This window comes from Mercurialis annua, linkage group LG8 (assembly GCF_937616625.2).
Source record: "Mercurialis annua linkage group LG8, ddMerAnnu1.2, whole genome shotgun sequence".
NCBI lineage: Eukaryota > Viridiplantae > Streptophyta > Magnoliopsida > Malpighiales > Euphorbiaceae > Mercurialis > Mercurialis annua.
In genome coordinates, this window is record NC_065577.1 from 19046839 (window position 1) to 19118927 (window position 72089).

Genomic DNA, 72089 nt, shown 5'->3' on the forward strand with positions numbered 1-72089 from the left:
ACAAATCCAAACGTATCACCTTTTTTGCAATTTAAGCCAAACGTTCAAAAACGGTACGAAACAAATCCAAACGTTTCCCCTTTGTAGCGATTTAAGCCAAACGTTTACAAACATTACGAAACAAATCCAAACGTTTCCCCTTTTTGGCGATTTAAGCCAAACGTTTACAAAATGTTACGAAAGAAGTCCAAACGTTTTGCCTTTTTATCAATTTAAATCAAACGTTTACAAACGTTACGAACATCTAACAATCTATGATTCATTTACTTTGCAATTTCCACAACTTAACCCAAGTGATACATTATTTCATTTAAACGATTCCTCCAATATCCTAATGTATTGTTAAACATCTAACAACCTATGATTCATTTACTTTTAAATTTCCATATTTTTAATAAAGGCTTAAAACAGAATTATAAATCAAGAACGACAAAAACTCCATATAACCCTTCAATCAAACAAGTATTCCAATCATCCAATGTATAGCCAACATCCATAAATAACAACCAATACACAAAGATTATTTCTAGAATTTGAAATCAAAGTAAAACAGAAAATATAAGGCCAAAACACCCAAGTATAGATTCATACAACAATCTAGCAATCTCTACACCACATAAGAAGGGATTAGAACCACAAAACTCTGGATTAGACTAAGAACAATAAAACCCAGAAATCAATCAACCCAAATCAGCCTACAACCACACACATATAGGGATATAGGATTTAGAATTGCTAGAATTGAAGAACTAGAGATAAAACCACAAAGGAAAGATTACAAACACTTACCAAGGATTAAAATTGAGAGGAATGTTGATAGGAATGAGTTAGAATATGACTCCAGCCGTTTTAGGGTTTTTAAAGTCGAAGAAAAAGAGTTTAGGTCGAATAAGCGGTCTTTATATAGAAAAACAGCGAACTGAACAGTTCAAGTTCGCGCGCGCTAAGTATAGTTCACACCCGCGAACTTGAACAGCATCAGTTAGCGACCGCTAACTATAGTTCGCGCCCGCGAACTCAATAAAAACACGATCCGACCGACCAGATTTTAGTAAATCTTCTCAGGAACAACATATCCGAACGGCAGCCCGGTCCAACGGTGCAATTGGGAGATATGGACATTTTACTAAAGCATGTCATATCAGGAAAACACATAAACACTTATTCGATAACGCTCATAACTTAATCAAAACAACACACCGAAGGTTATGAAAACCAAACTATTGTTTCAAGGAACCAAAACACCAAGTACCAATCCGAAACACATCAAAAAAATCATCGGAACAGACAGGAAAAATACGGGGTATTACAATTACGAAACAAATCCAAACGTTTCACATTTTTAACGATTGAAGCCAAACATTTACAAACGTTACAAAACAAATCCAAACGTTTACCCTTTTTAGCAATTTAAGCCAAACATTTACAAACGGTACGAAACAAATTCAGACGTTTCACTTTGTTAGCGATTTAAGCCAAACGTTTACAAACGTTGCGAAACAAAAACAAATGTTTCACCTTTTTAGCGATTTAAGCCAAAAGTTTACAAATATTCCATAACAAATCCAAACGTTTCCCCTTTTTAGCAATTTTAGCCAAACGTTTACAAATGTTACGAAACAAATCAAAGAGTTTCACCTTTTTAGCAATTTGAGCAAAATGTTTACAAACGTTTCAAAACGAATCCCAACGTTTCAAATTTTTAGCGATTTAAGCCAAACGTTTACAAATACTACGAAACAAATACAAACTTTTCACCTTTTAGCGAATTAAGCCAAACGTTTACAAACGTTTCGAAACAAATCCAAACTTTTCACCTTTGAAGCGATATAAGCCAAAGGTTTACAAACGGTACGAAACAAATCCAAACGTTTCACCTTTTTAGCGGTTTAAAATAAACGTCTACAAAGGCTACGAAACAAATCCAAACGTTTCACCTTTTTAGCGATTTAAGCCTAAACGTTTACAAACGTTACGAAAAAAATCCAAACGTTTCACCTTTTTAGCGATTTAAGCCAAACGTTCACAAACGTTATGAAACAAATCCAAACGTTTCCCCTTTTTAGAAATTTAAGCGAAACATTTACAAATATTATGAAACAAATCCAAACGTTTCACCTTTCTAGCGATATAAGCCGAACGGTTACAAACGTTACGAAACAAAACCAAACGTTTCACCTTTTTAGCGATTTAGGCCAAATGTTTACAAATGTTTTGAAACAAATCCAAATGTTTACAAACGTTACGAAACAAAACCAAACGTTTCACCTTTTTAGCGATTGAAGCCAAACATTTACAAACGTAACGAAACAAATCTAAGCGTTTCACCTTTTTAGCTATATAAGCCAAACGTTTAAAAACATTACGAAACAAATCCAAACGTTTCACCTTTTTAGTGATTTAGCCAAACATTTACAAAGGTTATGAAACAACTCCAATTGTTTCACCTTTTTAGCAATTTAAGCCAAACATTTACAAACGTTACGAAACAAATCAAAGCGTTTCAACTTTTTCGCAATTTAAGCCAAATGTTTACAAACTTTACGAAAAAAAATCCAAGCGTTTCACCTTTTTAGCAATTTAAGCCAAACGTTTACAAATTTTACGAAACAAATCCAAATGTCTCACCTTTTTAGCGTATTAAGCCAAAAGTTTACAAACATTATGAAACAAATCCAAACTTTCGCCTTTTTAGCGATTTAATCAAAACGTTTAGAAACGTTACAAAACAAATCCAAATGTATCACCTTTTCAGCGATTTAAGCCAAACGTTTACAACATTTCGAAACAAATCCAAACATTTAACCTTTTTAGCTATTTAAGCCAAACGTTTACAAACATTTCGAAACAAATCCAAACGTTTCGCCTTTTTAGCATTTTAAACCAAACGTTTACAAACGTTACGAAAGAAATCCAAGCGTCTCGCATTTTTAGTAATTTAATCGAAACGCTTACAAACGTTCGAAACAAATCCAAACGTTACGAAAAAAAAACCAAACATTTTACCTTTTTAGCGATTTAGGCAAAACGTTTACAAACGTTACGAAACAAATCCAAACGTTACGAAACAAAATCCAACGTTTACAAACATTACGAAACAAATCCAAGCATTTTACCTTTTTAGAAATTTAAGCCAAATGTATACAAACGCTACGAAACAAATCTAAGCGTTTAACCTTTTTAGCGATTTAAGCCAAATGTTTACAAACGTTTCGAAACAAATCCAAATGTTTCACCTTTTTAGCGATTTAAGCCAAACCTCTACAAACCCCACGAAATAAATTCAAATGTTTAAACTTTTTAGCAATTTAAGCCAAATGTTTACAAACGCTACGAAACAAATCCAAAAGATTCACCTTTTTAGCGATTTAAGCCAAACGTTTACAAATGTTACAAAACAAATCCAAACTTTTCACGTTTGTAGCGATTTAAGCCAAACGTTTACAAACGGTACGAAACAAATCCAAACGTTTCACCTTTTTAGCAGTTTAAATTAAACGTTTATAAAGGCTACGAAACAAATCCAAACGTTTCACCTTTTTAGCGATTTAAGCCAAACGTTAACAAACGTTATGAAACCAGTCCAAACGTTTCACATTTTATAAAATTAGAGCGAAACGTTTACAAATATTACGAAAGAAATCAAAACGTTTCACCTTTTTAGTGATTTAAGACGAATGTTTAGAAATGTTACGAAACAAACCAAACGTTTTACCTTTTTAGAAATTTAAGCCAAATGTATAAAAACGTTACAAAACAAATCCAAATGTTTTCCCATTTTAGCAATTTAAGCCAAACGCTTAATCCTTTACAAAACAAATCCAAACGTTTTGCCTTTTTAGCCATTTAAGCCAAACGTTTACAAACGTTAAGAAACAAATCCAAACGTTTCACATTTTTAGCGATTGAAGCCAAACATTTACAAACGTAACGAAACAAATCCAAGCGTTTCACCATTTTAGCAATTTAAGCTAAATGTTTACAAATGCTAAGAAACAAATCCGAAATTTTCCCCTTTTTAGCGATTTAGGCCAAACGTTTACAAACGTTACAAAACAAATCCACACGTTTCACCTTTGTAGCGATTTAAGCCAAATGTTTACAAACGGTACGAAACAAATCCAAACGTTTCCCCATTTTAGCGAATAAAGCAAAACGTTTACAAACGTTACGAAACTAATCCAAACGTTTAAAACGCTATGAAATAAATCCAAACGTTTCACCTTTTTAGCGATTTAAAACAAACGTTTACAAATGTTACGAAACAAATCCAAACGTTTCCCCTTTATAGCGATTTAAGCCAAACGTTTACAATCGTTACGAAACAAATTCAAACGTTACGATACAAAACCAAACGTTTCAACTTTTTAGCGATTAAAGACAAACGTTTACAAATGTTAGGAAACAAATCCAAACGTTACGAAACAAAATCCAACGTTTACAAACGTTACGAAACAAATCCAAGCATTTCACCTTTTTAGCAATTTAAGCCAAACGTATACAAACGCTACGAAACAAATCCAAACGTTTACCCTCTTTAGCGATTTAAGCCAAATGTTTACAAATGTTGCAAAACAAATTGAAACGTTTCCCCTTTTTAGTTATTTAAGCCAAACGTTTACAAATGTTTCGAAACAAATCCAAACGTTTCACCTTTTTAGCGATTTAAGCCAAACGTCTACAAACGCTACGAAATAAATCCAAACGTTTCACCTTTTTAGCGATTTAAACCAAACGTTTACAAACGTTACAAAACAAATCCAAACATTTCTCATTTGTAGCGATTTAAGCCAAACTTTTACAAACGCTACAAAACAAATCCACACGTTTCACCTTTCTAGCGATTTAAGCCGAACGTTTACAAACGTTAAGAAACAAATCCAAACTTTTCACATTTTTAGCGGTCGAAGCCAAACATGTACAAACGTAACGAAACAAATCCAAGCGTTTCACCTTTTTAGAAATTTAAGCCAAACATTTACAAATTGTACGAAACAAATACGAACATTTCACCTTTTTAGCTATATAAACCAAACGTTTACAAATGTTGCAAAACAAAACCAAGTGTTTCACCTTTTTAGCAATTTAAGCCAAACGTTTACAAACATTCCAAAACAAATCCAGGCGTTTCCCCTTTTTAGCAATTTTAGCCAAACGTTTACAAATGTTATCAAAACAAATCAAAGCGTTTCACCTTTTTAGCAATTTAAGCCAAATGTCTACAAACGTTATGAAACAAATCCAAACGTTTCACCTTTTTAGCGATTTAAGCCAAACGTTTACAAACGCTACGAAAAAAATCTAAATGTTTCCCTTTTTAGCGATTTAAGCCAAACATTTACATACGTTATGAAACAAATCCAAATGTTTCACCTTTTTAGCGATTTAAGCCAATCGTTTACAAAGACTACGAAACAAATTCAAACGTTTCACCTTTTTAGCGAAACAAATCCAAACGTTTACAAACGTTACGGAACAAATCCAAACGCTTTACCTTTTTAGAAACGTTTACAAACATTACGAAACAAATCCAAACGTTTTACCTTTTTAGCGATTTAAGCCAGAGGTTTACAAACGTTACGAAACAAATCCAAACGTTTCACCTTTTTAGCCATTTAAGCGAAATGTTTACAAATGTTACGAAACAAATTCAAACGTTTCACCTTTTTATAAATTTCACCGAAACGTTTTTAAATATTACGAAACAAATCCAAATGTTTCACCTTTTTTACAAAAAAATCCAAACATTTCACCTTTTTAGCGATTTAAGCCTAACGTTTACAAACGTTACGAAACAAATCCAAACGTTACGAAGCAAAACCAAACATTTACAAACGCTACGAAACAAATCCAAACAATTCACCTTTTTAGCAATTTAATCCAAACGTATACAAAGGCTACAAAACAAATCCAAGCGATTAACATTTTTAGCGATTTAAGCCAAACGTTTAAAAATGTTGCAAAACAAATTCAAATGTTTCACCTTTTTAGCGATTTAAGCCAAATATTTACAAACATTACGAAACAAATGCAAATGTTTCACCTATTAAGCGATTTAAGCCAAACGTTTACAAACGCTAAGAAACAAATCCAAACGTTTCCCCTTTTTAGCGATTTAAGCCAAACATTTACAAACGTTGTGAAACAAATCCAAACGTTTCACCTTTGTAGCGATTTAAGCCAAACGTTTACAAACGGTACGAAACAAATCCAAAGGTTTCACCTTTATAGCGATTTAAGCCCAACGTTTACAAATGCTATGATACAAATCCAAATGTTTCACCTTTTTAACGATTTAAGTCGAACGTTTACAAACGTTACCGAACAAAACAAAACGTTTCACCTCTTTATCGATTTAAGCCGAACGTTTACAAACGGCACGAAACAAATCCAAATGTTTCACCTTTGTAGCGATTTAAGCCCAACGTTTACAAACGCTACGAAACAAATCCAAACGTTTCATCTTTTTAGCGATATAAGCCGAACGTTTACAAACGATACAAAACAAAACCAAACGTTTCACCTTTTTTACGATTTATCCAAACGTTTACAAACGTTACGAAAAAAATCAAAATGTATCCCCATTTTAGCAATTTAAACCAAACGTTTAAAACGTTACGAAACAAATCCAAACGTTTTGCCTTATTAGCGATTTAAGCCAAACATTTACAAACGTTAAGAAACAAATCTAAACGTTTCACATTTTTAGAGATTGAAGCCAAACATTTACAAACCTCACGAAACAAATCCAAACGTTTCACCTTTTTAGCGATTTAAGACAAAGGTTTACAAACGTTTCACCTTTTTAGCGATTTAAGCCAAAGGTTTACAAATGTTACGAAACAAATCCAAATGTTTCACCTTTTTAGCCATTTAAGCGACACGTTTACAAATGTTGCGAAACAAATCCAAACATTTCACCTTTTTAGCAATTTCACTGAAACGTTTATAAATATTACGAAACCAATCCAAATATTTCACCTTTTTAACAAACAAATCCAAACGTTTCACCTTTTTAGCGATTTAAGCATAACATTTACAAACAAATCCAAACGTTACGAAGCAAAACCAAACGTTTACAAAGGTTACGAAACAAATCCAAACAATTCACCTTTTTAGCAATTTAATCCAAACGTATACAAAAGCTACGAAACAAATCCAAGCGATTAACATTTTTAGCGATTTAAGCCAAAATGTTGCAAAACAAATTCAAATGTTTCACCTTTTTAGCGATTTAAGCCAAATGTTTACAAACATTACGAAACAAATCCAAATGTTTCACCTATTAAGCGATTTAAGCCAAACGTTTACAAACGCTAAGAAACAAATCCAAACGTTTCCCCTTTTTAGCGATTTAAGCCAAACATTTACAAACGTTGTGAAACAAATCCAAACGTTTCACCTTTGTAGCGATTTAAGCCAAACGTTTACAAACGGTAAGAAACAATTCCAAAGGTTTCACCTTTGTAGCGATTTAAGCCCAACGTTTACAAACGCTACGAAACAAATCCAAACGTTTCACCTTTTTAACGATTTAAGTCGAACGTTTACAAACGTTACCAAACAAAACCAAATGTTTCACCTCTTTTGCGATTTAAGCCGAACGTTTACAAACGGCACGAAACAAATCCAAACATTTCACCTTTGTAGCGATTTAAGGCCAACGTTTACAAACGCTACGAAACATTCCAAACGTTTCACCTTTTTAGCGATTTAAGCCGAACGTTTACAAACGATACGAAACAAAACAAAACGTTTCAGCTTTTTTACGATTTAATCCAAACGTTTACAAACGTTACGAAAAAAATCAAAAGGTATCCCCGTTTTAGCAATTTAAGCCAAACGTTTAAAATGTTACGAAACAAATCCAAATGTTTCGCCTTTTTAGCGATTTAAGCCAAACGTTTACAAACGTTAAGAAACAAAACTAAACATTTAACATTTTTAGAGATTGAAGCCAAACAATTACAAACCTAACGAAACAAATCCAAACGTTTCACCTTTTTAGCGATTTAAGCCAAAGGTTTACAAACGCTACGAAACAAATCCAAACGTTTCACCTTTTTAGCAATTTAAGTGAAACGTTTACAAACATTACGAAACAAATCCAAACGTTTACATACGTTACAAAACAAATCCTAGTGTTTTACCTTTTTAGCGATTTATGCCAAACGTTTACAAACGTTGCAAAACAAATTCAAACATTTTACCTTTTTAGCGATTTAAGCCAAATGTTTCACCTTTTGAGTGATTTAAGCCAAACGTTTACAAAGGCTACGAATCAAATCCAAAATGTTTCACTTTTTTAGCGATTTAAGCCAAACGTTTGCAAACGTTAAGAATCAAATCCACGAGTTTCACCTTTTTAGATATTTAAGCGAAACGTTTACAAATGTTACGAAGCAAAACCAAACGTTTCAACTTTGAAGCAATTTCAGCCGAACGTTTACAAACATTACGAAACAAATCCAAATATTTCCCCATTTTAACAATTTAAGCCAAACGTTTACAAACGTTATGAAACAAATCCAAACGTTTCCCATTTTTAGCGATTGAAGCCAAACATTTTCAAACGTAATGAAACAAATCCAAGTGTTTTACATTTTTAGCAATTCAAGCCAAACGTTTACAAACAGTACGAAACAAATCAAAAGATTTAACCTTTTAGTGATTTAACGCAAACGTTTACAAACGTTACGAAACAAATCCAAACGTTTCGCCATTTTAGCGTTTTAAGCCAAACGTTTACAAATGGTACGAAACAAATCCAAACGTTTCGCCTTTTTAGCGATTTAAGCCAAACGTTTACAAATGGTATGAAACAAATCCAAACGTTTCGCCTTTTTAGAAATTTAAGCCAAACGTTTACAATAGTTACGAAACAAATCCAAATATTTCCCCTTTTAAGCGATTTATGCCAAACATTGACAAACATTACGAAACAAATCCAAACGTTTCCCCTTTTAGCGATTTAAGCCAATCGTTTACAAACGTTACGAAAAAAATCCAAATGTTTCCCCTTTTAACAATTTATGCCAAACGTTTACAAACATTACGAAAAAATCCAAACGTTACACCTTTTTAGCGATTTAAGCTAAACATTTACAAACCTTACGAAAGAAATCCGAACATTTCACCTTTTTAGCAATTTAAACCAAACGTTTAAAACGTTACGAAACAAATCCAAACGTTTTGCCTTATTAGCGATTTAAGCCAAACATTTACAAACGTTAAGAAACAAATCTAAACGTTTCACATTTTTAGAGATTGAAGCCAAACATTTACAAACCTCACGAAACAAATCCAAACGTTTCACCTTTTTAGCGATTTAAGACAAAGGTTTACAAACGTTTCACCTTTTTAGCGATTTAAGCCAAAGGTTTACAAATGTTACGAAACAAATCCAAATGTTTCACCTTTTTAGCCATTTAAGCGACACGTTTACAAATGTTGCGAAACAAATCCAAACATTTCACCTTTTTAGCAATTTCACTGAAACGTTTATAAATATTACGAAACCAATCCAAATATTTCACCTTTTTAACAAACAAATCCAAACGTTTCACCTTTTTAGCGATTTAAGCATAACATTTACAAACAAATCCAAACGTTACGAAGCAAAACCAAACGTTTACAAAGGTTACGAAACAAATCCAAACAATTCACCTTTTTAGCAATTTAATCCAAACGTATACAAAAGCTACGAAACAAATCCAAGCGATTAACATTTTTAGCGATTTAAGCCAAAATGTTGCAAAACAAATTCAAATGTTTCACCTTTTTAGCGATTTAAGCCAAATGTTTACAAACATTACGAAACAAATCCAAATGTTTCACCTATTAAGCGATTTAAGCCAAACGTTTACAAACGCTAAGAAACAAATCCAAACGTTTCCCCTTTTTAGCGATTTAAGCCAAACATTTACAAACGTTGTGAAACAAATCCAAACGTTTCACCTTTGTAGCGATTTAAGCCAAACGTTTACAAACGGTAAGAAACAATTCCAAAGGTTTCACCTTTGTAGCGATTTAAGCCCAACGTTTACAAACGCTACGAAACAAATCCAAACGTTTCACCTTTTTAACGATTTAAGTCGAATGTTTACAAACGTTACCAAACAAAACCAAATGTTTCACCTCTTTTGCGATTTAAGCCGAACGTTTACAAACGGCACGAAACAAATCCAAACATTTCACCTTTGTAGCGATTTAAGGCCAACGTTTACAAACGCTACGAAACATTCCAAACGTTTCACCTTTTTAGCGATTTAAGCCGAACGTTTACAAACGATACGAAACAAAACAAAACGTTTCAGCTTTTTTACGATTTAATCCAAACGTTTACAAACGTTACGAAAAAAATCAAAAGGTATCCCCGTTTTAGCAATTTAAGCCAAACGTTTAAAATGTTACGAAACAAATCCAAATGTTTCGCCTTTTTAGCGATTTAAGCCAAACGTTTACAAACGTTAAGAAACAAAACTAAACATTTAACATTTTTAGAGATTGAAGCCAAACAATTACAAACCTAACGAAACAAATCCAAACGTTTCACCTTTTTAGCGATTTAAGCCAAAGGTTTACAAACGCTACGAAACAAATCCAAACGTTTCACCTTTTTAGCAATTTAAGTGAAACGTTTACAAACATTACGAAACAAATCCAAACGTTTACATACGTTACAAAACAAATCCTAGTGTTTTACCTTTTTAGCGATTTATGCCAAACGTTTACAAACGTTGCAAAACAAATTCAAACATTTTACCTTTTTAGCGATTTAAGCCAAATGTTTCACCTTTTGAGTGATTTAAGCCAAACGTTTACAAAGGCTACGAATCAAATCCAAAATGTTTCACTTTTTTAGCGATTTAAGCCAAACGTTTGCAAACGTTAAGAATCAAATCCACGAGTTTCACCTTTTTAGATATTTAAGCGAAACGTTTACAAATGTTACGAAGCAAAACCAAACGTTTCAACTTTGAAGCAATTTCAGCCGAAACAAATCCAAATATTTCCCCATTTTAACAATTTAAGCCAAACGTTTACAAACGTTATGAAACAAATCCAAACGTTTCCCATTTTTAGCGATTGAAGCCAAACATTTTCAAACGTAATGAAACAAATCCAAGTGTTTTACATTTTTAGCAATTCAAGCCAAACGTTTACAAACAGTACGAAACAAATCAAAAGATTTAACCTTTTAGTGATTTAACGCAAACGTTTACAAACGTTACGAAACAAATCCAAACGTTTCGCCATTTTAGCGTTTTAAGCCAAACGTTTACAAATGGTACGAAACAAATCCAAACGTTTCGCCTTTTTAGCGATTTAAGCCAAACGTTTACAAATGGTATGAAACAAATCCAAACGTTTCGCCTTTTTAGAAATTTAAGCCAAACGTTTACAATAGTTACGAAACAAATCCAAATATTTCCCCTTTTAAGCGATTAATGCCAAACATTGACAAACATTACGAAACAAATCCAAACGTTTCCCCTTTTAGCGATTTAAGCCAATCGTTTACAAACGTTACGAAAAAAATCCAAATGTTTCCCCTTTTAACAATTTATGCCAAACGTTTACAAACATTACGAAAAAATCCAAACGTTACACCTTTTTAGCGATTTAAGCTAAACATTTACAAACCTTACGAAAGAAATCCGAACATTTCACCTTTTTAGCAATTTAATCCAAACGTTTACTAACGTTACGAAATAAAACCAAAAGCTTATAATGTTACGAAACAAATCCAAATGTTTCACATTTATAACGATTTAAGCCAAACGTTTACAAACGTTGCGAATTAAAACCAAGCATTTTACCTGTTTAGCAATTTAAGCCAAACGTTTACAAACATTCGAAAATAAATCCAAGCGTTTCCCCTTTTTAGCTATTTTAGACAAACGTTAACAAATGTTACGAAACAAATCAAAGCGTTTCACCTTTTTTGAAATTTAAGCCAAATGTTTACAAACATTACGAAACAAATCCAAACGTTTCACATTTTTAATGATTGAAGCCAAACATTTATAAACGGTACGAAACAAATCCAAACGTTTCACCTTTTTAGAAATTGAAGCCAAACGTTTACAAACGGTACGAAACAAATCTAGACATTTCACTTTGTTAGCGATTTAAGCCAAACGTTTACAAACCAAATGTTTCACCTTTTTAGCAATTTAAACCAAATGTTTACAAATATTCCAAAACAAATCCAAGCGTTTCCCCTTTTTAGCAATTTTAGCCAAACGTTTACAAATGTTACGAAACAAATCAAAGCGTTACACCTTTTTAGCAATTTGAGCAAAATGTTTACAAACGTTACAAAACAAATCCCAACGTTTCAACTTTTTAGCGATTTAAGCCAAACATTTACAAACACTACGAAACAAAATACAAATGTTTCACCTTTTAGCGAATTAAGCCAAACGTTTACAAACGTTGCGAAACAAATCCAAACTTTTCACTTTTGAAGCGATTTAAGCCAAAGGTTTACAAACGGTACGAAACAAATCCAAACCTCTTTAGCGGTTTAAAATAAACGTTTACAAAGGTTATGAAACAAATCAAAATGTTTCACCTTTTTAGCGATATAAGCCAAATGTTTGCAAACGTTACGAAACAAATCCAAATGTCTCACCTTTTTAGCTATTTAAGCCAAACTTTCGCAAACGTTATGAAACAAATCCAAACGTTTCACCTTTTTAGAAATTTAAGCGAAACGTTTACAAATGTTATGAAACAAATCCAAAAGTTTCACCTTTTTAGCGATATAAGCCGAACGGTTACAAACATTACGAAACAAAACCAAACGTTTCACCTTTTTAGCGATTTAAGCCAAATGTTTACAAACGTTACGAAACAAATCCAAATGTTTTCCCATTTTAGCAATTTAAGCCAAACGTTTAAAACGTTACGAAACAAATCCAAACGTTTCAAATTTTTTGCGATTGAAGCCAAACATTTACAAACGTAACGAAACAAATCCAAGCGTTTCACCTTATAGCAATTTAAGCCAAACGTTTACAAACATTACGAAACAAATCCAAACGTTTCGCCTTTTAAGTGATTTAGCCAAACGTTTACAAAGGTTATGAAGCAAATCCAATTGTTTCACATTTTTAGCAATTTAAGCCAAACGTTTACAAACGTTACGAAACAAATCCAAGCGTTTCAACTTTTTAGCAATTTAAGCCAAACGTTTATAAATTTTACGAAACAAATCTAAATATCTGACCTTTTTAGTGTATTAAGCCAAACATTTACAAATGTTACGAAACAAATCGAAACTTTCGCCTTTTTAGCAATTTAATCAAAACGTTTACAAACGTTACAAAACAAATCCAAACGTTTCACCTTTTTAGCGATTTAAGCCAAACGTTTACAAACGTTACGAAACAAATCCAAACGTTTAACCTTTTTAGCTATTTAAGCTAAACGTTTACAAACATTTCGAAATAAATCCAAACGTTTCGCCTTTTTAGCAATTTAAGCCAAACGTTACGAAACAATTCCAAACGTTTCACCTTTTTAGCGATATAAGCCAAACATTTACAAACGTTACGAAAAAAAAGGAAACTTTTAAAACGTTATGAAACAAATGCAAAAGTTTCACATTTTTAGCGATTTAAGACAAAACTTTACAAATGCTACGAGACAAAACAAAGTGTTTCACCTTTTTATCAATATAAGCCAAACGTTTTACAAACATTATGAAACAAATCCAAGCATTTCACGTTTTTAGCATTTTAAGCCAAACGTTTACAAACGTTTCGAACGAAATCCAAGCGTCTCGCCTGTTTAGTAATTTAAGCAAAACATTTACAAACGTTACGAAACAAATCCAAGGATTTCACGTTTTTAGCAATTTAAACCAAACGTTTACAAACGGTACGAAACAAATCCAAATGTTTCACCTTTTTAGCGATTTAAGTCAAACGTCTACAAACCCCACGAAATAAATCCAAATGTTTCAAACATTACCAAACAAATCCAAACGTTTCATATTTTTATCGATTGAAGCCAAACATTTACAAACTGTACGAAACAAAGCCAAACGTTTCCCCTTTTTAGCAATTTAAGCCAAACGTTTACAAACGGTACGAAACAAATCCAGACGTATCCCTTAGCTAGCGATTTAAGCCAAACGTTTACAAACGTTGCGAAAAAAAACCAAATGTTTCACCTTTTTAGCGATTTAAGCCAAATGCTTACAAATATTCCAAAACAAATCCAAGAGTTTCCCATTTTTAGCAATTTTAGCCAAACGTTTACAAATGTTATGAAACAAATCAAAGCGTTTCACCTTTTTAGCAATTTGAGCCAAATGTTTACAAACGTTACAAACCAAATCTCAACGTTTCTACTTTTTAGCGATTTAAGCCGAACCTTTACAAACACTACGAAACAAATACAAACGTTTCACCTTTTTAGAGAATTAAGCCAAATGTTTACAAACGTTTCGAAACAAATCCAAAATTTTCACCTTTGAAGCGATTTAAGCCAAAGGTTTACAAACGGTACGAAACAAATCCAAACGATTCACCTTTTTAGCTGTTTAAAATAAACCTTTACAAAGGCTACGAAATAAATCCAAACATTTCACCTTTTTAGCGATTTAAGCATAATCGTTTACAAAAGTTACGAAACAAATTCAAACGTTTCACCTTTTTAGAAATTTAAGCGAAACATTTACAAATGTTATGAAACAAATCCAAATGTTTCACCTTTTTAGCGATATAAGCCGAACGGTTACAAACGTTACGAAACAAAACCAAACGTTTGACCTTTTTAGCGATTTAAGCCAAATGTTTACCAACGTTTCGAAACAAATCCAAATGTTTACAAACGTTACGAAACAAAACCAAACGTTTCCCCTTTTTAGAGATTGAAGCCAAACATTACAAACGTAACGAAACAAATCCAAGAGTTTCACCTTTTTAGCAATATAAGCCAAACGTTTACAAACATTACGAAACAAATCCAAGCATTTCACGTTTTTAGCAATTTAAACCAAACGTTTACAAATGTTATGAAACAAATCCAAACGTTTCACCTTTTTAATTATTCAAGCCGAACATTTACAAACGTTACAAAAAAAAATTCAATCATTTCACCTTTTTTGCAATTTAAGATAAAGGTTACGAAACTAATCCAAACATTTAACCTTTTTAATTATTTAAGCCAAACGTTTCACATTTTTAGCGATATAAGCTAAACGTCTACAAACGTTACAAAACAAATCCAAACGTTTCACCTTTTTAGCGATTTAAGACAAACGTTTAAAAAATTTACCAAAAATATACAAACGTTTCGCCTTTTTAGCGAATTAAGCTAAACGTTTAAAAACGTTACGAAACTAATCCAAACGTTTAAAACGTTACGAAACCCTTTTATCAATTTAAAACAAACGTTTAAAAACGTTAGAATACAAATCCAAACATTTCAAATTCAAACGTTTCACCTTTTTAGCGATTTAAGCCAAACCTCTGCAAACGCTACGGAATAAATTCAAACATTTCACCTTTTTAGCTATTTAAGTCAAATGTTTACAAACGTTATAAAACAAATCCAATCGTTCCCCCTTTGTAGCGATTTAGGCCAAACATTTACAAACGTTAAGAAACAAATCTAAACGTTTCACATTTTTAGAGATTGAAGCCAAACATTTACAAACCTCAAAAAACAAATCCAAACGTTTCACCTTTTTAGCGATTTAAGACAAAGGTTTACAAATGTTTCGAAACAAATCCAAACGTTTCACCTTTTTAGCCATTTAAGCGAAACGTTTACAAACATTACGAAACAAATCCAAGCGTTTCACCTTTTTAGCAATTTAAGCCAAACGTTTACATACGCTATGAAACCAATCCAAACGTTTCGCCATTTTAGAAATTTAAGCGAAACGTTTACAAATATTACGAAACAAATCCAACTGTTTCACCTTTTTAGCGATTTAAGCCAAATGTTTACAAAAGTTACGAAACAAATCCAAATGTTTTCCCATTTTAGCAATATAAACCAAACTTTTAAAACGTTACGAAATAAATCCAAACGTTTCGCCTTTTTAACGATTTAAGCTAAACGTTTACAAACGTTACGAAACTAATTCAAATGTTTAAAACGTTACGAAACCCTTTTTAGCAATTTAATCGAAACGCTTACAAACTTTACGAAACAAATCCAAACGTTTCACCTTTCTAGCAATTTAAAACAAACGTTTACAAACGTTACCAAACAAATCAAAACGATTCACCTTTTTAGCGATTTAAGCCAAACATTTACAAACGTTACGAAACAAATCCAAACGTTACGAAAAAAACCACACGTTTTACCTTTTTAGCTATTTAAGCCAAACGTTTACAAACGTTTTGAAACAAATCCAAACGTTACGAAACAAAATCCAACGTTTACAAACGTTACGAAACAAATCCAGGCATTTTACCTTTTTAGCAATTTAAGCCAAATGTATACAAACGCTACGAAACAAATCCAAGCGTTTAACCTTTTTAGCGATTTAAGCCAAATATTTACAAATGTTGCAAAACAAATTGAAATGTTTCAACTTTTTAGCGATTTAAGCCAAATGTTTACAAACGTTTCGAAACAAATCCAAACGTTTCACCTTTTTAGCGATTTAATCCAAACGTCTACAAACCCTACAAAATAAATCCAAATGTTTCAAGTTTTTAGCGATTTAAGCCAAACGTTTACAAACGCTACGAAACAAATCCAAAAATTTTGCCTTTTTAGCAATTTAAGCTAAACGTTTACAAACGTTACGAAAAAAATCCAAACTTTTCACCTTTGTAGCGATTTAAGCCAAACGTTTACAAACGGTACGAATCAAATCTAAACGTTTCACCTTTTTAGCAGTTCAAAATAAACGTTTACAAAGGCTACGAAACAAATCCAAACGTTTCACCTTTTTAGCGATATAAGCCAAATGTTTTCAAACGTTAAGAAACAAATCCAAACGTTTCACCTTTTTAGCGATTTAAGCCAAACGTTTACAAACTTTATGAACCCAATCCAAACGTTTCACATTTTTATAAATTTAAGCAAAATGTTTACAAATGTTACGAAACAAATCTAAATGTTTCACCTTTTAGTGATTTAAGCCGAATGTTTGGAAATGTTACGAAACAAACCAAACGTTTCATCTTTTTAGCGATTTAAGCCAAAAGTTTACAAACGTTACGAAACAAATCCAAATGTTTTCCCATTTTAGCAGTTTAAGCCAAACGTTTAAACCTTTATGAAACAAATCCAAACGTTTCGCCTTTTTAGCGATTTAAGCCAAACGTTTACAAACGTTAAGAAACAAATCCAAACATTTCAAATTTTTAGCGATTGAAGCCAAACATTTACAAACGTAATGAAACAAATCCAAGCGTTTCACCTTTATAGCAATTTAAGCTAAATGTTACAAACGCTAAGAAACAAATCCAAGTGTTTCCCCTTTTTAGCGATTTAAGCCAAACGTTTACAAACGTTACAAAACAAATCCAAACGTTTCACCTTTTTAGCGATTAAAGCCAAACGTTTACAAACGGTATGAAATAAATCCAAACGTTTCCCTTTTTTAGCGAATTAAGCCAAACGTTTACAAACGTTAACAAAACTAATCCAAATGTTTAAAACGTTACGAAACCCTTTTTAGCAATTTAAGCGAAACGTTTACAAACGTTACGAAACAAATCCAAACGTTTTAACTTTTTAGCAATTTAAAACAAACGTTTACAAACGTTAAGAAACAAATCCAAACGTTTCACCTTTTTAGCGATTTAAGCCAAAGGTTTACAATCGTTACGAAACAAAACCAAACGTTTCACCTTTTTAGCGATTTAAGCCAAACGTTTACAAATGTTACGAAACAAATCCAGTTTTTACGAAACAAAATCCAACGTTTACAAACGTTACGAAACAAATCCAAGCATTTCACCTTTTTAGCAATTTAAGCCAAACGTATACAAACGCTACGAAACAAATCCAAGCGTTTAACCTTTTTAGCGATTTAAGCCAAACATTTACTAATATTGCAAAACAAATTGAAATGTTTCCCCTTTTTAGCGATTTAAGAAAAATGTTTACAAACATTTCACCTTTTTAGCAATTTAAGCCAAACGTCTACAAACGCTACGAAATAAATCCAAACGCTTCACCTTTTTAGCGATTTAAGCCAAACGTTTACAAACCTTACGAAACAAATCCAAAAGTTTCCCCTTTGTAGTGATTTAGGCCAAACTTTTACAAACGCTACAAAACAAATCCAAACGTTTCACCTTTTTAGCGATTTTAGCCGAACGTTTACAAACGTTAAGAAACAAATGCAAACGTTTCACATTTTTAGCTATTGAAGCCAAACATTTACAAACGTATCGAAACAAATCCAAGCGTCTCACCTTTTTAGCAATTTAAGATAAATGTTTACAAACGCTAAGAAACAAATCCAAACGTTTCCCCTTTTTAGCGATTTAGTCCAAACGTTTACAAACGTTACAAAACAAATCCAAACGTTTCACCTTTGTAGCGATTTAAGCCAAAAGTTTACAAACGGTATGAAACAAATCCAAACGTTTCCCCTTATTAGCGAATTAAGCCAAACGTTTAAAACCGTTACGAAACTAATCCAAATGTTTAAAACGTTACGAAACCCTTTTAAGGAATTTAAGCGAAACGTTTACAAACGTTACGAAACAAATCCAAACGTTTCACCTTTTCAGCGATTTAAAACAAACGTTTACAAACGTTAAGAAACAAATCCAAACGTTTCACCTTTTTAGCAATTTAAGCCAAACATTTACAATCATTACGAAAAAAATTTAAACGTTACAAAACAAAACCAAACGTTTCACCTTTTTAGCGATTTAAGCCAAACATTTACAAACATTACGAAACAAATCCAAATGTTACAAAACAAAATCCAACGTTTACAAACGTTACGAAACAAATCCAAGCATTTCACCTTTTTAGCAATTTAAGCCAAACGTATACAAACGCTACGAAACAAATCCAAGCGTTTAACATTTTTAGCAATTTAAGCCAAACGCTTACAAATGTTAAGAAACAAATCCAAACGTTTACCCTTTTTTGCAATTTAAGCAAAATGTTTACAAACGTTTCACCTTTTTAGCGATTTAAGCCGAACGTCTACAAACGCTACGAAATAAATCCAAACGCTTCACCTTTTTAGCGATTTAAGCCAAACGTTTACAACCGTTACGAAACAAATCCAAACGTTTCCTTTTGTAGCAATTTAAGCTAAACTTTTACAAACGCTACAAAACAAATCCAAAAGTTTCACCTTTTTAGCGATTTAAGCCAAACGTTTACAAACGTTAAGAAACAAATGCAAACTTTTCACAATTTTAGCGGTAGAAGCAAAACATTTACAAACGTAACGAATTAAATCCAAGCGTTTCACCTTTTTAGAAATTTAAGCCAAACGTTTACAAACTGTACGAAACAAAACCAAGCGTTTCACCTTTTTAGCAATTTAAGCCAAATGTTTACAGACATTCCAAAACAAATCCAGGCGTTTCCCCTTTTTAGCAATTTTAGCCAAACATTTACAAATGTTATGAAACAAATCAAAGCGTTTCACCTTTTTAGCAATTTAAGCCAAACGTTTACAACCGTTACGAAACAAATCCAAACGTTTCTTTTTGTAGCAATTTAAGCTAAACTTTTACAAACGCTACAAAACAAATCCAAAAGTTTCACCTTTTTAGCGATTTAAGCCAAACGTTTACAAACGTTAAGAAACAAATGTAAACTTTTCACAATTTTAGCGGTAGAAGCCAAACATTTACAAACGTAACGAATTAAATCCAAGCGTTTCACCTTTTTAGAAATTTAAGCCAAACGCTTATAAACTGTACGAAACAAAACCAAGCGTTTCACCTTTTTAGCAATTTAAGCCAAATGTTTACAGACATTCCAAAACAAATCCAGGCGTTTCCCCTTTTTAGCAATTTTAGCCAAACATTTACAAATGTTATGAAACAAATCAAAGTGTTTCACCTTTTTAGCAATTTAAGCCAAATGTTTACAAACGTTATGAAACAAATCCAATTGTTTCACCTTTTTAGCAATTTAAGCCAAACATTTACAAGCGTTACGAAACAAATCCAATCGTTTCACCTTTTAGCAATTTAATCCAAATGTTTATAAAAGTTACGAAACAAATCCAAGCGTTTCACCTTTTTAGCAATTTAAGACAAATGTTTACAGATTTTACGAAACTAATCCAAATGTTTAAAACGTTACGAAAGTAATCCAAATGTTTAAAACGTTAGAAACCCTTTTTAGCAACTTAATCGAAACGCTTACAAACTTTACGAAACAAATCCAAACGTTTCACCTTTTTAGCGATTTAAAACAAACGTTTACAAATGTTACGAAACAAATCCAAACGTTTCACCTTTTTAGTGATTTAAGCCAAACGTTTACAAACGTTACGAAACAAATCCAAACGTTACGGCAAAAAACAAAACGTTTTACCTTTTTAGCTATTTAAGCCAAACTTTTCCAACGTTACGAAACAAATCCAAACGTTACGAATCAAAATCCAATGTTTTCAAACGGTACGAAACAAATCCAAGCATTTTACCTTTTTAGCAATTTAAGCCAAATGTATACAAACGCTACGAAACAAATCCAAACGTTTCACCTTTTTAGCGATTTAAGACAAACATCTACAAACCCCACAAAATAAATCCAAATGTTTCAAGTTTTTAGCGATTTAAGCCAAACGTTTACAAACTCTACCAAACAAATCCAAAAGTTTCACCTTTTTAGCGATTTAAGCCAAACGTTTACAAACATTACGAAACAAATCCAAACGTTTCACCTTTTTAGCAGTTTAAAATAAACGTTTACAAAGGCTACGAAATAAATCCAAACATTTCACCTTTGGAGCGATTTAAGCCAAACGTTTACAAACGGAACGAAATAAATCCAAATGTTTCAGCTTTTTAGCAATTTAAAATACACGTTTACAAAGGCTACGAAACAAATCCAAACGTTTCACCTTTTTAGCGATTTAAGCCAAATGTTTTCAAACGTTACGAAACAAATCCAAACGTGTCACCTTTTTAGCGATTTAAGCCAAACATTTACAAACGTTATGAAACCAATCCAAACGTTTCACATTTTTATAAATTTAAACGAAACGTTTACAAACGTTACGAAACCAATCCAAACGTTTCACATTTTTATAAATTTAAACGATACGTTTAGAGATGTTACGAAACAAACCAAACATTTCAACTTTTTAGCGATTTAAGCCAAATGTTTAAAAACGTTACGAAACAAATCCAAATGTTTTCCCATTTTAGCAATATTAGCCAAACGTTTAAACCTTTACGAAACAAATCCAAACGTTTCGCCTTTTTAGCAATTTAAGCCAAACATTTACAAACGTTATGAAACAAATCCAAGCGTTTCACCTTTTTAGCAATTTAAGCCAAATGTTTACAAAAGTTACGAAACAAATCCAAGCGTTTCACCTTTTTAGCAATTTAAGACAAACGTTTACAGATTTTACGAAACAAATCCAATTGTCTCACCTTTTTAGCGTATTAAGCCAAACGTTTACAAACGTTATGAAACAAATCCAAACTTTCGCGTTTTTAGCAATTTAATAAAAACGTTTAGAAACGTTGCAAAACATATCCAAACGTTTCACCTTTTTAGCGATTTAACACAAACGTGTACAAACATGATGAAACAAATCCAAACGTTTAACATTTTTAGCTATTTAAGCCAAACGTTTACAAACGTTTCGAAACAAATCCAAACGTTTCGCCTTTTTAGCAATTTAAGCCAAACGTTACGAAACAAATCCAAACTTTACACCTTTTTAGCCGATATAAGCCAAACATTTACAAACGTTACGAAACAAAACCAAATGTTTAAAACGTTTTAAAAGAAAGTGTTTCACCTTTTTATCAATTTTAAGCCAAACGTTTAAAAACATTATGAAACAAATCCAAGCATTTCACCTTTTTAGCATTTTAAACCAAACGTTTACAAACGTTACGAAATAAATCCAAGCGTCTCGCCTTTTTAGTAATTTAAGCAAAATATTTACAAACGTTACAAAACAAATCCAAGCATTTCACGTTTTAGCAATTTAAACCAAACGTTTACAAATGTTACGAAACAAATCCAAACGTTTCACCTTTTTAGCTATTCAAGCCGAACATTTACAAACGTTACAAAAAAAAATCAAACATTTCACCTTTTTTGCAATTTAAGATAAAGGTTATGAAACAAATTCAGTTGTTTCACCTTTTTAGCAATTTAAGCCAAACATTTACAAACGTTACGAAACAAATCCAAGCGTTTCACCTTTTTAGCAATTTAAGCCAAATGTTTACAAAAGTTACGAAACAAATCCAAGCGTTTCACCTTTTTTGCAATTTAAGCTAAACGTTTAAAAATTTTACGAAACAAATCCAAATGTCTCACCTTTTTAGCGTATTAAGCCAAACGTTTACAAACATTATGAAACAAATCCAAACTTTCGCCTTTTTAGCGATTTAATCAAAACGTTTAGAAACGCTACAAAATAAATCCAAACGTTTCGCCTTTTTAGCGATTTAAGCCAAACGTTTACAAACATTACGAAACAAATCCAAACGTTTAACCTTTTTAGCTATTTAAGCCAAACGTTTACAAACGTTTCGAAACAAATCCAAACGTTTCGCCTTTTTAGCAATTTAAGCCAAACGTTACGAAACAAATCCAAACGTTTCACCTTTTTAGCGATATAAGCCAAACATTTACAAACGCTACGAAACAAAACCAAATTTTTAAAACATTTTGAAAGAAAGTGTTTCACCTTTTTATCAATTTAAGCCAAACGTTTACAAACGTTATGAAACAAATATAAGCATTTCACCTTTTTAGCATTTTAAACCAAACATTTACAAACGTTACGAAAGAAATCGAAGCGTCTCGCCTTTTTAGTAATTTAAGCAAAAAATTTACAAATGTTACGAAACAAATCCAAGCATTTCACGTTTTTAGCAATTTAAACCAAACGTTTACAAAAGTTACGAAACAAATCCAAACGTTTTACCTTTTTAGCTATTCAAGCCGAACATTTACAAACGTTACAAAAAAAAATTCAATCATTTCACCTTTTTAGCAATTTAAGATAAAGGTTACGAAACTAATCCAAACATTTAACCTTTTTAATTATTTAAGCCAAACGTTTCATATTTTTAGCGATATAAGCTAAACGTCTACAAACATTACAAAACAAATCCAAATGTTTCACATTTTTAGCGATTTAAGACAAACGTTTATAAAAGTAACAAAAAAATCCAAACGTTTCACCTTTTTAGCGAATTAAGCCAAACGTTTAAAAACGTTACAAAACTAATCCAAACGTTTAAAACGTTACGAAACCCTTTTAGAAATTTAAAACAAACGTTTAAAAACGTTACAAAACTAATACAGACGTTTACAAACGTTACGAAACAAATCCAAGCATTTCACCTTTTAAGCGATTTAAGCCAAATGTTTACAAACGTTTCGAAACAAATTCAAATGTTTCACCTTTTTAGCGATTTAAGCCAAACGTCTACAAACGCTATGGAATAAATCCAAACATTTCAACTTTTTAGCTATTTAAGCCAAATGTTTACAAACGTTATGAAACAAATCCAATCGTTTCCCCTTTGTAGCGATTTAGGCCAAACGTTTACAAACGGTTCGAAAAAAAATCCAATCGATTCCCCATTGCAGCGATTTAAGCGAAACATTTACAAACGTTACGAAAAAAATCCAAACGTTTCACCTTTTTAGCAATTTAAGCCAAACGTTTGAAACGTTACGAAACAAATCCAAACGTTTCACCTTTTTAGCGATTTAAGCCAAACGTTTACAAACATTACGAAACAAATCCAAACGTTTCACCTTTTTAGCTATTTAAGCCAAACGTTTTCAAACGTTATGAAACCATTCCAAACGTTTCACCATTTTAGAAATTTAGGCGAAATGTTTACAAATATTACGAAACAAATCCAAACGTTTCACCTTTTTAGAGATTTAAACCAAATGTTTACAAAAGTTACGAAACAAATCCAAATGTTTTCCCATTTTAGCAATATAAGCCAAACATTTAAAACGTTACGAAACAAATCCAAACGTTTCACCTTTTAAACGATTTAAGCTAAACGTTTACAAACGTTTCGAAACTAATCCAAATGGTTAAAACGTTACGAAACCGTTTTTAGCAATTTAATCGAAACGCTTACAAACTTTACGAAAAAAATCCAAACGTTTCACCTTTTTAGCGATTTAAAACAAACGTTTACAAATGTTTTGAAACAAATCCAAACGTTTCACCTTTTTAGCGATTTAAGCCAAACGTTTACAAACGTTACGAAACCAATCCAAACGTTACGAAGAAAAACCAAACGTTTTACCTTTTTAGCTATTTAAGACAAACGTTTACAAACGTTACGAAACAAATCCAAACGTTACGAAACAAAATCCAACTTTTACAAATGTTACGAAACAAATCCAAGCATTTTACCTTTTTAGCAATTTAAGCCAAATGTATACAAACGCTACGAAACAAATCCAAGCGTTTAACCTTTTTAGCGATTTAAGCCAAATGTTTACAAATGTTGCAAAAAAAATTGAAACGTTTCACCTTTTTAGCAATTTAAGCCAAATGTTTACAAACGTTTCGAAACAAATCCAAACGTTTCAACTTTTTAGCAATTTAAGCCAAACGTCTACAAACCCCACAAAATAAATCCAAAAGTTTCAAGTTTTTAGAGATTTAAGCCAAACGTTTACAAACGCTACGAAACAAATCCAAAAGTTTCACCTTTTTAGCGATTTAAGCAAAACGTTTACAAACGTTACGAAACAAATCCAAACTTTTCACCTTTGTAGCGATTTAAGCCAAATGTCTACAAACCCCACAAAATAAATCCTAATGTTTCAAGTTGTTAGCGATTTAAGCCAAACGTTTACAAACGCTACGAAACAAATCCAAAAGTTTCACCTTTTTAGCGATTTAAGCCAAACGTTTACAAATGTTACGAAACAAATCCAAACGATTTACCTTTTTAGCAGTTTAAACTAAACGTTTACAAAGGCTACGAAACAAATCCAAACATTTCACCTTTGTAGCGATTTAAGCCAAACGTTTACAAACGGAACGAAACAAATCCAAACGTTTCACCTTTTTAGCATTTTAAGCCAAACGTTTACAAACATTATGAAACAAATCCAAGCATTTCACCTTTTTAGCATTTTAAACCAAACATTTACAAACGTTACGAAAGAAATCCAAGCGTCTCGCCTTTTTAGTAATTTAAGCAAAACATTTACAAACGTTATAAAACAAATCCAAGCATTTCACGTTTTTAGCAATTTAAACCAAACTTTTACAAATTTTACGAAACAAATCCAAACGTTTCACCCTTTTAGCTATTCAAGCCGAACATTTACAAACGTTACAAAAAAAATCAAACATTTCACCTTTTTTGCAATTTAAGATAAAGGTTACGAAACTAATCCAAACATTTAACTTTTTTAATTCTTTAAGCCAAACGTTTCACATTTTTTGCGATATAAGCTAAATGTCTACAAACATTACAAAACAAATCCAAACGTTTCATCTTTTTAGCGATTTAAGAAAAACGTTTACAAAACTTACGAAAAAAGTCCAAACGTTTCACCTTTTTATCGAATTAAGCCAAACGTTTAAAAACTTTACGAAACTAATCCAAACGTTTAAAATGTTACAAAACCCTTTTAGCAATTTAAAACAAACGTTTAAAAACGTTACAAAACTAATCCAAACGTTTACAAACGTTACGAAACAAATCCAAGCATTTCACCTTTTAAGCGATTTAAGCCAAATGTTTACAAACGTTTCGAAACAAATTCAAATGTTTGACCTTTTTAGCGATTTAAGCCGAACGTCTACAAACGCTACGGAATAAATCCAAACATTTCAACTTTTTAGCTATTTATGCCAAATGTTTACAAACGTTATGCAAACAAATCCAATCGTTTCCCCTTTGTAGTGATTTAAGCCAAACGTTTACAAACGGTACGAGAAAAATCCAATCGTTTCCCCTTTCTAGCGATTTAAGCGAAACGTTTACAAACGTTAAGAAAAAATCCAAACGTTTCACCTTTTTAGCAATTTAAGCCAAACGTATAAAACGTTACGAAACAAATCCAAACGTTTCACCTTTTTAGCGATTAAAGCCAAATGTTTACGAACGTTACAAAACAAATCCAAACATTTCACCTTTTTAGCTATTTAAGCCAAACGTATTCAAACGTTATGAAACCATTCCAAACGTTTCACCATTTTAGAAATTTAAGGGAAACGTTTACAAATATTACGAAACAAATCCAAACGTTTCCCCTTTTTAGCTATTTAAGCAAAACGTTTTCAAACGTAATGAAACCATTCCAAACGTTTCACCATTTTAGAAATTAAAGCGAAACGTTTACAAATATTACGAAACAAATCCAAACGTTCCACCTTTTTACCGATTTAAGCCAAATATTTACAAAAGTTACGAAACAAATCCAAATGTTTTCCCATTTTGGCAATATAAGCCAAACGTTTAAAACGTTACGAAACAAATCCAAACGTTTTGCCTTTTTAAGGATTTAAGCTAAACGTTTACAAACGTTACGAAACTAATCCAAATGTTTAAAACGTTACGAAATCCTTTTTAGCAATTTAATCGAAACGCTTACAAAATTTATGAAACAAATCCAAACGTTTCACCTTTTTAGCGATTTAAAAGAAACGTTTACAAATGTTATGAAACAAATCCAAACGTTTCACCTTTTTAGCGATTTAAGCCAAACGTTTACAAACGTTACGAAACAAATCCAAACGTTACGGAAAAAAACCAAACGTTTTACCTTTTTAGCTATCTAAGCCAAACGTTTACAAACGTTACGAAACAAATCCAAACGTTATGAATCAAAATCAAACGTTTACAAACGTTACGAAACAAATCCAAGCATCTTATCTTTTTAGCAATTTAAGCCAAATGTATACAAACGCTACGAAACAAATCCAAGCGTTTAATGTTTTTAGCGATTTAAGCCAAATGTTTACAAATGTTGCAAAACAAATTGAAACGTTTCACGTTTTTAGCAATTTAAGCCAAATGTTTACAAAAGTTTCGAAACAAATCCAAACGTTTCACCTTTTTAGCGATTTAAGCCAAACATCTACAAACCCCACAAAATAAATCCAAATGTTTCAAGTTTTTAGCGATTTAAGCCAAACGTTTACAAACGCTACGAAACAAATCCAAAAGTTTCACCTTTTCAGCGATTTAAGCCAAACATTTACAAACGTTACGAAACAAATCCACACGTTTCACCTTTTTAGCAGTTTAAAATAAACGTTTACAAAGGCTACGAAACAAATCCAAACATTTCACCTTTGGAGCGATTTAAGCCAAACGTTTACAAACGGAACGAAATAAATCCAAACGTTTCACCTTTTTAGCAATTTAAAATAAATGTTTACAAAGGCTACGAAACAAATCCAAACGTTTCACCTTTTTAGCGATTTAAGCCAAATGTTTTCAAACGTTACGAAACAAATGCAAACGTGTCACCTTTTTAGCGATTTAAGCCAAACATTTACAAACGTTATGAAACCAATCCAAACGTTTCACATTTTTATAAAATTAAACGAAACGTTTACAAATGTTACGAAACCAATCCAAACGTTTCACATTTTTATAAATTTAAACGAAACGTTTAGAGATGCTACGAAACAAACCAAACATTTCAACTTTTTAGCGATTTAAGCCAAATGTTTAAAAACGTTACGAAACAAATCCAAATGTTTTCCCATTTTAGCAATATAAGCCAAACGTTTAAACCTTTATGAAAGAAATCCAAACGTTTCGCCTTTTTAGCGATTTAAGCAAAACGTTTACAAACGTTAGGAAACAAATCCAAACGTTTCACATTTTTAGCGATTCAAGCCAAACATTTACAATAGTAACGAAACAAATCCAAGCGTTTCACCTTTTTGGCAATTTAAGCTAAATGTTTACAAACGCTAAGAAACAAAATCCAAACGTTTCCCCTTTTTAGCGATTTAGGCCAAACGTTTACAAACGTTACAAAACAAATCCAAACGTTTCCCCTTTGTAGCGATTTAGGCCAAACATTTACAAACGGTATGAAACAAATCCAAACGTTTCCCCTTTTTAGTGAATTAAGCCAAACGTTTACAAACGTTAACAAAACTAATCCAAATGTTTAAAATGTTACGAAACCCTTTTTAGCAATTTAAGCGAAACGTTTACAAACGTTACAAAAGAAATCCAAACGTTTCCCCTTTTTTACGATTTAAAACAAACGTTTACAAACGTTAAGAAACTAATCCAAACGTTTCATCATTTTAGCGATTTAAGCCAAACGTTTACAATCGTTTCAAAACAAAACCAAACGTTTCACCTTTTAGCGATTTAAGCCAAGCGTTTACAAACGTTACGAAACAAATCCAATTGTTGCGAAACAAAATCCAACGTTTACAAACGTTACGAAACAAATCCAAGCATTTCACCTTTTTAGCAATTTTAGCCAAACGTATACAAACGCTACGAAACAATTCCAAGTGTTTAACCTTTTTAGCGATTTAAGCCAAACGTTTATTAATATTGCAAAACAAATTGAAACGTTTCCCGTTTTTAGTGATTTAAGCAAAATATTTACAAACGTTTCACCTTTTTAGCGATTTAAGCCAAACGTCTACAAACGCTACGAAATAAGTCCAAACGCTTCACCTTTTTAGCGATTTAAGCCAAACGTTTACTAACCTTACGAAACAAATCCAAACGTTTCCCCTTTGTAGCGATTTAGGCCAAACTTTTACAAACGCTACAAAACAAATCCAAACGTTTCACCTTTTTAGCGATTTAAGCCGAACGTTTACAAACGTTAAGAAACAAATGCAAACGTTTCACATTTTTAGCGATTGAAGCCAAACATTTACAAACATAACGAAACAAATCCAAGCGTTTCACCTTTTTAGAAATTTAAGCTAAATGTTTACAAAAGCTAAGAAACAAATCCAAATGTTTCCCCTTTTTAGCGATTTAGGCCAAATGTTTACAAACGTTACAAAACAAATCCAAACGTTTCCCCTTTGTAGAGATTTAAGCCAAACGTTTACAAACGGTATGAAACAAATCAAAACGTTTCCCCTTTTTAGCGAATTAAGCCAAACGTTTACAAACATTACGAAACTAATCCAAATGTTTAAAACGTTACGAAACCCTTTTTAGCAATTTAAGCGAAATGTTTACAAACGTTACGAAACAAATCCAAACGTTTCACCTTTTTAGCGATTTAAAACAAATGTTTACAAATGTTAAGAAACAAATCCAAACGTTTCCCTATTTTAGCAATTTAAGCCAAACGTTTACAATCGTTACGAAACAAATTTAAACGTTACGAAACAAAACCAAACGTTTCACCTTTTTAGCGATTTAAGCCAAACGTTTACAAACGTTACAAACAAATCCAAATGTTACGAAACAAAATCCAACGTTTACAAACGTTACAAAAAAAATCCAACCATTTCACCTTTTCAGCAATTTAAGCCAAACGTATACAAACGCTACAAAACAAATCCAAGTGTTTAACCTTTTTAGCGATTTAAGCCAAACGTTTACAAATGTTGCAAAACAAATTGAAACGTTTCCCTTTTTTAGCGATTTAAGCAAAATGTTTACAAACGTTTCACCTTTTTAGCGATTTAAGCCAAACATCTACAAACGCTAAGAAATAAATCCAAACGTTTCCCCTTTTTAGCGATTTAAGCCAAACGTTTACAAACGCTACAAAACAAATCCAAACGTTTCGCCTTTTTAGCGATTTAAGCCGAACGTTTAGAAACGTTAAGAAACAAATGCAAACTTTTCACATTTTTTAGCGGTTGAAGCTAAACATTTACAAACGTAACGAAACAAATCCAAGCGTTTCACCTTTTAAGAAATTTAAGCCAAACGTTTACAAATTGTACGAAACAAATGCGAACGTTTCACCTTTTTAGCTATATAAACCAAAACGTTTACAAACTGTACGAAACAAAACCAAGTGTTTCACCTTTTTTGCAATTTAAGCCAAAACAAATGCAGGCGTTTCCCCTTTTTAGCAGTTTTAGGCAAACATTTACAAATGTTATGCAACAAATAAAAGCGTTTCACCTTTTTAGCAATTCAAGACAAATGTTTACAAACGTTAGGAAACAAATTCAAACGTTTCACCTTTTTAGCGATTTAAGCCAAACGTTTACAAACGCTACGAAAAAAATCCAAATGTTTCACTTTTTTAGCGATTTAAGCCAAATGTCTACATACGTTACAAAACAAATTCAAACGTTTCACCTTTGCAGCGATTTAAGCCAAACATTTACAAACGGTACGAAAGAAATCCAAACATTTAACCTTTTTAGCGATTTAAGCCAAACGTTTACAAAGGCTACGAAACAAATCCAAACGTTTCACATTTTTAGCATTTTAAGCCAAACGTTTACAAACGTTACGAAACAAATCCAAACATTTCGCCTTTTTAGCGATTTAAGACAAAGGTTTACAAATGTTACGAAACAAATACAAACGTTTCACCTTTTTAGCCATTTAAGCGAAAGATTTACAAATGTTATGAAACAAATCCAAACGTTTCACCTTTTTAACAAACAAATCCAAACGTTTCACCTTTTTAACGATTTAAGCCTAACGTTTACAAACTACGAAGAAAAACCATACCTTTACAAACATTACGAAACAAATCCAAACGATTCACCTTTTTAGAAATTTAATCCAAACGTATACAAACGCTACGAAACAAATCCAAGCAATTAACCTTTTTAGCGATTTAAGTCGAACGTTTAAAAATGTTGCAAAACAAAATAAAACGTTTCACCTTCTTAGCGATTTAGGCCAAACGTTTACAAACGTTACGAAAAAAATCCATACGTTTCACCTTTGTAACGTTTTAAGCCAAACGTTTACAAATGGTACGAAACAAATCAAAACATTTAACCTTTGTAGCTATTTATGCCAACCATTTAAAAACGATACAAAACAAAGCCAAACGTTTCACCGTTTTAGCGATTTAAGCCGAACGTTTACAAACATTACGAAACAAAACCAAACGATTCACCTTTTTTGAGATTTAAGCCAAACGTTTACAAACGTTATGAAACAAATCAAAATGTTTCCCCATTTAAGCAATTTAAGCCAAACATTTATAATGTTACGAAACAAATCCAAATGTTTCCCTATTTTAGCAAATTAAGCCAAACGTTTAAAACGTTACAAAACAAATCCAAACGTTTCGCCATTTTAGCGATTTAAACAAAACATTTACAAGCGTTAAGAAACAAATCCAAACGTGTCACATTTTTAGCTATTGAAGCCAAACTTTTACAAACATAACGAAACAAATCCAAACGTTTCACCTTTTTAGCAATTTAAGCCAAACATTTACAAATGCTACGAAACAAATCCAAACGTTTCACCTTTTTAGCGATTTAGGCCAACGTTTACAAACGTTACGAAACAAATACAAACATTTCAATTTTGCAGCGATTTAAGTAAAACATTTACAAACGGTACGAAACAAATCCAAACTTTTCACCTTTTTAGCTAATTAAGCCAAAAGTTTACAAACGTCACGAAACTAATCGAAACGTTTAAAACGTTACAAAACCCTTTTTAGCAATTTATGCCAAACGTTTACAATAGTTACGAAACAAATCCAAACGATTCCCCTTTTAAGCGATATAAGCCAAACGTTTACAAACGTTACGAAACAAATCCAAACGTTACGAAACAAAACCAAACGTTTCACCTTTTTAGCGATTTAAGCCAAACATTTACAAACGCTACGAAACAAATCCAAGAGTTAAGAAACAAAATCAAAAGTTTACAAAAATTACGAAACAAATCCAAGCGTTTAACATTTTTAACAATTTAAGCCAAACGTATACAAACGCTTCGAAACAAATCCAAGCGTTTAACTTTTATAGGGATTTAAGCCACACATTTACAAATGTTGCAAAACAAATTCAAACGTTTCACCTTTTTAGTGATTTAAGCCAAATGTGTACAAACGCTACGAAACAAATCCAAACGTTTCACCTTGTTAGAGATTTAAGCCAAACGTCTACAAACGGTACGAAACAAATCAAAACGTTTCACCTTTTTAGCGATTTGAGCCAACATTTAGAAACGCTACGAAACAAATCCAAACGTTTCACCTTTTTAGCGATTTAAGCCGAACGTTTACAAACGTTACGAAACAAAACCAAACGTTTCACTTTTTAGCGATTTAAACCAAACGTTTACACACGTTACGAAACAAATCCAAGCATTTCCCCATTTTAGTAATTTAAGCTAAACGTTTAAAACGTTACTAAACAAATCCAAACGTTTCCCTTTATTAGCGATTTAAACCAAACGTTTACAAACGTAACGAAACAAATTCAAGCGTTTCACCTTTTTAGCAATTTAAGCCAAACGTTTATAAACGGTACAAAACAAATTCAAACGTTTCACCTTTTTAACGATTTAAATCAAACATTTACAAACGCTACGAAACAAATCCAAACATTTAACCTTTTTAGAAATTTAGGCCAAACCTTTATAGAGGTTACGAAACAAATCCAATTGTTTCACCTTTGTAGCGATTTATGCCAAACATTTACAAACGGTACAAAACAAATCCAAACATTTCACCTTTTTATCTAATTAAGCCAAACGTTTACAAAAGTTACGAAACTAATCCAAACGTTTAAAACGTTACGAAACCCTTGTTAGCAATTTAAGTCAAACGTTTACAAACGTTATGAAAGAAATCCAAACGTTTAACCTTTTTAGCGATTTAAGACAAACGTATACAAACATTATGAAAAAAATCCAAATGCTACGAAACAAAACCAAATGTTTAAAAACTTTGCGAAAGAAATCCAAGCGTTTCACTTTTTTAGCAATTTAAGCCAAACGTATTTAAACGCTACGAAACAAATCCAAGTGTTTAACCTTTTTAGAGATTTAAGCCAAACATTTACAAATGTTGCAAAACAAATTCAAACATTTCACCTTTTTAGCGATTTAAGCCAAATGATTACAAACGTTACGAAAAAAATCCAAACGTTTCACCTTTTTAGCAATTTAAGGCAAACGTTTACAAACATTACAAACCAAATCCAAACCTTTCCCTTTTTTAGCGATTTAAGCCAAACGTTTACAAACGTTATGAAACAAATCCAAATGTTTCACCTTTTTAGCTTTTTAAGCAAAATGTTTACAAACGTTACGAAAAAAATCCAAATGTTTCACCTTTTTAGCAATTTAAGCCAAACGTTTGCTAACGTTACGAAACAAATCCAAATTTTTACAAACGTTACTGTCACGACCCGAAATCTCGAGTCGAGACCGGCGCTAGGGAATGGGAATGGTAGTTCCGAAACCCGTAGCAAGCCTAAAATTCACAAAAAAAACTTTTTCGCAAAAACATCAATCATACATTGGTATTATAGCGGAAGCATATACGTATACACATCTTTATACACTAGTAACTTATTGACACAAAATATTTGGGCTTACTGTTTCCGTCTCATATACGTACTAGCCCGATACATACTAGTGTTCAAAATCATATCATCATGGTTATTCACCTTCCGTGTACAAAATATATATAACTACAAAGACAGCAAATGAAATAGTGGTAAAAAATTTGGCTCAATCAGAGACCTTTTAAAATTTGGACGCGGATGTGTTTTGGGCTAAATTGCAACTTTTGAGAAGTTTAAGGATTAAAGTGCAAATTAGCCAATTAAATATCGAGAATAGTAATCAAAAGATTATTGACGGAAAACAATTTTGAGTTAGTATTATTAATATGAATATACATAATACGTAAATAATCGAGTTAAAAGAATAATTTAACTGCTTGGTTAAATTATAAAGTTTAAAAGAAAAATGGTTTAAGTTAAAGAAGTGAGGGATCAAAATGACCTTTTTGCCAAAATATATATAAGGATCAGGAAGTGAAAAGAAGGATCGAGAGAAAGAAAATGGAACAGATGAATGAAAACGACGATCATCGTCGATCCGCCACGGTTTTGCCGTTTCTCGTCCAAATAGATTGTTCTTATATGGATTTGTTTATAATTCGATTCTCTATCATTTTTAAGCTTCAAATAAAGGTAAGCTTGACGTTTTTGTTGCGAGAATTAGTAAATAAGGGTTAATTCGTTTTAACGAATTAAACGAATCGTAATCGCGTTTCTATAATCGTTTTTGGTGAGGTTTAGATTGGATTATATCTTAAAATGGAGTGGGAGCATGGCGGGAGTATCGGTGAGCGGCGAAGCGCCCGGAAAATGGATTTTTCAAGGGCTAAGTGCGGTGTGCGATCGCACACATGGTGTGCGAACGCACACTGGGCCGTGCGTATGCACGGGACCCTTCGGGCGCTCGCACAACCAGCAATCGTGCCTGTTTCGACATTTTACCCCGTTTCGACCTAGATTTCCGACTTTAAGTACGTCGGACATTAAAAGTAAATCACGGACCCCGAAAACGAGAAATTTGGATATCTAACATAACGAGTTCGATTAGGGTTTCGGGATATAAGGAACCTAAGTTTATAACTTAGGATCTTAATACTAAGTCTACATTTATGAATTAAACATACATATGATTTGAATAGGAATTGGATGTATCGTCAAGCTACCAGGCCGTCGAGCTGGAGTAGCTACAAGATCAAATAATGCACGGAGCCTACGTGTGCGAGTGAGGATAATGCAGCTTTGGATAGCGGTCACTGTGACTGGAAAATTTACTTTTGCGTATTATTTTGAAAGTTATTCTCATACCTTATTAGTATTATTACTCATATATCGCACTTATATGAGCTGTTTATATGAGATGATAGGTTTGATGAATTTCATTATATGAATGCGGTTGTATTCGTTGTTTTGAAGATGAGTGTCTAATGTGTGGTCTGAAGAGACCAACTACCTATTGGGTGTCAATAGGCTGCGTGATCATTAGTGAATCAGTCTAAAGTGCCTGACTTTGTGATTAAGATTTAATATATTTATGCATAATATGATACGAATACGATACGAGGGTGAACTCGGTTACTGTGTAACCTAAGCTCCGTATCTAGTGGGTTGGACCCACTAGTGAGTTGGACTCACACTTTAAGATTTGATACGAGAGAGCACTCGGCTACGGTTTAGTCTGGAGTCCCCGTATCTAGTGAGTTGGACTCACACTTTGAAGTTTATAATGTTTGCTTATATCATAAATTTACATATGTATTAAGCGTATGACGCTATATTTTGATAATACTGTAAGTAACTTGCAAACTCACTCAATATTTTCCCAAATACTGACCCCTCATTCTGATGTTTGCAGGTAGACGGAGTCAAATCAAAAAAACCATCTCCATTGTGCCAGAAGTCGTTGGACTTGCACAGGTATAAATTCCTAGAGCTGTAGTAGTCAGTAGGCATCAATAGAAGACATTGTGTATCGGCTATAAATAACTAATTTTCACTATAAACTCTGATATGATATTTTAATATCTATAAATGTATTATATAAAAGAGTTTTTCTGAAAATGTTTTATATATAATATTATATTGTTAATTGCGAAAAAATTATTAGTAGTTTTAGGCTTGCTACGAGTTTCGGAGCTACCACTCCCATTCCCTAGCGCCGATCTCGGCTCAATAATTTGGGTCTTGACAATTGTGGTATCAGAGCAATTGGTCCAGTTACCTCTGCTAAAATGCGGTTGTCGGTCAAGTAGCCTAGGACTTACTGCAGCTATAGTGTTGAGGTTTGTCTGATCCAAGTCGTTAGTGTGATTTGCTTTGAGATAAGTATGATAAGATGATTTGTGAAATACTTATTTGTTTCTTGTGACACGTATATACGAGATATATACGTATATGTTGTTTCGATGAGACAGGCATACATGATATGCTTTTTGAGATGAATCTTCTAGGAGAGGTATTGCCTCCTACGAATATAATATAATTGATATGATTGTGATTTGATATCATATATATGTGTGCTTAGCATCAGATAACGTGAGAGATGCTATTAAATTCGATCGATCGAAATTTTAGAAAGAGTGTGAAGAAGGAATATAAAGTTGTCGAAGTTGAAGAACTTTCCAGATGCAGAATTTAAAGGTCTAGAGAACTTACAAAACTCGAAGTTTATAACTTTTAAAAGTTATTTGTTTAACGATTCTGAAAGCATAATTGTGTCTAGACGCGATACAGAAATACATGATTGCCACGACATTGATAGAAATGCATGACTACATACATAAATACATGCATTAATAGGACATGCATCATATGCATTATGCTCACACGAGGAGGTGAGATGTGGAAACTCTTTGAGGATGAGAGATGTCATCACCCTAGTGCACAATTTTGCTAAGATTTAAATGGAATTTTCAAATGAGTCATTTTATTTGAAAGAGTTTTCAAGAAGTTTTGTTTTGATGTATGTATACCTATCTGTGACGGAAGGGAAGTGCTCGCGAGCAAATTGCGATCAAGGCTTCGAGGCAAATGAATACGTATGATTATGAGAACATAGGATTTATGCCTCTAGCTAATGAACTTAGCATTGATTAAACAGACTAGTATACGACTAGAATAGTCGATATGTTCGGATAGTAATTTATATCCGATTAATAACGTTAAGAACATGTATGTTATGTTTTGATACTCTTGATGTTTGATTAAGTCCATGTGAGCGGAATGCTCACAAGACTTAAGTTACAATATGTAATCAAGGAAATCTAGGGGACACTGATTTTCTTGAATCCGGTCAACATAGATGCTTATAGTTACGATAGTAATATGCGTGTAACATATAGAACACGAGTATATGTTTTGATAATTTGCTAGTCTATAATGAGTCAGAATACTCATAAGACTTGCAATAAGAGACGTAATCCTGGAAGGTATAAAGGAAGGAGACGTTCTTAAAGTCCAACATACGTGGACAGAGATTAGTCGTGATGATTAGTATGCATTATATTTTAAGGAATTCATTAGTGTTCCTTTATATAATCACTATACTATGAATAAGGAACTACGCGAATACGCGTTGTTGCACGACAAGTATATGAGGCGCGAGAAGAAGATCGAGGTAACAAAAGTGAATGCAACCCATTCTAGTTGACCAGTAAAGGCCGGAAATGAGATGAAGGTCAATGGGAACCTAGCAAGATAAGGTGGGAATATACAAGCATCGAGAGTGCCGCAGTGATCCAACGTTATTATGAATCAGTTAGCCGTAAAGGCAACTGATATAAGGAATTGTGTACCAATGATAGGTCGATGGATACAAAGATAGTATTAACCTGAAGAAAGGAACACCTATAGAGGTTTGATAGTGGTATATATAAGTTAAGACTAAAATAGTTTAACGGATCAAGAGGTATGCTAGATCCTCTAGGAAAAGTAAAGTAAGATTCTCGTACACATCAAGCGGAGGAAGAACAAACAGTATTGTCGATCAACATGTCGATGAAAGGTTCAACCCATGATTAGTTTGACAAGCAATTAGAGCAGTGATAAATCAGATAGTATGAATTAAGTTTGTGACCCGACTTGTGGTACTCTTTTTACCATTAGTTCCGCTTAAGGATAATCGGGAAAAATCAAGGTATTTAGATCATAAGATATAATGAAAATGAATAATTGGAGTATACGATAAGAAAGATCAAGAGATAAACCACAAGAACTACAATCAGTGGATTAAGAGTTGAAACTTCCACCTCAAGATATCGATTGTGAAGCAAAATAATAGGCTGTGAAAGGTACAAAGGTAAAGAATGCTTATGAAGTGCTAAAATTTAGACTTCAAGTTAGATCAAATAAAGAATAAAGTGTATAATGTGATCGATATAAAAGATTGATTATGATCCTTCAAGGATTAAGATGTGTTAGACACGTTCAAACTTGTTTGATATATTCCCAGAAGAAGATCCTCAGAAAGAGAACTTCGGGGAAGAAGAATTATCAGACGAGTCCGATGTAGAGGAGTACCAGAGTGAGCATTTCTGGTATAGTGTATGGAAATGTCGCAATCTGAGGAAGGATGCAGAGATAGCCATAGGTTGGGAATAAGTGGCTCTAAATCAGGTAAGAAGTCGAATGCGATCCTTATCACAAGGAATGCTACCAGTGGGACAGTATTCAACTGATTTTCTGCATATGGTCGAAGGAGTGCCAAAGGTACATGACGTATATGATAAAGTATAAGGATGCAAAAGTAGATTATGGATAATAAGAAATAAGTTAAAATAAGTAGAGTTAAGAGAAGTACGGATAACCTGCGTATGACGCAAGGAACTCGATAAGAATGATCGAGGAAAAAGGAAAAGAGAAAAGTCATGAGGAGATTAGAAAAAAATGGAACTCTATATAGTCGCGGACACATACAAATAAAGAAGGATGAAGAGGACATAGACATAGGATGTGATTTACTGACAATTAAGATGTCAGTAAAGGTACAATAGTACAATATGTAAGTAACTGAGAGTGCACTGCGCCGATAAGTCAGACAAAAGAAACTGCGACCCAGTATTTAATTGGTGATCGACGTTAAGAGTGTTGAAGCAAGAAATATCGGATATGTGAGACGCGATAGAGATGATGTCAGCATAGGATCGGCTTTACAGACGGCCATGATGACAGTACAAATACGATAAGACGATACATATAGGATGAAAAACTCACTACATCGAGAAAACTCTCTATTATTGATCGATGTTGTGGATATAAAGAGCAGGTAGTACACGATGTGCAAGATGCGCTGAGGAGAAAAGCAAAGAATACAATAGAAGATGATCAAGAAACATGATAAGAGCGTGAATAAGGAACATCCCGATGTTAGCGACGAAAATTCCCGATGTTAGCGACGAAAATTCCGATGTTAGAATGTCCGATGATAGCGACGGAAATTCCCGACTGACCGGAAATCAGTCGCTAAATAAGAAATTACTGACGGAAATCGGCGACGGATATAATTCCATCGCCAATTTCCCAAGAACTTGAGGCGGGAAGTGGCAAAGCACACTCCCGCGTTTTTACCGACTAATTTCGCCGCCGGAATCAGTATCCGTCGGGAAAGTTACCGACAGAATATATCATCCGTCGCCAATTTCCCAGGAAGTTGAGGCGCGAATTGGCAAAGCACACTCCCGCCTTTTCTAACGACTTCCTTTGCCGACGGATATTGTGTTCCGTCGGTAAATGTACCGATGGATAGCATATCTGTCGGCAATTTTATCCATCTTTAAACGCTGCATTTGGCAGCTAAGGTTACCGACAGATTATTTACCAATCCGTCGGTAATGCCCAGCTAAATGAAACGCAGCGTTTTATCCGTCGGTAAAATTAGCCCTAAAACGCGAGTCAGCCTCTTCTTCCCCATTTCTACGGCCTCTTCTCCCCCTTCTCTTCTCCCTTCCGCTTCCACCTGCGCTGCCGCCTTCCACCTGCGCTGACGCCTTCCACCTGCGTTGCCGCCTCCCCTGCCGTCTTCCACTTTCTCCTCCCCCACCGGCGTTCCGTTTCTTCCGGCCACCAACGATGTTGTTTTTCTTCTCGCTACCACCTCCAGGTTTTCATCTTCTCCGGTTTGTGATTTCAAGTAAGTAGCGTTTTTATCTATTATTTTGTTTTTATTGTTTTTATTTGTTTGTAACTAATTTTGTAATTAGTTAAAAAGAGTCAACTGCCGCCTTCCACCGCCCGCCGCCGCCTGCCGCTTCCTTCAGTTTTGCCGCCGTCCACCTGGGTTAGTTTTTATAAAATTTGATGTTAATTAAATTAAGTTATTATAATTGTAATAGATTAAATTAAATAGTTAGTTTATTAAGATTAGTTTATTAAAATAGTTTAGATTAAATAAAATTAGGTTTGATAATAGGCTAATTAGTTTTATTTAATTAGTTTATTTAAATTAGGTTTTTAGTTTATTTAAAATCGATTAATTAAGCCGAATTGATAAACATATTTAAGTTAGGTCAAATGTGTTAAGTAAGGTTAATTTAATACGTAATTAGTAAATAAGCGTTTAATTACTTAATTAATTTGTAATTGTAGGTTAAATTTATAATATTTGGTAATTTTATAATTAAATATTAATTATTATACATTTGGTGAATTAGATTTCAATTATTAATTTTTGCGTTAGTAATTAAAAATAATTGTAATTAATTGAGGATTATCTTAAATTGAAAACATTAACTTGAATTGGTATGTTGGATATTTTCGTATATGTTGTATTTGCTTGCAGGCTTTCCCTGAAAAATGGGCGATGCTCATTTTTAGGGGAAATGCTGTCTGATTCCGTTAAAAAGTAATAACAATAAGATTAGAAAATAATAACAATTAGATTAAAATTTTATTGTAGACTTCTCTCTGCTGTGGATTCCTGATTGCTGGTGACAGTAGACGCCTGCTCCGATTTTTCTGACCGGGATCCAGCGTTGGCGTGCGGTTCTGCCCTACAATAAGTAGGTTTTATTTCTTTTTGTATTTCGTTTACATAGTTAGATTAAAAACACTTCACATTAATTAATTTAACACGATTTTATTCCCACTGAATAAAATCGTAATCCTAACTGTAGATTTTTTGTCTCGTGTGTTCAATCTATTGAACGACACGGGATTGTACAGTTTGTACAGTTCGCAAAACTCGTGCTTCCGTAATCTGATTGCCAAAAACATATATGCGTAGTCACGGTAGAAAAATATTTTGTGGTTTTTCTAGCGTTTGTTCTCCGGGTGCCTATTACTATATGCCGCGTAGCGCTTGTTCCTCACGGAATATTTAATCAGTGTTACTCGGGATATAGTACATAGCGCACTTAAGTAGAACGACGCCGGAAGGCTGCCGAATATTTTTTTTCCGTTCCTACCATATATCGTGGTCGGGTTACGGGGCGCCAGTTTTGCAAATGGGATAGGTCCATACCCTTTTAGCAGTCAATTACATTGACGTTTCTACCCTTGAGCCTGTAAACCACCTAATTATTTGTGCAACAGACATGAATCAGGACCGCAGTTGGATGTATATTAGACATATTAATGGCTTGCTAGCGGAAGGATTTTTTTCATAAGGTTGAGGAGTTTGTCGAATTTGCTTTACGACATCCTGAATGTAAGAGTGGGGCAAAAATCAAATGCCCGTGCTCTAGGAGAAAATGCAGAAACACAAATTACTGAGATCTAGAAGATGTCAAGTTACATGTGTTGCAGTCTGGGTTTGTTGAAGATTACCAAGTGTGGGTTCATCACGGTGAGGGCACTGTCTTGAATCCTCCTCCTTGGGCACACCGACCGGGTAATTACGATCAGTTTGACTACGAAAATGACGAGGATGGTTTTGATGCAGTTCAGAGAATTGTGATCGATGCAGCTGGTCCTGAAATGTTTACTGATGAAGAGCCTCCTAATAAAGAAGCCCAAAGATTTTATGATATGACGCTTTCGGCGGAAGAAGAAATATGGTCCGGGAATAATAGACACTCCCCTTTGTCCGCATCAACTAATATATTGGACATTAAATGTCGCTATAAAGGTTCAGTTTCTTTAGTTGACGATATTTGTAGTTTAATGCAAGAATTGCTGCCAGAGGAGAACAAGATGCCAACAAATTTTGCTAAAATTAAAAAGCTGGTGAAAGGTTTGGGGTTGCCGGTGAAGGTTATTGAATGCTGTTTTTACAACTGCATGCTTTTCTGGGAGGAGGATGAGGCTTTAACGTGCTGTAAAGTTTGTGGCCACGAACGGTGGAAACCAGTTACCAAAAGCAATTCTTCTAGAAAACGAAAGGCCAACGTGCCGTATAAGAAGATGTTTTATTTCCCAATTACTCCGAGGCTGCAGAGGGTGTATGCTTCGAAAGCCACAGCTGGGCATATGACATGGCACGCCGAACATGAAATGGAAGACGGGAAAATGTGTCATCAGTCTGGTTCTCCAGCTTGGAAACAGTTTAGTGAGTTGCATACGGATTTTGCTGACGAACCTCGAAATGTTAGACTTGGCTTATGCACTGATGGGTTTCAACCGTTTGGCAGTTTCGGGTCACCTTATTCTTCATGGCCGGTAATTATGACGCCTTATAATCTTCCTCCAGGCATGTGCATGAAGGATGAGTTCATGTTTTTAACGATACTTGTCCCGTGTCCGCGTAATCCAAAAAACACTATGGACATTTTCCTTCAGCCGTTGATAGTAGAGTTAAACCAATTGTGGGAATGTGGGATCCGGACCTTTGATATTCACAAGCGTCAGAATTTTCAGATGAAGGAGGCCCTTATGTGGAAATTAATGATTTCCCGGCCTACTCAATGCTGTCTGGTTGGAGCACATCAGGTAGATTGGCATGTCCACATTGCATGGAAGATACGGATGCATGCACGCTTACTAAGAGTGGTAAACAGTCGTGGTTTGGCTGCCACAGTAAGTTTCTACCTCCGGGGCACCGTTTTCGTCGAAATGTCACAGATTTTTGAAAAGGTAAACAAGAAAAAAACCATTTTCGTAGGGCCAAAACAGGAGATGAACTGTTGGTAGAGGTGGATCACCTAGGGTTTAGGAGGGCATATGAGCCCGATGCAGAAGCTATTAATGCCGATTTGTCAAAAAAGTGTGGTTGGAAAAGAAAAAGTATATTTTGGGATTTTGCCGTATTCGAGAACAAATGTGATTCGGCATAATTTGGATGTCATGCATATCGAGAAAAATGTTTTTGACAACATTTTCAATACTGTGCTGAATGTTCCCGGGAAGACTAAGGACCATGCAAAATCTAGGGCAGAGTTTAATGATTTTTGCGATCGTCCGGAACTAGCACAAGACCCAACTACTGGTAGATATCCGAAGGCACTATATGCTCTGAACAGGGAACAAAAAAAAATATTGCTAGAATGGATTCAACAAATTAAATTCCCAGATGGCTACGTGTCAAACTTGTCTCGGTGTGTAGATTCAACCAAACAGATAATGATGGGCATGAAAAGCCACGACTGTCATGTGTTTATGCAACGACTCCTACGAATTGCTCTGAGCTTCTCCCAAAAGAGATATGGGAGCCTATAGCAGAGTTGAGTATCTTCTACAGGGAGTTAACTGCTACATCACTAAAGGGCTAGGATCTGTAACATATGGAAGAAGAAATCCGGAAGATACTTTGAAAGTTGGAACGCATATTTCCTCCCAGCCTTTTTGATTCGATGGAACATCCTCTTGTACACCTGCCATACGAAGCTAGAATGGCTGGACCGGTTTAGTATCGGTGGATGTATCTTTTTGAAAGGTGATGTAAATATATATATTTTATATTGATCGGGTGTTGTTTGAAGTGTTTAATTGTATTAATCAATTCCTGATTGAACAGATATTTGCGGACATTGAAAAAAAGGTATCCAACAAAAGTCAGGTGGAAGGCAGCATTAGTAGCGGATACCTAATGGAGGAAACAACAAAATTTGCGTCTTTTTATTTTACGGATGGTGATCCGACGTTACCCTGTCGACTGCAAAGAAATGAGGTATTCGATACCGATATGGACGACGATGTCGATCGACTTTCGATTTTCAAAACGGTTGGGGAACCAATAGGTGCCTGCTGCAAAAGACATCTGGACGAGTCTAAATATGTCGCCGCCCAGAATTATGTCCTTTTGAATTGTGCGGAAATCGAACCTTACATAGAGTAATCTTTGCTTATACACATTTCAATGTATTACTGAGTTACAAAATATAATGTGCCAGCTCACAAATTCTCATGTATTCTTTTGAAAGTGTTTTCGAAGATGAATTGCATGCAATCAACCCCGCAATCACGCTGACCGAAGTTGAAGGAAAGTTAGAAAGGGAATTTGCGTCCTGGTTTGAAGGACATGTAAGTATTGGCGAAGTACGTCTTCTTTTATTTCTCGTTCGTTTTAATTGCTGACTCATGTGAGTGTTTATTGTCCTGCAGGTGAAGGACCCAGCTATATGTACGAATCCCTATATTGTGAGTCTTGCAAAAGGCCCACTTAGATCAGTCAAAACATACAAGGGATATAGTGTAAACGGGTTCAAATTCAATACTCAAGTTTATGGCGAGGATCGAGTTACTATAAATATTGGTGTTTGTGTTAAAGGGTCTCTCTTCGGTCCAGCCGTAAGCGACTTTTAGGGAATGCTGACTGACATTATTGAGATAGAGTATCCAGCGCTGCATATTAAAAGGACCGTCCTATTTAAATGTGATTGGTTCAATCCAACTCCAAATGTGGGTATGTTAGTGCATTGTCGATACAACATGGTAGACATTAATCACAGAAGGAGGTACAACAAGTAAGAACCTTTTATTCTAGCCGAACAGTCCGGTCAAGTCCATTACTTACCCTATCCAAGTAAAAGACGAGATAAAAAGGACTGGTGGGCATTATGCAAGATAAAGGCTAGATCTGAGCTTGACATGCCAGAGGAGGTTATTCTGTCTTTCCAGGACGACGTCGTAGAACATGCTCTTAATGTGGAAACAGCTGACGATCCGACAAATTTGGTTGATCCGGACGAGGAAACAGATGAGGAGGCATTGGAAACTATGCCAACAGCAGAGACAGCCGCTGATTTTCCACCATCCTCATCAGACGAAGCGGAGGACTATAAAGAGTTGTAGTGTAGGGTTAATTAATGTAATAGAATCCGTATGACTTGTATTGTTACATGCTTTAATGACTGATATTTATGTTTTTTTATATGTATGTTTATCGACAAATTGATTAATTAATTATTTATTGATATTTGTTATTTATGTATGAAATTGTATGTGCATATCTACTTCTTTGTAGATATGAGGGGTCAGGGTAGGCGCAGACATGTTTAGAACCGTTGACAGGGAGATCCGAGAGCCACTCCCCCCACAGATGCTCCACCTGAGGGGGACGATCCGCAGCTTGAGGCGGCGCCTGGGCTGCAGAGGGAGGCCCAGCAGCAGGTCGAGTACGAGATTGATGCCTCGGGGAGGCTGAAGGTCGCACCTGACGCTCTGAAGTATCACTGTTATCCATTTTGTAAAGTTTAGCTATAAAACACTATTTGAACTAATTTTATGCTTTAAAATGACAGGGAGCGGCTACATGATAGCGGGAAGGTCTCTAGAGGCTTGCTGGACATCTTTTATTCCTGTTGGTTCATAGAAGGTTCTTCCAGGAAGAGACTGAAGGCGGAGCAGAAGACGTTCTACTGGGAGGAGTTCAAGGTAATATTAAAATTAACATTTTATTCAATTTTCAGTTTCATATTATTAAAATTTACTAATTAATTATCTACTTGTTTGTTAAATACGTGAAGAAGAAGTTTTGGTGGGACTCCATCTATCCCGAGCAGGCGATTAGAGATGTCTTTATGAGACATGCTGCTAATCGTTACATGGACACAATTCACACGACGAAGAGTGTTAGGGATAACAGTGTCACAGATGATATTTGGGCGGCTTGGAATGCGATCTGGGATACGGCTGAGGCGAAGGGGAAGTCCGCCATCGTTCGGGCTAACAGGATGAGTGAGCTGTCAGGGCCCGAGACTGGATCGGTGCGGAACACGGCAGGATCGCGCTCAGCTGTGAAGCATATGACCGTTTTGGTAAGTTTTCTTAATTTGTATTCTTCAGACTTAAATGATTACAGTGTTTAAATGTTCATTATTTACATTGAATTCAATATATGGTTTTTTGTATCAGAGTTAGGAGCTCGGTCGTCCTGCGACATATGCTGAGTTGCATGTTCGTATGCACTCGACGAAGGACGACTGGAACAAGTTTGTCGACAAGAGGTCGCAGGATAAGCTTGTAAGTCTGCTGTAACTTGAAATTGAATTGTTATTACTTGATTATAGTTAAAAGATGTGAAATATAAATTGTGAACTATGAACTGTGAATTGTATATAGTCCATGTGTGTTTGCAGGAAGTCCCTGAAAATAGGTGATGCTCGTATTATAGAGGAGATGCTACCAAATTTTAGTTAGAAATTTAAAGTTAACTATTTCTGTTTTAGATTATCGAAATCGTACTAACTTGACTACTTGTTTGTTTTTTCAGGAGCGTTTCCTTACAGATCGTGCAGCTGCGACCCAGTCCTCGCCGGCTGAGGGCAGCTCGTCGACCACGCAGTCCATCGACGAGAACGAACTGTTCTTGTCTCTCGAGGCGGTGAAGAAGCAGCGGGATTACGGAGTTGGTTCAGCTGCAGCTTCGTACATCGCGTCATTCAAGGGCACCGGTGTGCGTCGTGGCTCCTTCCTCGTCGTCCCAGCAAACTCACTCGACTGAGGACATCGAGGAGCGGATCTAGAGAGAGGTATCCGCTCGGGTGCAAGGGATGCGAGAGGAGATTAAGAGGGACGTGGAGACTTCCGTCGACGAGCGGATTGCTGAGAGGGTCCGCTCGGAGCTGGCAAAGATGATGAGCTCTCTACCGCCAGCCATTCTTCCCCCGCAGCCCCCAGGTCCAGATGACGAGGATATTACTAGATTTTAGTTTTTTGTATTCCTATTCAGTATTATGTTCATAAACATCGACGAATTTGTTAACGTTTGTTGCGTATTTATATATAGATACTTTTTTTGGTTCTTAATTAGTGTGTTTGTATGTATATATTATTTGTGTAATTCTGAACAGGTATAATAGACAGAAAACATCCCATAATGGGCAGGAAAACGACAATTTCTTTTGTCGGAAATGAAGCCCTTTTGCTGACGGATTGTTTCATTTACCGACGGATTGTTCCGTCGGTAAAGTCATACCGTTTTCCGATGACAAGAACTACCGACAGATAATCCGTCGGTAAATCAAAAATGGGATGACGGAATTACCGACGGAATAAGTCACCAACGGAATATTCTGTCGGTATATCGTTGGATCATTGCGGCAACGTCCCTGTATCACCGACGGTTTTACCGAAGATGATACGTCGCAAACTTTACCGACGGAAAATCCGTCGATAAAACGTCGGCTCTTCGTCGGTGTGTTGGTCAAAACTCACCGACCGATACCGAATGTTACCGACCATTTCAGCTCCGTCGGTGATGTTTCCCGACAGTCTGTTTTTGTCGCCAAAGAATGCCGACGAAAATCATGCAGACGGATTGTATCCATCGGTATTCCGTCGGAAAATCCGTTTCCCGACGGATTTACGGGTGTTAGTGACGGAAAATTTTGTCGCTAACACCGGACATTTGATAAGAAAAATACCATAGGATGATAGCATTTTGACCTATTAATCCTATGGACAAAATTACAAAGAAGTACATCTACGATATGGACAAAAGTAGAAATAACAAGTGGAATAGCAAGATCGTGATGAGAAGTAAGCTTAATGCTACATGATAGTAAAGAGATGTGAGAATTGAAAAGAAGATATAGATAGAAAAGAGTTGGATTATGATGATAAATGCTAAATGCATCTTTGAAGGTCAAAAGACGAATAAGGTCAAGAAGACGACAGAGAAAAGAAAATTGTAGATGAAATGAGAAAGGATAATTAATAAAAGATCAAGCATGGAGTGAGCCATGATATCATAAAAGAATATTCTGATATAAGTATATAGTTGGAAGAGGATTAAGATCCTCATTTAAGGATTATAAGCAAAGAAGCTTACTTGAGCATTGGTCACACGCTGTGTTATTAAGATAAGAAGTCACCGACCAATATGAAAATCCTATCTGGTTAAAAACCAGATTGATGAATTTGATCGAAGTGAAGTAAAAAGGGATAAAGAATTTCTAGAATAGTGCGTCATATTACAGAAAAAGGGAAATAGATTAATAAACACATGAAATATATTGACGCAAGAAGAAAGGCAAGTAAGCCCTACAAGGAAAGTAAACAAAGACCTTATAAAGATGCGTCATGAGGGTTCACCTCATGGATAATCTTGATAGGCGATAGTAAAGGAAACTTTGTACGAAAAGTGAAGTAACGAGACCAAAGAGAATAACGGATAATGGGATGAAGATCCCAGTACTATGATAAATAAGGATCAGACCGTGATGACAGCCATATGAAAGAAACTACACAAATAAAGAAGCATGAGCTAATTGAGTATTCACATTACTCAACAAGGAACAATGATAGGATTTGACGTATTGAACAAAAGTAAAGAATCAAGAACAAAGAGTCATAAGTACATATGTATACGACTAATATTATCATAAGAAAAGATGTTTGAGACCAAGATCAAGTCGTACCAACGACTGAATGAAGAAGATTAAGAGGTGCAAACCAATGGATAAACAATATCCTCTATTAATGAATGAGGAAGTTGAGTTACGAGGATTATCGTCTTTAGTGATAAGACATCATTAGAACAAACTATCATTGGATATCAATATTAAACTAAGAGTTTATAATATTGAATGTTAGACAAAGGACAAAAACAAGAGTTGTGTTATGGAATAAAGAAGAAGAAATCAAGGATAAAGTCGTCAGTGATAACTGACGTCAAAGTGTAAGAAGTACCGAAATTGGAATGACAATTCCATGCGCTGACAAGTACCGTAAATAAAACACGGTATTCCAACTATGAAGAAAATTCAAAACGTAAAAAGAGATTAAAGTAAGAAAACTATATGAAAATTCGAGGACGAATTTTTATAAGGGTGTAGGAACGTAATACCCCAAAATATTTAAGTATTTATTTAGACCATATGTCCAGTTTTGATTCGCCAGGGTGGCGATATCGGAAATGATTTCAAAGAAATTAAAAGTAATTATGCAGAATTTAATATAATATTCCAATTCTAAAGTTGAAATCTAAATTAAAAAAAATGTCAAGAAAAGTCCCAAACTAGAGTTCAGGGACTAAAGTGGAAATTTAACCAGTTAAGTCCCAAAAAGGGAAATTATTTCGCCAAGGTCCGCGAAATGTTATATAGTAATAGTGGTAAAAATTTTGGGTCAATCGGAGACCTTTTAAAATTTGGACGCGGATGCGTTTTGGGCCAAATTACAACTTTTGAGAAGTTTAAGGATTAAAGTGCAAATTAGACAATTAAATCTCGAGAATAGTAATCAAAAAATTATTGACGGAAAACAATAATTTTGAGTTAGTATTATTTATATGAATATAAATAATACTTAAATAATCGAGTTAAAAGAATAATTTAACCGTTTGGTTAAATTATAAAGTTTAAAAGAGAAATGATTTAAGTTAATGACGTTAGGGATCAAAATGACCTTTTTGCCAAAATATATATTAGGATCAGAAAGTGAAAAGAAGGATCGAGAGAAAGAAAATGGAACAGATGAGTGAAAACAACGATCATCGTCGATCCGCCGCGGTTTCGCCGTTTCTCGTTCAAATCGATCATTCTTTATATCGGGTTTGTTCATAATTCGATTATCTATCATTTTTAAGCTTCAAATTGAGATAAGCTTGACATTTTTGTTGCGAGAATTAGTAAGGGTTATTTCATTTTAACAAATTAAACGAATCATAATCGCGTTTCTATAGTCGTTTTTGGTGAGATTTAGATTGGATTATATGTTAAAATGGAGTGGGAGCATGTCAGGAGTATCGGCGAGCGGCGAAGCGCCCAAAAAATGGGATTTCCGGGGGCTGAGTGCGGTGTGCGAACGCACACTGGGCCGTGCGTATGCACGGAACCCTTCGGGCGCTCGCACAGCCAGCAATCGTGCGTGTTTCGACATTTTACCCCGTTTCGACCTAGATTTCCGACTTTAAGTACGTCGGACATTAAAAGTAAATCACGTACCCCGAAAACGAGAAATTTGGATATCGAACATAACGAGTTCGATTAGGGTTTCAGGATATAAGGAACCTAATTTTATAACTTAGGATCTTAGTACTAAGTCTACGTTTATGAATTAAACGAACATATGATTTGAATAGGAATTGGATGTATCGTCAAGCTACCAGGCTGTCAAGCTGGAGTAGCTACGAGATCAAACAATGCACGGAGCCTACGTATGCGGGTGACGGTAATGCAGCTTTGGATAGCAGTCACTGTGAGTGGCAAATTTACTTTTGCGTATTATTATGAAAGTCATTCTCATACCTTATTAGTATTATTACTCGTATATCACACTTATATAAACTGTTTATATGAGATGATAGGTTTGATGAATTTGATTATATGAATGTTGTTGTATTCGTTGGTTTGAAGATGATTGTCTAGTGTGTGGTTTGAAGAGACCAACTACCTATTAGGTGTCAATAGGCTGCGTGATCATTAGTGAGTAAGTCTAGAGTGCCTGACTTTGTGATTAAGATTTAATATATTTATGCATAATATGATACGAATACGATACGAGGGTGAACTCGGTTACAGTGTAACCTAAGCCCCGTATCTAGTGAGTTGGACCTACCAGTGGGTTGGACCCACCGGTGAGTTGGACTCACACTTTAAGATTTGATACGAGAGAGCACTCGGCTACGGTGTCGTATGGAGTCCGCGTATCTAGTGAGTTGGACCCATACTTTGAAGTTTATAATGTTTGCTTATGTCATAAATTTACATATGTATTAAGCGTATGACGCTATATTTTGATAATACTGTAACTAACTTGCAAACTCACTCACTATTTTCCAAAATACTGACCCCTCACTCTGATGTTTGCAGGTAGACAAAGTCAGATCAGACAAACCATCTCCATTGTGTCAGAAGTCGTTGTACTTGCACAAGTATAAATTCCTAGAGCTGCAGTAGTCAGTAGGCGTCAATAGAAGACATTGTGAATTGGTTATAAATAACTAATTTTCACTATAAACTCTTATATGATATTTTAATATCTATAAATGTATTATCTAAAAGAGTTTTTCTGAAAATGTTTTATATATAATATTATATTATTAATTGCGAAAAAATTGTTAGTAGTTTTAGGCTTGCTACGGGTTTCGGAGCTACAACTCCCATTCCCTATCGCCGGTCTCGACTCAATAATTTGGGTCGTGACAGAAACAAATCCAAACGTTTCTCCATTTTAGCAATTTAAGCGAAAGGTTTACAAACGTTGCGAAACAAATAAAAGCGATTCACCTTTTTAGAAATTTAGGCCAAACGTTTACAAAGGTTACGAAACAAATCCAAACGTTTCACCTTTTTAGCGATTTAAGCCAAACGTTTACAAACGATACGAAACAAATCCAAATGTTTCACCTTTTTAGCGATTGAAGCCCAACGTTTACAAACGTTACGAAACAAATCCAAACGTTTCCCTTTTTTAGAGATTTAATCCAAATGTTTACAAACGTTACGAAAAAAATCCAAATGTTTCGCCTTTTTAGCGAATTAAGCCAAACGTTTACAAACGCTACGAAAGAAAACCAAACGTTTAAAACGTTACGAAATAAATACATACGTTTCACATATTTAACGATTTAATCCAAACCTTTACAAACGTTACGAAACAAAACGAAGCGTTTCACCTTTTTAGCAATTTAAGCCAAATGTTTACAAATGTTACGAAACAAATCAAAGAGTTTCACCTTTTTAGGAATTTAAGCGAAACGTTTACAAACGTTACAAAATAAATCCAATACAAACGTTACGAAACGAAACTAAACATTTCACCTTTATAGAAATTTATGACAAACGTTTACAAACGTTACGAAACAAATCCAAACGTGTCCCATTTAAACGATTTAAGACAAACGTTTAAAACGTTACGAAACAAATCCAAACATTTTACCTTTTTAGCGATTTATGTCAAACGTTTACAAACGTTACGAAATAAATCCAAACGTGTCCCCATTTTAGCGATTTAAGTCAAACGTTTAAAGCGTTACGAAACAAATCCAAACATTTCACCTTTTTAGAGATTTATGTCAAACGTTTACAAATGTTTCAAAACAAATTCAAATGTTTCACATTTTTAGCGATTTAAGCCAAACGTTTACAAAGGCTAAGAAAAAAAATCCAAAAGTTTAACCTTTTTAGCAATTTAAGCCAAACGTTACGAAACAAATCCAAGCGTTTCACCTTTTTAGCAATTTAAGCCAAACGTTCACAAACGTTACAAAACAAAACCAAACGTTTAAAACGTTACGAAACAAATCCAAATGTTTCATATTTTTAACAATTTAAGCCAAACGTTTACAAACGTTACGAAACAAATCCAAGCATTTCACCTTTTTAGCAATTTTAGCCAATCGTTTACAAACATTACGAAATAAATTCAAGCGTTTCACTTTTTTAGTAATTTAAGCCAAACATTTACAAACATAACGAAACAAATCCAAGCGTTTCACCTTTTTAGCAATTTAAGCCAAACATGTACAAACGTTGCGAAACAAATCCATACGTTTCCCCATTGTAGTGATTTAAGCCAAACATTTACAAACATAACGAAACAAATCCTAACGTTTAACCTTTTTAGCAATTTTAGCAAAACGTTTACAAACGTTACGAAACAAATCCAAGCATTTCACCTTTTTAGCGATTTAAGGCAAATAATTACAAACGTTATGGAACAAATCCAAATGTTTCACCATTTTAGCAATTTAAGCCAAACTTTTACAAATGTAATAAAACAAATCCAAGCGTTTAATCTTTTTAGCAATTTAAGTCAAACGTTTACAAACGGTACAAAACAAATCCAAGCGTTTGACCTTTTCAGCAGTGTAAGCCAAACGTTTACAAACGTTACGAAACAAATCCAAACGTTTCATCTTTTTAGCAATTTAAGACAAAAGTTTACAAACAGTACGAAACAAATACAAATCTTTCACCTTTTTAGCAATTTAAGTAAAACATTTATAAACGCTACGAAAAAAATCCAAACGTTTCCCCTTTTTAGTAATTTAGGTCAAACGTTTACGAAGGTTACGAAACAAATCCAAACGTTTCCCCTTTTTAGCGATTTAAGCCAAATGTTTACAAATGATACGAAATAAATCCAAACGTTTCACCTTTTTAGCGATTTCAGCCAAACATTTACAAACGTTACGAAATAAATCCAAACGTTTTGCTTTTTTAGAGATTTAAGCCAAATGTTTACAAACGTTACGAAACAAATCTAAACGTTTTGCCTTTTTAGCGATTTAAGCCAAACATTTACAAACGTTACGAACCAAATGCAGACGTTTCGCTTTTTTAGCGATTTAAGGGAAACATTTACAAATGTTACGAAACAATTCCAAACGTTTCGCCTTTTTAGCGAATTAATCCAAACGTTACAAACATTACTGAACAAAACCAAACTTTTAAAACGTTACGAAACAAATACAAATGTTTCACATTTTTAACAATTTAATCCAAACCTTTACAAACGTTATGAAACAAAACGAAGCGTTTCGCCTTTTTTGTAATTTAAGCCAAACGTTTACAAACGTTAGAAAACAAATCAAAGAGTTTCACCTTTTTAGGAATTTATGCCAAACGTTTACAAACATTCCGAATCAAATCCAATCGTTTCACCTTTTTAGAAATTTAAGCCAAATGTTTACAAACGTTACGAAATAAATCTAAGCGTTTCACCTTTTTAGCAATTTAAGCCAAACGTTTACAAACGTTACGAAACAAATCCAATACAAACGTTACGAAACAAATCCAATACAAACGTTACGAAACAAATCCAATACAAACGTTACGAAACAAAACCAAACATTTCACCTTTTTTGCAATTTATGCCAAACGTTTACAAACGTTACGGAACAAATCCAAAAGTTTCCCCATTTTAGCGATTTAAGCCAAACGTTTATAACGTTACGAAACAAATCCAAACATTTCACCTTTTTAGGGATTTATGCCAAACGTTTACAAACGTTGCGAAAACAAATCTAAACGTTTCACCTTTTTAGCGATTGAAGCCAAAAGTTTACAAACGTTACGAAAAAATCCAAACATTTCACCTTTTTAGCTATTTAAGCAAAAATTTACAAAGGTTAAGAAACAAATCCAAAAGTTTCACCTTTTTAGCAATTTAAGAAAAACGTTTACAAACGTTACGAAACAAATCCAAGCATTTCACCTTTTTAGCAATTTAAGCCAAACGTTTACAAACGTTACAAAACAAAACCAAACATTTAAAAAGTTACGAAACAAATCCAAATGTTTCACCTTTTTAGCAATTTAAGCCAAATGTTTACAAAAGTTACGAAAAAAATTCAAGCATTTCACCTTTTTAGCAATTTTAGCCATTCGTATACAAACATTACGAAACAAATCCAAACGTTTCACCTTTTTAGTAATTTAAGCCAAACATTTACAAACGTAACTAAAATTCAAGCGTTTCACCTTTTTAGCAATTTAAGCCAAACGTTTACAAACGGTGCAAAATAAATCCAAACGTTTCCCCATTTTAGCGATTTAAGCCAAACGTTTACAAAAGTTACGAAACAAAACCAAACGTTTAAAACGTTACGAAACAAATCCAAACATTTCTCATTTTTAGAGATTTAAGCCAAACCTTTACAAATGTTACGAAACAAAACCAAACGTTTAAAACATTTCGAAACAAATCAAAACGTTTCACATTTTTAACGATTTAAGCAAAATCTTTACAAATGTTACAAAACAAAACCAAGCGTTTCCCATTTTTAGCAATTTAATCCAAATGTTTACAAACGTTACGAAATAAATCCAAGCGTTTCACCTTTTTAGCAATTTAAGCCAAACGTTAGGAAACAAATCCAAGCGTTTCACCATTTTTGTAATTTAAACCAAACGTTTCCACTTTTTTACGATTTAAGCCAAACATTTACAAACGTTACGAAACAAAACCAAATGTTTTACAATTTTAGCAATTTAAGCTAAATGTTTCCAAACATTACAAAACAAAACCAAACGTTTAAAACGTTACAAAACAAATCCAAACGCTTCCAAATGATTCAAAAACGTTACGAAACAAAATTAAACGTTTGTAAATGTTACCAAACAAATCAAAACGTTTCACATTTTTAGTGATTTTAGCGAAAATTTTGCAAATGTTACGAAACAAATTCAAACGTTTCACATTTTTAGTGATTGAAGACAAACGTTTACAAACGTTACGAAACAAATTCAAACGCTTCAAAACAGATCCAAACGTTTAAAACATTACGAAACAAATCCAACCGCTTCACCTTTTTAGCGATTTAAGCCGAACATTTACAAAGGTTACGAAACAAAACCAAACGTTTCCCCTTATTAGCGATATAAGCCAAACGTTTACAAATGTTACGAAACAAATCCAAACGTTTCCCCTTTTTAGCGATTTAAGACAAATGTTTACAAACGTTACGAAACAAATGCAAGCGTTTCACCTTTTTAGCGATTTAAGCCAAACGTTTCTAAACGTTACGAAACAAAACCAAACGTTTACAAACATCATGAAACAAATCCAAACGATTCACCTTTTTAGCGATTTATGCAAAACGTTTACAAGAGTTTCGAAAAAAAATCCAAACGTTTCCCCTTTTTAGCAATTTAAGCCAAACGTTTACAAACATTACGAAACAAATCCAAGCGTTTCACCTTTTTTGCGATTAAGGCAAACATTTATAAACGTTACGAAACAAATACAAGAAAAACGTTTACAAACGTTACAAAACAAATCCAAACATTACACCTTTTTAGCGATTTAAGCCAAACGTTTATAAACTTTACGGAACAAGAACAAATGTTTCACATTTTTAGCGATTTAAGCCGAACGTTTACAAATGTTTTGAAACAAAACCAAACGTTTCACCTTTTTAGCAATTTCAGCCAAACGTTTACAAACGTTACAAAACAAATCCATATGTTTCCCCTTTTTAGCGATTTAAGCCAAACGTTTACAAACGTTACGAAACAAATAGAAAAGTTTCCCTATTTTAGCGATTTAAGAGAAACATTTACAAACGTTACGAACCAAATCCAAACTTTTCCCCTTCTTAACGATTTCAGCCAAACGTTTACAAATGTTAAGAAACAAAACAAAATGTTTAAAACGTTACGAAACAAATCCAAACATTTCACATTTTTAGCGATTTAAGCCAAACATTTACAAATGTTACGGAACAAAACCAAAAGTCTCACATTTTTATCGATTTAAGCAAAATGTTTACCAAAGTTACGTAACAAATCCAAGTGTTTCACCTTTTTAGCAATTTAAGGCAAACCTTTACAAAAGTAACGAAATAAATACAAATGTTTCCCCTTTTTAGCGATTTAAACCAAACATTTACAAACGTTGCGAAATAAAACCAAACGTTTAACCTTTTTAACGATTTAAGCCAAATCTTTAAAACGATACGAAATAAATCCAAGCGTTTACAAACATTACGGAACAAAAACAAACGTTTCCAATTTTTAGCAATTTAAGCCAAACGTTTACGAACATTACGAAACAATTCAAACGTTTCGCCTTTTTAGCGATTGAAGCCAAACGTTTATAAGCGTTACAAAACAAATCCAACTGTTTACAAACGTTACGAAGCAAATCCAAGAGTTTACAAACGTTACGAAACAAACCCAAACATTTCCCCATTTTAGCAATTTAATCCAAACGTTTATAAACATTACGAAAAAAATTCAAACGTTTAAACTTTTTAGCGATTTAAGCGAAACGTTTTCAAACGTAGCGAAACAGACCCAAACGTTTACAAACATTACGGAACAAAAACAAACTTTTCACATTTTTGGCGATTTAAGCCAAACATTTACAAACAATACGAAACAAATCGAAACGTTTCGCCTTTTTAGCGATTGAAGCCAAACGTTTACAAACAATAAGAAACAAATCTAAATGTTTCCCCATTTTAGCGATTTAAGCCAAACGTTTATAAACATTATAAAAAATCAGACGTTTACAAACGTTCCGAAACTAATCCGAATGTTTCAAACGTTACGAAATAAATCCAAACGTTTCCTTATTTTAGCGAGTGAAGCCAAACGTTTACAAATGTTAAGAAACAAGTCCAAATGTTCGACCTTATTAGGGATTTATGCCAAACCATTACAAACGTTACGAAACAAATCCAAACGTTTCCCCATTTTAGCTATTTAAGCCAAACGATTACAAAGGTTACGAAACAAATCCAAACGTTTCCCCTTTTTTGCAATTGAAGCCAAACATTTACAAACATTACGAAACAAATCAAAACACTTCACCGTTTTAGAGATTTAAGCCACGAAATGAATCCAAACGTCTCACCTTTTTAGCGATTTAAGCCAAACGTTTACAAACGTTACGAAACAAATCCAAACGTTTCACCTTTTAAGAAATATAAGCCAAACCTTTAAAATGTTACGAAACAAATCCAAACGTTTTACCTTTTTAGCAATTTAAGCTAAATGTTTACAAACGTTACGAAACAAATCCAAACGTTTAAAACGTTACGAAACGAATCCAAACGTTTCCCATTTTTAGCGATTTAAGCCAAACGTTTACAAACATTACAAAACAAAACAAATCGTTCCAAACATTACGAAACAAATCCAAACGTTTCACCTTTTTAGCAATTTAAGCCGAACATTTACAAACAATACAGAGCAAATCCAAACATTTCCCCTTTTTAGTGATTTAAGCCAAACGTATAAAAACGTTACAAAACAAAACCAAAGGTTTCACCTATTTAGCTATTTAAGCAGAACGTTTTCAAACGCTACACAAAAAAACTAAGCGTTTCACCTTTTTAGTGATTTAAGCCAAACGTTTACAAACGTTACGAAACTAATCCAAACGTTTCCCCTTTTTAGCGATTTAAGCCAAACGTTTACAAACGTTACGAAACAAAACCAAATGTTTCACAATTTTAGCAATTTAAGCTAAACGTTTCCAAACATTACGAAACAAAACCAAACGTTTAAAGCATTACAAGACATATCCAAACGCTTCCAAACGTTTCAAAAACGTTACGAAACAAAACGAAACATTTGTAAACGTTACCAAACAAATCAAAACGTTTCACATTTTTAGTGATTTAAGCCAAAATTTTACAAATGTTACGAAACAAATCCAAACATTTCACATTTTTAGTGATTGAAGACAAACGTTTACAAACGCTACGAAACAAATTCAAACGCTTCGAAACAAATCCAAACATTGAAACTGTTACGAAACAAATCCAACAGTTTCACTTTTTTAGAGACTTAAGCCGAACATTCACAAAGGTTACGAAACAAAACCAAATGTTTCCCCTTATTAGCGATTTAAGCCAAACGTTTACAGTGTTACGAAACAAATCCAATCGTTTGACCTTTTTAGCGATTTAAGACAAACGTTTACAGACATGACGAAACAAATGCAAGCGTTTCACCTTTTTAGCGATTTAAGCCAAACGTTTATAAATGTTGCGAAACAAAACCAAACGTTTACAAAGGTCATGAAACAATTCCAAAAGTTTCACCTTTTTAGCGATTTATGCAAAACGTTTACAAGCGTTACGAAATAAATACAAATGTTTTAGGGATTTAAGCAAAACGTTTACAAACATTACGAAACAAATCCAAGCGTTTCACCTTTTTAGCGATTAAGCCAAACGTTTACAAACGTTACGAAACAAATACAAGCAAAACGTTTACAAACGTTACAAAACAAATCCAAACATTACACCTTTTTAGCGATTTAAGCCAAACGTTTATAAACTTTACGGAACAAGAACAAATGTTTCACATTTTTAGCGATTTAAGCCGAACGTTTACAAATGTTTCCCCATTTTAGGATTTAAGCCAAAAGTTTTAAACGTTACGAAATGAATCCAAGCGTCTCACCTTTTTAGCGATTTAAGCCAAACGTTTACAAACTTTACGAAACAAATCCAAACGTTTTACCTTTTTAGCAATTTAAGCTAAATGTTTACAAACGTTACGAAACAAATCCAAACGTTTAAAACGTTACGAAACGAATCCATACGTTTCACATTTTTAGCGATTTAAGCCAAACGTTTACAAACATTACGAAAAAAAAACAAATCGTTCCCAAACATTACTAAACAAATCCAAACGTTTCTCCATTTTAGCAATTTAAGCCGAACATTTACAAACAATACGGAAAAAATCCAAATGTTTCACCTATTTAGCTATTTAAGCGGAACGTTTACAAACATTATGAAACAAAAACAAACGTTTAACCTTTTTAGCGATTTAAGCCGAATGTTTACAAACGTTACGAAACAAATACAAATGTTTCACCTTTTTAGCGATTTAAGCCAAACATTTACAAATATTAAGAAACAAATCCAAATTTTTCCCCTTTTTAGCAATTTAAACCAAACGTTTACAAACATTACGAAACAAAACCTAATTTTTCACCTTTTTCTCGATTTAAGCCAACCGTTGACAAACGTTACAAAAGAAATCCAAACGTTTCACCTTTTTAGCAATTTAAGCCAAACGTTTACAAACGTTACGAAACAAATCGAAACGTTTAACCCTTTTAGCTATTTAAGCCAAACGTTTCACCTTTTCAGCAATTTGAGCCAAACGTTTACAAACATTACGAAATAAATCTAAACGATTGACCTTTTGAGCGATTTAAACCAAATGTTTACAAACGTTACGAAACAAAACACAACGTTTTCCCTTTCTAGCGATTTAAGCCAAACGTTTACAGACATTACGAAACAAATCCAAACGTTTCACCTTTTTAGCGATTTAAGCCAAACGTTCACAAACGTTATGAAACAAATATAGATGTTTCACCTTTTTAGCGATATAAGCCAAAAGTATACAAACGTTACGAAACAAATCCAAACATTTTGCTTTTTTAATGATTTAAGCCAAACGTTTAAAAACCCTACGAAACAAATCCAAACATTTCACCTTTTTAGAGATTTAAGCCAAATGTTAAAAAACTTTACGAAACAAATCCAAACGTTTCACCTTTTTAGCGATTTAAGCCAAACGTTTACAAACTTTACGAAACAAAACCGGACGTTAAAACTTTTTTGCGATTTAAGCCAAACGTTTACAAACATTAGGAAACAAAACCAAACGTTTAAAACGTTACGTAACAAATCCAAGTGTTTCCCCTTTTTGGCAATTAAAGCCAAACATTTATAAACATTGCGAAATAAATCCAAACAGTTTACCTTTATAGTGATTTAAGATAAACGTTTACAAACATTACGAAACAAATGCAATCGTTTCACTTTTTTAGCAATTTAAGCCAAACGTTTAAAAACGTTATGAAACAAATCCAAACGTTACGAAAAAAAACCAAACATTTACAAACATTACGAAACAAATCCTTGTGTTTCACCTTTTTAGCAAAATAACAAAATGTTTACAAACGTTTCGAAACAAAACAAATTGTTTCACCTTATTAGCGATTTTAACCAAACGATTACAAACGTTATGAAACAAAGCCAAACGTTTCCCCATTTTAGCAATATAAACCAAACGTTTAAAACGTTACGAAACAAATCCAAACATTTCATCTTTTTAGTGATTTAAGACAACACGTTACGAAACAAATCCAAACGTTTTATATTTTTAGCGATTGAAGCCTAACGTTTACAAACATTACGAAATAAATCCAAACGTTTCCTATATTTAGAAATTTAAGCCAAACGTTTACAAACGTTACGAAAAAAAACCAGGAGCTTCACCCTTTTAGCAATTTAAGCCAAACGTTACGAAACAAATCCAAATGTTTCACCTTTTTAGCGATTTAAGCAAAACGTTTACATACGGTACAAAACAAATTCCAACGTTTCGCCTTTTTAGCGATATAAGCCAAAAGTTTACAAACGCTACGAAACAAATCCAAACATTTCACCTTTTTAGCAATTAAAGCCAAACGTTTACAAACGTTACGAAACAAATCCAAATGCTTCCCCTTTTTAGCGATTTAAGCCAAACGTTTGCAAACGTTACGAAACAAATCCAAAAGTTTCCCCTTTTTAGCGATTTTAGCCAAACGTTTACAAACGTTATGAAACAAATCAAAACGTTTCCCCTTTTTAGTGATAAAGGCCAAACATTTACAAACGTTACGAAACAAATCCAAATGTTTCACCTTTTTAGCGATTTAAGCTAAACGTTTAAAACGTTACGAAACAAAACCAAACATTAAAACGTTACGAAAAAAATTCAAACATTTCACATTTTTAGCAATTTAAGCCAAACATTTACCAACGATATGAAACAAAACCAAGCGTTTCACCTCTTTTGCAATTTAAGCCAAGCGTTAACAAAAATTACAAAACAAATCCAAGAGCTTCACCTTTTTAGCAATTTAAGCCAAACGTTTACAAATGTTACGAAACAAATCCAAACGTTTAATCTTTTTAGTGATATAAGCCAAACGTTTACAAACGTTACGAAACAAAATGAAATGTTTCACATTGTTAGCGAATTAAGCCAAATATTTACAAAAGGTTATGAAACAAATCCAAATGTTTCACCTTTTTAGCAATTTAAGCCAAACGTTTGCAAACATTATGAAACAAATTCAACCGTTTCACTTTTTTAATAATTTTAACCAAACGTTTACATACGTTACAAAACAAATCCAAGCGTTTCACCTTTTTAACAATATTGATCATACGTACCCGAACGTTACAAAACAAATCCAAACGTTTCACCTTTTTAGCTATATAAGCCAAACATTTAAAAATGTTACGAAACAAATCCAAATGTTTCACCTTTTTTGCGATGTAAGCCAAACCTTTACCAACGTTACAAAACAAATCCAAACGTTTAACCTTTTAGCGATTTCAGCCAAACGTTTACAAACTTTATGAAAAAAATTCATTAGCCATTTAAGCCAAACGTTTACAAACGTTACAAAACAAATCCAAATTTTTTGCCTTTTTAGCAATTTAAGCCAAACCTTTACAAACGTTACCAAAATAAAATCCAAACGTTTCACATTTTTAGCGATTTTAGCCAAACCTTTACAAAAGTTACGAAACAAATGCAATCGTTTCATCTTTTTAGCAATTTAGGCCAAACATTTACAAAGGTTCCGAAACAGATCCAATTGTTTAACCTTTTTAGCAATTTAAGCCAAACCTTTACAAACGTTACAAAACAAATCCAAGTGTTTCACATTTTTAGCAATTTAAGCCAAACGTTTACAAACGTTACGAAACAAATCCAAACGTTTCACCTTTTTAGCGATTTAAGTGGAACGTTTACAAAAGTTACGAAACAAAACCAAACATTTCACATTTTTTTCAATTTAAACCAAACGTATACAAACGTTACGAAACAAATCCAAATGTTTCCACATTTTAGCGATTTAAGCCAAACGTTTAAAATTTTACGAAACAAGTACAAACATTTCACGTTTTTAGCGATTTATGCCAAATGTTTAAAAACGTTACGAAACAAATCCAAACGTTTCACCTTTTTAGCGATTTAAGCCAAACGTTTACAAACATTACGAAATAAATTTAAACGTTTCATCTTTTTAGCGATTTAAAACAAACGGTTAATAAGGTTATGAAACATATCCAAATGTTTCACCTTTTTAGCAATTTAAGCCAAACGTTTACAAACGTTACAAAACAAATCCAAGTGTTTCACCATTTTAGCAATTTAAGCCAAACGTTTACAAACGTTACAAAACAAATCCAAGTGTTTCACCTTTTTAGCAATTTAAGCGAAATGTTTACAAACGTTACGAAACAAATCCAAACGTTTCACCTTTTTAGAGATTTAAGCAAAACGTTTACAAACGTAACAAAAGAAATCCAAATGTTTCACCTTTTTAGCGATTTAAGCCAAACATTTACAAAAGTTACAAAACAAATCCAAACGTTTCATCTTTTTAGCAATTTAAGCCAAACGTTTACAAACGTTATGAAACAAATCCGAACGTTTCACCTTTTTAGCAATTTAAGGAAACATTTACAAACATTACGAAACAAATTCAAACGTTTCGCCTTTAGCAATTTAAGCCAAACGTTTACAAACGTTACGAAACAAATCCAAACGTTTCAGATTTTTAGCGATTTAAACTAAAGCTTTACAAACGTTAAGAAACTAAACCAAAAGTTTCACCTTTTTAACAATTTATGCCAAACGTTAACAACCGTTAGAAAACAAATCCAAGGGTTTCTCCTTTTTAGAAATTTAAGTCAAGCGTTTACGAAAGTTCCGAAACAAATCCAAGCATTTCACATTCTTAGGAATTTTAGCCAAACGTTTACAAACGTTACAAAACAAATCCAAGTGTTACACTTTTTTAGCAAATTAAGCCAAATGTTTACAAACATTACGAAACAATTCCAAACTTTTCACCTTATTAGCGATTTACGAACGTTACGAAACAAAACCAAACGTTTCACCTTTTTAGCTATTTAAGCCAAACGTTACGAAACAAATCCAAACGTTTTCCCTTTTAGTGCTTTAAGTAAAACGTTCAAAAAGTTCCGAAACAAATACAAACGTTTCACCTTTTTAGCGATATAAGTTAAACGTTTACAAACATTACGAAACAAATTGAAATATTTTACCTTTTTAGCGATTGAAGCCAAACGTTACGAAAGAAATCCAAACGTTTCACATTTTTAGCAATTTCAGCCAAACGTTTACAAACGTTACGAAACAAAAACCAAGTGTTTCACCTTTTTAGCAATTTAAGCCAAAAGTTTACAAACGTAACGAAACAAATCCAAGTGTTTCACCTTATTTGTAATTTAAGTCAAACGTTTACAAACGTTACGAAAAAATCAAAACGTTCCACCTTTTTAGAGATTTAAGCCAAACGTTTACAAAGGTTATGAAACAAAGCCAAGCGTTTCACCTTTTTAGCAATTTACGCCAAATTTTGACAAACGTTGCAAAACAAATCCAAGCGTTTCACGATTTTAGAAATTTAAGCCAAATGTTACAGACGTTCCGAAACAAATTCAAGCGTTTCATATTTTTTGGAATTTAAGCCAAACGTTTAGAAACGTTACAAAACAAAATCCAAGCATATCACCTTTTTAGCAAATTAAGCCAAACGTTTACAATCGTTACGAAACAAATCCAAACATTTCACATTTTTAGCAATTTAAGTCAAACGTTTACAAACGTCACGAAACAAAGCCAAATGTTTCACCTTTGTAGCAATTTAAGCCAAAAGTTTACAAACGTTACGAAACAAATCCATACGTTTCACCTTTTTAGCGATTTAAGCCAAACATTTACAAACGTTATAAAACATATCCAAATGTCTCACCTGTTTAGCGATTGGAGCCAAACGTTTACAAACATTACAAAACAAATCCAAACGTTTCTCATTTTTAGCCATTTAAGCCAAACGTTTACAAACGTTACGAAAGAAAACCAAATGTTTAAAACCTTAAGAAACAAATCCAAACGTTTACAAACGTTACAAAACAACACCAAATGTTTCCCTATTTCAGCGATTTAAGACTAACGTTTATAAACGTTACGAAACAAATCCTAACGTTTCACATTTTTTGTAAATTAAGCCAAACGTTTACAAACGTTACGATACAAATCCAAACGTTTACAAATGTTACGAAACAAATCCAAACATTACGAAACAAATTCAAACGTTTAAAACGTTACGAAACAAATCCAACCGTTTCACCTTTTTAGCGATTTAAGCCGAACATTTACAAACGTTACGAAACAAAACCGAACGTTTCACCTTTTTAGCAATTTAAACCAAATGTTTTAAACGTTACGCAACAAATCCAAACTTTTCACATTTTTAGCAGTTTAAGCCAAACGTTTACAAATGTTACAAAACAAATCTAGAGATTTCACCTTTTTAGCTAGTTAAGCTGAACGTTTACAAAGTTACAAAACAAAACCTAACGTTTCACCTTTTTTGCGATTTAAGCCAAACATTTTCAAACGTTACGGAACAAATCCAAATGTTTCACCTTTTTAGCGATTTAAGCCAAACGTTTACAAACGTGAGGAAACAAAGCCAAACATTTCACCATTTTAGCGATTTAAGCCGAATGTTTACAAACGTTACGAAACAATTCAAGCGTTTCACCTTTTTAGCGATTTAGGAAAAACGTTAACAAACGTTACGAAACAAATCCAAACATTTCACCTTTTTAGCGATTTGAGCTAAACGTTTACAAACGTTATGAAACAAATCCAAACGTTTCACCTTTTTTGCGATTTAAGGCAAACGTTTACAAACATTGCAAACCTAATCCAAACGTTTCACCCTTTTAGCGATTTAAGCCAAACATTTAAATACGTTAAGAAACAAAACCAAATGTTTAAAACGTTACGAAACAAATCCAAACGTTCATAAACGTTACAAAACAAAACCAAGAGTTTCACCTTTTTAGCAATTTAAGCCAAACATTTACAAACGTTAGAAACAAATCCAAGCGTTTTACCTTTATTGCAGTTTAATCCAAACGTTTACAAACGTTACGAAACAAAACCAAATGTTTCACCTTTTTAGCGATTTAAGCCAAATGTTTACAAACGTAATAAAACAAATCCAAGCGTTTCCCCTTTTTTACCAATTTAAGCCAAACCTTTACTAAAGCTATAAAACAAAACAAAACATATCATATTTTGAGCGATTTAAGACAAACATTTAGAAACGCTACGAAACAAATACAAATATTTCACCTTTTTAACGATTAAACCCAAACGTTTAAAAACGTTATGAAACAAATCAAACGTTTCACTTTTTTAGCGATTTAAGCTACACATTTAGAAACATTACGAAATAAAACCAAATGTCTCACCTTTTTAGCGATTTAAGCAAAAAGTTTACAGACGTTGCGAAATAAAACCAAACGTTTAAAACTTTGCGAAACAAATCGAAACGTTTACAAACATTACGAGACAAAACCAAATGTTTCACCGTTTTAGCGAATTAAGCCAAATATTTATAAATAATACGAAACAAAACCAAACGTTTCACCTTTTGAGCGATTTAAGCCAAAGGTTTACAAACGTTATGAAACAAAACCAAACATTTCCCCTTTTTAGCGATTTAAGCCAAACATTTACAAACGTTACAAAACAAATCCAAATGTTTCACCTGCTTAGCGATTGAAGCCAAACGTTTACAAATATTGTGAAACAAATCCAAACATTTCACATTTTTAGCAATTTAAGCCACACGTTTACAAACGTTACGAAACAAAACCAAACGATTAAAACATTAAGAATCAAATCCAAACGTTTACAAACGTTAAAAAACAACACCAAATGTTTCCCCCATTTTAGCCATTTAAGCCAAACGTTTATAAACGTTACGAAACAAAACCAAACATTTGTAAACGTTACGAAACAAATTCATACGTTTCACATTTTTTATGAATTAAGCTAAACGTTTACAAACGTTACGATACAAATCCAAACATTTCACCTTTTTGTGATTAAAGCCAAACGTTTACAAACGTTACGATGCAAATCCAAACGTTTTGAAACAAATCCAAACGTTTAAAACGTTACGAAACAAATCCAACTGTTTCACCTTTTTAGCGATTTAAGCCGAACGTTTACAAACCTTACGAAACAAATCCAAGTGTTTCAAGTTTTTGGCAATTTAAGCCAAACGTTTCGCCTTTTTAGCAATTTAAACCAAACGTTTAAAACGTTACGAAATAAATCCAAACGTTTCCCATTTTGAGCAATTTAAGCCAAAAGTTTACAAATGTTACGAAACAAAAATCTAAACGTTTCACCTTTTCAGCAATTTAAGCCAAACGTTTACAAACTCTATAAAACAAATCCAAACGTTTCATCTTTTTATCGATTTAAGCCGAACGTTTACAAAACTTACGGCACAAATCCAAACGTTTCACCTTTTTAACGATTTAAGCCAAACGTTTACAAACGTTACGAAACAAATCCAAACGTTTCAGCTTTTTAGCGATTTAAGCCAAACGTTAACAAACGTTACGAAACAAATCCAAATTTTTCACCTTTTTAGCGAATTTAGCCAAACGTTTACAAACGCTATGAAACAACTCCAAATGTTTCACCTTTTTTGCGACTTAAGCCAAACGTTTACAAACATTATGAAACAAATCCACACGTTACACCTTTTTAGCGATTTAAGCCAAACATTTACAAATATTACAAAACAAAACCAAGTGTTTAACCTTTTTAGCAATTTAAGCCAAACGTTTACAAACGTTACAAAACAAAACCAAGTGTTTCACCTTTTTAGCAATTTAAGCCAAACGAATACAAATGTTACGAAACAAATCCAAACGTTTCACTTTTTTGGCTATTTAAGCCAAACGTTTACAAGCGTTACGAAAAAAATCCAAATGTTTCACATTTTTAGCGATATAAGCCAAACGTTTACAAAGGTTAGAAAACAAATGCAAATGTTTCCCCTTTTTAGCGATTAAAGCCAAATGTTAAAAAACGTTACGAAACAAATCCAAACGTTTCACCCTTTTAACGATTTGAGCCAAGCGTTTACAAACATTACGGAACAAATCGAAACGTTTCCCCTTTTTTGCAATTTATGCCAAACGTTTACAAACATTACAAAACAAATCCAAACGTTTCCCCTCTTTAGCGATTTAAGCCAAACGTTTACAAACATTACGAAACAAATCCAAACGTTTCCCCTCTTTAGCGATTTAATCCAAACGTTTACAAACGCTAAGAAATAAATTTAAATGTTTAAAACGTTAGAAAACAAATCCAAACGTTTCACGTTTTTAGCGCTTTAGGTCAAATGTTTACAAACGTTACCAAACAAATCCAAACGTTTCACCTTTTTAGCGATTTAAGCCAAATGTTTACAAACATTAGGAAACAAATCCAAACGTTTCACCTTTTTAGCAATTTAAGCCAAACGTTAACAAACGTTACGAAACAAATCCACACGTTTCACCCTTTCAGCGATTTGAGCCAAGCGTTTACTAACGTTACGAAACAAATACAAACGTTTCACATTCTTTGCGATTTAAGCCAAACGTTTACAAACGTTACGAAACAAATCCAAACATTTCACCTTTTTAGCGATTTAATCCAAACGTTTACTAACGCTAAGAAACAAAACCAAATGTTTAAAACGTTATGAAACAAATCCAAACGTTTCACATTTTTAACGATTTTAGGTCAAATGTTTACAAACGTTACAAAACAAAACCAAGGGTTTCACCTTTTTAGCAATTTAGGCCAAACGTTTACAAACTTTACGAAACAAATCTAAGCGTTTCACCTTTTTAGCAATTTAAACCAAACGTTTACAAATGTTACGAAACAAATTCAAACTTTTCACCTTTTTAGCTATTTATGCCAAACGTTTATAAACGTTTCGAAAGAAATCCAAATGTTTCACCTTTTTAGCGATTTAAGCCAAACGTTTAGAAACGTTATGAAACAAATGCAAGCGTTTCACCTTTTTAATGATTTAGGTCAAACATTTATTAACATTACAAAACAAAACCAAGGGTTTCACCTTTTTAGCAATTTAAGCCAAACGTTTACAAACGTTATGAAACAAATCCAAGCGTTTCACCTTTTTAGTAATTTAAGCCAAACGTTCACAAACGTTACGAAACAAATTCAAACGTTTCACCTTTTTATCTATTTATGCCAAACGTTTACAGACATTACAAAAAAATCCAAATGTTTCACCTTTTTAGCGATTTAAGCCAAAAGTTTACAAACGTTACGACACAAATCCAAGTGTTTCACCTTTTTCGCAATTAAAGCCAAACGTTTACAAATATTACGAAACAAATCGAAACGTTTCGAAACAAATTCTAACATTTAAAACGTTATGAAGCAAATTGAAACGTTTCACCTTTTTAGCTATTTAAGCCAAACGTTTACAAACGTTATGAAACAATGCCAAGCGTCTACAAACGTTACGAAACAAATCCAAGCGTTTCTCCTTTATAGCAATATAAGCCAAACGTTTACAAACATTACGAAACAAAACCAAACGTTTCCCCTTTTTAGCGATTTAAGCCAAACGTTTACAAACGTTACGAAAGAAATCCAAGCGTTTCCCCTTTTTATCAATTTAAGCCAAACATTTACTAACGCTACGAAATAAAACCAAACATTTCATATTTTTAGCGATTTAAGGCAAACGTTTAGAAACTCTACAAAACAAATTCAAACATTTCACCTTTTTAGCGATTTACTCCAAACGTTTACAAACGTTAGGAAAGAAAACCAAATGTTTAAAACGTTACGAAACAAATCCAAATGTTTCACATTTTTAACGATTTAGGTCAAACGTTTACAAATGTTACAAAACAAAACCAAGGGTTTCACATTTTTAGCAATTTAAGCCAAATGTTTACAAAAGTTACGAAACAATTCCAAATGTTTCATCATTTTAGCGATTTAAGCCAAACGTTTACAAACGTTACAAAACAAATCAAAGCGTTTCACCTTTTTTTGCAATATAAGCCAAACATTTACAAATGTTACGAAACAAATCAAAACGTTTCACCTTTTTAGTAATTAAAGCCAAACGTTTACAAATACTACGAAGCAAATCGAACGTTTCGAAACAATTCCAAACATTTAAAATGTTACGAAGCAAATTCAAACGTTTCACCTTTTTAGCGATTTAAGCCAAACGTTTACAAACGTTACGAAACAAAGCCAAACGTTTTCAAACGTTACGAAACAAAGTCAAACGTTTACAAACTTTACGAAACAAAGCCAAACGTTTACAAACGTTACGAAACAAATCCAAGCGTTTCACCTTTATAGCAATTTAAGCCAAACGTTTACAAACGTTATGAAACAAAACCAAACATTTCATCTTATTAGCGATTTAAGCCAAACGTTTACAAATGTTTCGAAACAAATCCAAGCATTTTCCCTTTTTATCAATTTCAGCCAAACGTTTACTAATGCTACGGAACAAAACCAAACATTTCATATTATTAACAATTTAAGCAAAACTTATAGAAACGCTACGAAACAAATCCAAATGTTTCACCTTTTTAGCGATTGAACCCAAACGTTTACAAACGTTACGAAACAAATCTAAAAATTTCACCTTTTTAGCGATTTAAGACAAACGTTTACAAACATTACGAAACAAAACCAAACGTTTCACCTTTTTAGCGATTTAAGCCAAACGTTTACAAAAGTTGCGAAACAAAACAAAATGTTCAAAACGTTACAAAAAAAAATCAAAGCGTTTACAAACGTTACGAGACAAAACTGAATGTTTCACCTTTGGAGCGATTTAAGTGAAACATTTACAAACGTTACGAAACAAAACCAAATGTTTAAAATATTACGAAACAAACGTTACGATACTAATCCAAACGTTTACAAACGATACAAAGCAAAACCAAACGTCTTACCTTTTTAGAGATTTAAGCAAACGTTTACAAACGTTACGTAACAAAACCAAACGTTTCACCTTTTTATCGTTTTAAGCCATACGTTTATAAACGTTACGAAACAAAACCAAAAGTTTGTAAATGTTACGAAACAAATCCAAACTTTTCATATTTTTTGTGATTTAAGCCAAACGTTTACAAATGTTGCGATACAAATTCAAACGTTTCACCTTTTTAGTGATTGAAGGCAAACGTTTAGAAACGTTACAAAACAAATCCAAACGTTTCGAAAAAAATCCAAATGTTTAAAACGTTACGAAACAAATCCAACTGTTTTACCTTTTTAGCGATTTAAGCCGAACGCTTACTAAGGTTACAAAACAAAACCAAACGTTTCACCTTTTTAGCGATTTAAGTCAAATGTTTACAAACGCTACAAAACAAATCCAAACATTTTAGCTTTTTAGCGATTTAAGCCAAACATTTACAAAACTTATAAAACAAATCCAAGTGTTTCAACTTTTTATCAATTCAAACCAAACGTTTTCAAACGTTACGAAAAAATTAGAAGTACTCCAACGAGTAATGCTAAGAACTTGAATAGAAAATATGAAATTAAACTGTAAATGTGTTTACTAATTGAATAAAATGAAAATGCATGTGTTTGAGTAGAAATTGCAGAAGTTCAATCGTAAAGTTCTTTACTGATTGAAAAAAATTGAGAATATAGAGTGTTTGTGTGTTTTTTTGCCTTTGGGCTGGTTTTTTGTGGAATTTGATTGGGGGCGTTAAATTGGCTTCTCTTCTCTTATTTATAGCCCTTGTCACTTGAAAACTGTTGCTTTATCTTTCAACTGCACACGTTTTTTTCCACCTTCAAGAACTACTAATCGTGTCTCTGTTGCTTCTACATATGCTTTTTTAACTTCTATTCTTCGAAAATAACTTTCTTGAGCTTATGGGCGATTTAAAACATAATTTAATGGTCATCTTAAATTTGGGCTTAATCTTCTGAGAATAGACTTAGGCCTTAATCTCCAGAAAAATTACTCGTTAACCTCTGGAATCAACCTCTGAAACCAACCTCTGAAATCGACTGAGTCAACCTTTGGAATTAATTTCTGAAAATTAACTTCTAAAGTCAACCTCTGAAATAAAACTTCTGGAGTAAACCTCTGGAAATTAACTTATGAAAATGCCAACCTCTGGAAATTAACTTTTGTAGCCAACCTCTGGAAATTGTTCATAGTAGTTTTTCTATCTTTTAAAAAAGAATATGGGTTTAATGCCATTTAGCTATATTTTTAATTTTGGTGCAAACAATACCCCCCATATAATTGGCATTTTAAAAATAAAGCCATTTATATATATTCTTTTAGCCAAAATTAAATTATAATTTTTTTTATATCGCCTTGAGTCTAAAAATTTAGAGATTTTGATAATTCACGGCATATGATTTTTAGCCGTTAAAATTTCAAAAACTCTAAATTTTTCAAATGCTTAAAGAAAAACCAAATCTAAATATATAATTCAAAAAGACTTGATCTTTTAAGACAAAAGCCCAAATAGTTCTAAACCTTCTTCATCCTTCATCCTTCACGCAAATGCACTAGTATTCAAATTATCCAAAATAAAATATTACCAGCCATCATTCTATTCTTTTCCCATCAAGAGACCATTCTTCCTTAAGACTTTTCCATGATTCAAGTGCCAACCCCTAACACTTTGATTTTATGTAGTAGACATTTTGAAAAGAATATGAAGTTTCCTTCAAATTCCATCTCCATAAACCACGGCCATATTTTATTTTATTCTTTAAGGACAACAAACAATGGA

The 72089-nt window shown here is 33.4% G+C and overlaps 1 protein-coding gene across 1 annotated transcript; it reads left to right on the forward strand.

The window, feature by feature from the left end:
- The first annotated feature begins 44831 nt into the window (after nucleotides 1-44831).
- On the forward strand, nucleotides 44832-46427 carry LOC126661729 (uncharacterized). The gene is made up of 6 exons (XM_050355593.1): nucleotides 44832-44858; nucleotides 44996-45150; nucleotides 45226-45358; nucleotides 45451-45741; nucleotides 45845-45946; nucleotides 46197-46427. Exons 1-6 carry the CDS (start codon nucleotides 44832-44834, stop codon nucleotides 46425-46427), a joined length of 939 nt encoding a protein of 312 aa, XP_050211550.1.
- The last annotated feature ends 25662 nt before the right edge of the window (nucleotides 46428-72089 follow it).

What these genes read in the sequence shown, in the direction of transcription:
- LOC126661729 (XM_050355593.1), top strand. Translation starts at nt 44,832, where the DNA reads ATGACTGATATTTATGTTTTTTTATAT. An exon ending in TGAAGCATATGACCGTTTTG is followed by an intron (nt 45,742 to 45,844) that starts GTAAGTTTTCTT and finishes TATCAGAGTTAG; the next exon opens with GAGCTCGGTCGTCCTGCGAC. An exon ending in AGAGGTCGCAGGATAAGCTT is followed by an intron (nt 45,947 to 46,196) that starts GTAAGTCTGCTG and finishes TTGTTTTTTCAG; the next exon opens with GAGCGTTTCCTTACAGATCG.